This window comes from Rhipicephalus microplus, unplaced genomic scaffold, assembly GCF_043290135.1.
Source record: "Rhipicephalus microplus isolate Deutch F79 unplaced genomic scaffold, USDA_Rmic scaffold_15, whole genome shotgun sequence".
Lineage (NCBI taxonomy): Eukaryota > Metazoa > Arthropoda > Arachnida > Ixodida > Ixodidae > Rhipicephalus > Rhipicephalus microplus.
In genome coordinates this window covers 20,979,211-21,051,299 of record NW_027464588.1, presented here as the reverse complement: position 1 = coordinate 21,051,299, position 72,089 = coordinate 20,979,211, and the positions used below count along the sequence as shown (strand labels likewise).

At 45.6% G+C, this 72,089-nt stretch overlaps 2 protein-coding genes across 2 annotated transcripts in view; one reads left to right on the top strand and one right to left on the bottom strand.

The window, feature by feature from the left end:
- Positions 1–1,014, bottom strand: part of LOC142784702 (uncharacterized) — a 4,419-nt gene extending 3,405 nt beyond the window's left edge. Inside the window, exon 1 of the mRNA XM_075883197.1 lies at positions 441–1,014. Within this exon, the coding sequence (XP_075739312.1) occupies positions 441–980 (540 nt within the window). The 5' untranslated portion in view covers positions 981–1,014. The remainder of the gene's footprint in view (positions 1–440) is intronic.
- A 23,956-nt stretch (positions 1,015–24,970) lies between these two features.
- LOC142784614 (neprilysin-1-like) lies at positions 24,971–39,709 on the top strand. The gene is made up of 6 exons (XM_075883039.1): positions 24,971–24,991; positions 28,005–28,280; positions 30,225–30,486; positions 33,504–33,691; positions 36,385–37,295; positions 39,274–39,709. The coding sequence occupies exons 1-6, from the start codon at positions 24,971–24,973 to the stop codon at positions 39,707–39,709; spliced, it is 2,094 nt and encodes a 697-aa protein (XP_075739154.1).
- Positions 39,710–72,089: the final 32,380 nt, after the last annotated feature.

Here is a 72,089-nt window from a genome sequence, read left to right as displayed (position 1 = left end):
TGTAATCTTTCTACTGAGTGTACTTCTATTCCCAAAGTATCTTTAAAAAGCTCAGTAACGACCTTCTCGCTTAGGACAACGGTTGATTCATTCTCGCTTTCCGGAATACCAAATACCACAAGGTTGTTGCGTCTGCTTCGGTCTTCTAAATCCACAAGCCTTTTTTCAAGGCACTGCACAGTTTTTTCGATTTTGTCAACTTTTTGCAGCTTGGATTCAATGGCGTTTAGCCTTTCTTGTATAAGTTTCTGACCATCAAGTAATTGTTTGAGAAGTTCCGCGGTACTAGGTCCGGGATTGAGCTCTACGTCTCCGCACAACATTAGCAAAGACCGTACAAGATCCCATGTATTCACAAAAAAAACATGTAGACAGCTTGGGCACGTCAGCTGTATAAAACAACGATTGCTTGTTTTAACTGAGGAGTAATCGACACCAACCTGTACAAAGAACAGGAATGGGTTTGACATGACGCCGTTCCGATGCCAGCCGACGTGCCCACTGCGCGGGTGTTGCTGCAGCCGTCCTTTTATAGCCATAGTCGATGCAGTCGAGGCGCCATCATGCGGTGTAGAAAGATTCAGCACGTGCGGTTCTTGGTCATGGGTAAGCTGCTGATACGGGAGCGTGATGGCATTTATCTTCGTCTGCGTAGTCGATGCGCTGGCCGCCGTAGACACCACAGGCAGGAATACCTGTACAAAGAACAGGAATGGGTTTGACATGACGCCGTTCCGATGCCAGCCGACGTGCCCACTGCGCGGGTGTTGCTGCAGCCGTCCTTTTATAGCCATAGTCGATGCAGTCGAGGCGCCATCATGCGGTGTAGAAAGATTCAGCACGTGCGGTTCTTGGTCATGGGTAAGCTGCTGATACGGGAGCGTGATGGCATTTATCTTCGTCTGCGTAGTCGATGCGCTGGCCGCCGTAGACACCACAGGCAGGAATACCTGTACAAAGAACAGGAATGGGTTTGACATGACGCCGTTCCGATGCCAGCCGACGTGCCCACTTAGACCCGGAAGACACGATGAAGCGACCACGCCCAAGGCACAGAACTCAAACAAGCCAAGTCCCCACAGCAGATGAAGATGACGACGACTCACGATGATGATTATGTGTAAGGAGAGCAGATGTGCTTAATGAATGCCTACATTAACTCCCCCCCTTCCACGTGAAAGCAGTCATCCTGACTGCAGTTCTTGGCCGCAGTTTAAACCGAAGATGAACGCCGTATAAAAGGCTTCATGCGGGATACGTGGACTATTTCTGCTGCCCTGTACCGGTGGTCCGTCGGAAGAAGAACGGGTGCCACGCGATAATTAACAGGAGACGTTTGCTCCAAGACAGTGCAGGCGCCAATAAAACGTAATTAAAACTTCTCGCACAGTCCGGGAGTGCGAATGGGTGTAAGAAGGAGGACTTCGTCGCCAGGGATGAAAGACACGGCACGATGAGAGGCATCATATTCAAGCTAGCGATCCTGTTGCTTGGCTTCAGTGTTGACGCGAGCCAGCTGGTGGCAATGAAGTAGACGAGACACGTATTCTACACTTGAAGATGAACATGGTTTGACAGGCGCAGAGAAGAAAGAAACATCGAGGAACGAAGAAGGGAAGCGACCGTGGACGAGGTAGAACGGCGAGTAACCGGTTGTGCGCTGTACAGAGATAATATATGCAAAAGTGACAAATGGCAAAATGGTGTCCCAGTTTCTGTGGTCGGGTTCGATATACATCAATATCATATCTGACAGTGTACGATGAAAGCGCTCAGTCAGGCCGTTCGTCTGAGGATGGTAACTGGAGCTTGTTTTGTGTGTAGTGCCGGATGCCTTGAGCACTTCTTCAACGAGTTCTGAAAGAAATACTCTTCCACGGTCGCTCAGAATTACACGAGGAGCTCCGTGTCGAAAGATTATTGCTCGAAGAATGAAGTTGGCCACTTCCGAAGCTGATGCAGAAGGCACGGGAGCTGTTTCGGCGTAGCGGGTAAGGTGGTTGACAGCTGTAACTATCCATTGTTTGCCCGTGACAGTCATAGAAAGTGGACCATACAGGTCAATGCCAACTACCTCGAATGGTTGCAAAGGACACGGGAGCGGTTGTAATTGTCCATTTCGAGTCGATGTAGGTAGCTTGCGACGCTGACAAAGGGCGCAAGAGGCAACGTACTTCGCGACACAGGTGGACAAGCCCTGCCAGTAGTAGTGACATCTTATGCGGTCATACGTTTTCTGGAAGCCCATGTGTTCAGCAGACATGTCGTCGTGATATGTCTTGAGGACTTGAGCCCGAAGAGAGCGAGGTAGAACGGGCACCCAGCGTTGACCATCAGGGTGGTAGATATGACGGTACAGGACGTGGTTGTTGAGCTTGAATTGCGTCAGCTGTCGGCGAAGACGGGCGTTAGGGGGCCGGCAAGTCCCGTCAAGACGGTCCATGATGCGGCGACAGTAAGGGTCAGCACGTTGGAGAGATAAGAACAAACCGCTTGGTGAAGTTGGGTTCACAGTAGCTAATGACAAAACACGTAGGGAAGAGACGGCCGAAAGCTTCTCGAGTGCGGCAGTGGCGGGTTTGTTAAGTGGCTCCGAAGAGAGCGGGCAACGCGAAAGTGCGTCGGCGTCTTGATGCTTGTTTCCCGACTTGTATGTGATCGTGAAGTCGTATTCTTGTAAGCAAAGAATCCAGCGACCAAGGCGGCCGGACAAGTTCTTGATTGTCGAGAGCCAGCACAAGGCGCGATGGTCCGTAACCACAGTAAAGTGGCGGCCGTGGAGATAAGGTCGAAACTTTTGTATCGACCATACGACCGCGAGGCACTCCTGTTCGGTGATGGTATAATTCTTTTCGGCAGGGGTCAGTGCACGGCTCGCGTATGCGACGACTTTCTCACGTGACGATTTGTCTCGCTGTTGGAGAATTCCACCAATGCCTCGACCACTAGCGTCTGTATGCAGGAGCGTAGGCGTGGTTTTGTCGAAATGGCAGAGGACTGGTTCGGATGTGAGTGCACACTTCAGTTGAGCAAACGCCGCTTCACATTCCGGAGACCACAAAAAGGCGACGCCTGATCCGAGCAACTTGTGCAATGGTGAAGCTATTGAGGCGAAGTTTCGAATGAATCGGTGAAAATAAGAAGCGAGGCCGAGGAAACTGCGCAAGTCTTTGGCTTTTTCAGGACGCGGGAAGTGTTGGACAGCGAAAATCTTGTCAGGATCGGGACGAATACCGTCCTTGCTTACGATGTGGCCTAACACTTTAATCGTCTTGCGCGCAAAACGGCACTTCTTGGTGTTCAGCTGAAGGCCTGCGTTTGCAAGGCACATAAGAACTTCGTCCAGTCGTTGCAAGTGCTGAGGGAAGGTTGACGAGAAAATAACGATATCGTCGAAATAGCACAAGCAAGTCTTCCACTTCAAGCCTCATAAAACAGTGTCGATCATCCGCTCGAATGTTGCTGGAGCTTTACAAAGGCCGAATGGCATGACGTTGAATTCGTACAGCCCATCTGGTGTTGAAAACGCTGTCTTTTCTTTGTCATCCTCGTGCATGGGTATTTGCCAGTAACCTGAACGCAGGTCTAGGCTTGAGAAGTACTCAGCACCTTGCAGTGAATCCAAAGCATCGTCTATGCGTGGCATGGGGTAAACATCCTTGTGGGTAATCCTAAGTGCTCTGTAGTCCACGCAAAATCGCACAGAGCCATCTTTTTTCCTCACTAAAACAACAGGGGATGACCAAGGACTCGCGGAGAGACGTATAATGTTCCGTTGCAGCATATCGGCTACATTTTGTTCAATGATCTGACGCTCAGACGAAGAGACGCAATATGGTCGACGGCGTACGATGGAAGTGCCATCGGTCTGGATACGATGCCTAATAATGGACGTCCGTCCCAGAGGTGAGGAGTGGGCATCAAACAATCTCCTATGCTTTTGTAGCAAGGCAAGCAACTCATCTGTCTGTGAAGAGGTCAGTTCTGAACTAATAGTCGCAGCAAGAACAGAAACGCTTGATGAACGTCCTATAGAAGGAAGGTCAGAACACGCTGGCATAAAGGAGACAACAGAGACAGGTTGAGATTCAAAAACGCAAGCCATTGTGGTGCCTTTAGGAATGAGAATTTTCTCAGAAGTCTGGTTTGTAGCGTAGAGAAGTCCGGAGCCATTGTGGAACCGCGCTAGACCTGAAGCAAGGGCTATACCTCTTGTGAGACAGCGTGCAGATGGTTGGACAAACACGTCACCAGAGTCGATCACATTAGAAGTTCTGGCAACTATCCGCTGATGACCACGTGGTAGCTCGGTATCTTCAGCAGCGAGCAAGTGAACGGGCTTGCCATCCGCATACAGGGCATAGTCAGTTTCCATCATATGAACAACATTTTCTCGACAGCAGATGGAAGCGTTTGCCGTAGACAGAAAATCCCAGCCTAATATAAGCTGGTGGGCACACGAACTCAGCACAGCGAATTGCACAAAATAAAGAAGACCAGCTATGAAAAAACGAGCGGTGCACATGGCGGCAGGTCCAATGGCGTCTGCTCGAGCAGCGTGCAGTGTAGGTCCATCATAAGGGGTGGGGACTTTTCGCAGACGTGAGCACAAAGAACGATCAATCACAGATAAACAAGCACCAGTGTCTATTAAAGTGTCCACGTACACACCTTCTATTAAAACAAATATCGTAATATATGGAGGCACTGGAGGAATTTCTGTCTTTTCGTTCGATGCAGCTTTTCCTCCAAAAGCTGCAGAGGTTAGTTTTTCGGGCGCTGGTTGGTGAATTGCGAGACAGGTCGCAATATAGACGTGGAGCAGCGGAGGGGTGAGGGTGAGCGGCGTCTAGTAGAGCGGTAAGAACTGGTTGGCTCAGATGTCACAGTTGGAGACGTTGAGCGACGTATCGGTGGATCAAAAGGACGACGTTGGAAAGCGTACCAGCTTGTCCCATCATCCCGTCCGTAGGTGTCGAATCTACGACGTTCGTCCTGTTGACGCTTCCGACAGACGCGTGCAATGTGGCCCCGATAGCTGCAGTAATAACAGATTGGACGAGGCGGCCGTCAAGGTGGGTGAAAGGGTTGGCTAGGCGCACTCGGAGTCAACGAAGCCAGCGGGACAGGCGTCGAGTGTGCGGGCATCGGTTGTACGACGGGTGGGGATCCAGCGAGGACTTGTGCGTACGTCGGCTGGGGCCGAGGTACTGGAGCGTCTACATACGCTGTCCCAGTCATGGACGCCAACTCCTCTTTGATAACGTCGCGCAAAACAGTGTTGGAGTGGGGAGGTGGACTCGGTGTCATTGAGAGGCCGAACGATTGCAGCTCTTCCCGTATAATCGCCCGGATGATAGCACGCAATGAGGCATCAGTAGGGGTGGTGTTTTCAGCGCTGTCCGGCGGTAACGGTTGGAATTCAAGTTCCTCTAGGCGTCGGCACGTGGCAACAACGTCAGCGACTGTAGTCGGGTTTTGAATGACCAAGGCATTGAACGCGACCGTGCCGATCCCTTTCAAGAGATGACGAACTCTCTCTGATTCAGACATGGACGTGTTGAAACGGTGACAGAGAGCAAGCACATCTTCTATGTAGGATGTGTAAGACTCACCGCATTGTTGCTTGCGAGCATCCAGTGTCTTCTTCGCGAGAGCTGAACGAACCCCCGGGGTGCCGAAAATTTGGCGAAGCTCTTGCTTGAATCGTGTCCAGTCCGTAATGTCCATGTCATGATGAAAAACCATGTTTTCGCTACGCCTGTCAGATAGAAAGAAACACGGCGAAACTTGGTAGGATCATCCCAGTTGTTAGTGGAACTCGCTCGATTGAACTGGTCCAACCGATCCTCCACATCTTCACCTCGAAGTCCGGCGAACGTGGGTGGCTCACGCTGGTGCGCGGTGATAATCCACGATGGATAGGCGGTGGGAGCCGGGGCCGTGGAGGTAGACGCAGAAGTGCCGGTTGGCTCGTCCTGAGGCATGTTACCGGACACCTGGCAGAAACGACGACCTGAGCGGAGCTCCAGGAGGCAGATCTGGCTGGGAGAGGACGGATGATCGTAGAGCACACTCCACCACTTAAGATGTAACGGTGAAGGCAACCTTTATTAGACCCGGAAGACACGATGAAGACTCCCACGCCCAAGGCACAGAACTCAGACAAGCGAAGTCCCCACAGCAGATGAAGATGACGACCACTCACGATGATGATTATGTGTAAAGAGAGCAGATGTGCTTAATGAATGCCTACAATATATATATAATTAAGGGACCAAACAAAGTATCTAAATTGACTTCCCAAACGAACCTTGTACTAATGGATGGATGGATGGATGCTATGAGCGTCCCCTTTATAACGGGGTGGTGACAAGTATGCCACCAGGCTCGACAAAAAAAACCCTTTTTTCTTTTTTGATGTTGGCCTAATGCCTCTACTTCGATAAATTCTATCTTAATGGAAAAAAGGTAAATTTTCAGCTTAAGTTCTCTGCCATTTACGGCACACTGTCCATATTTTGTTTTTCCAATATTTATTTTTGTCCTTTCTCTCTAATTTTCTGCCACCAATACTCTAACCGTCTTTTACTTATTTCAATCGCGGGTGTGTTCAGCTTTCCATTGTTGTCCCTAAAACACAAGGCTTCCTGTAGGCTCGTGCCCAAACGTACACCTGGGTGGATATCTCCACATTCAATCAGAACATGCTCCGCCGTTTCCTTATCTTTCTCGCAGCATGTGCATTGTTCTTCTTCTTTACTGAATCTTGCTTTATAACTACGCGTTCTAAGGCAACCCGATCTCGCTTCAAACAGCAAAGCGCTTCCCCTTGAATTATCGTAAAATGCCTCCCTCCTTATTTCATTTTTGCCCTTTCGGTAGTTACTCAAAGCCGGTTTTTTCTCCATAGCTGCCATCCAGTAAATCCTCTCCACCTTCCTGACTTTTCCCTTAACGTTCTTTGTTGACATATGGCTTACAATACCAGCCGTATATTTACTAGTGAGTCTTCTAGTTCTTTTTCTCCACTGTGTGTCCACGCTCTTCCTATACAAATAACGGAACACCTTCTCTGCCCATCTACTCTCCTTCATATTTCTCAGCTTTTCTTCGAACCTTATTTTGCTCTGCGCTTCCCTCGCCTCAAAACCTGCCCACCCCATATCGCCCTTTACAGCCTCGTTTGTCGTCTTCCCGTGAGCACCCAACGCGAGGCGTCCCACAGTCCTTTGATTTACATCCATTCCCGATTGCACCTCTGCCCTCATGCACACCACTGAGTTCCCAAAAGTAAGCCCTGGAACCATTACACCCTTCCACAGACCTCGAAGCACCTCATACCTATTGAATCCCCACAACGCTCTGTGCTTCATTATTGCCGCATTCCTCTTTCCTTTTGCTGCCGAGGCTTTTTCCTGTACCTCCATGTATCTATCACTCTCATTTACCCATACTCCAAGGTACTTGTATTCACTTACCCTCGGTATTTCTTGGCCTTGTATGGACACCGTCTGATCACCGGGATCATTGAATACCATCAATCCACACTTCGTTACACTGAATCCTAGTCCAAGAGCTTCACCTTCCCTTCCGCATATATTCGCCAGCTGCTGTATATCATCTCGACTGTCCGCAAATAAGACGATATCGTCCGCATAAAATAAACCTGGAAGCTTCTGCTCAATCATCATGCCGCCCTGTTTGTGTGACAGATTAAAACCAATGTTGCTACCTTCTAGCGCTTTTTCCATACTGACCATGTACAGCATGAATAACAGCGGGGACAAAGGACATCCCTGTCTCAGACCCTTGCTAACCTCAACGTTCTCTTTGCTACGCATTCCTTCCCACTCTATGCAAACTGTATTTTCTCGGTATATCTCCCTCAAAAGCTGTATACAGTCGTCGCCCATGCCCATTCCTTTCAATATATCCCACAAAATTTCCTGATTAACGTTGTCGTATGCCCCAGTGATGTCTAGAAAAGCCACGTACAAGGGCCTATTCTCTATTTTAGATATTTCTATACACTGAGTGAGAACAAACAGGTTATCGTCTAACCGCCTGTCGGCTCGAAATCCGTTCTGAAGTTCTCCCAAAATATCGTTATGTTCGACCCATGTTTCTATTTTCATTTTTACTGCTTGCATCGCCAACCTGTATAGTACCGATGTAATGGTTAGTGGTCTATACGAGCGAATCTTGTCCTTTTCTCCCTTGCCTTTATAGATTAAGTTCATTCTACTTTGTCGCCAACTGTCCGGTATTTGTCCGTCCTTTAAGCTTTTTTCTACTGCTTTTAACAATGCTTCTTTAGTGTTATGTCCTAGTTCGTTAATGAGGCTAACGCGAATCCCATCTAAACCCGCGGCAGTGCGCTTTGGAATTTTTCCTTCGGCCTTTTTCCAGTTGAAATTATCAAGTACTAGCTCTTCCTCTGTTGCTTTCTCCGCCACACTTTTACTCACCGGGGAGATCCCCTGGACGCTCTTTTGAAACGAATCGGCTGTTACCTTTTGGATGTAACCTAGCGCTTCGTACCCTTCCAATTGATTTCCTCCTTTATCTAGAATATGTTGTTGCGTTGTGACAGACTTCCTACCTAGCGCCTTTATGTGGCTCCAAAAAATCCTAGGCGCGGCCTCCTTTTTTTCGTGTATCTCTGTCATCCAGCGTTCACTTTCACCTTTAATTTTTGCCTCTACCAATTTCTGTACAAGGGATTTTTTCTCTAAATATATTTCCCATATTTTTTTTACTTCGTCCTGCGGCCGCTTCTCCTTTTTTGCCTTTCTATGCTCCCGTGATGCTTCGCGTCGCTTCTCGATCGCCTCCCGGATTTCCTTGTTCCACCAACTTTTTGGCTTCCTTTTTCCTTTCCAGCAAACAGTTTTCTTCTCTTTCCCTATCTCCTTCGTCATTAGATGTAACAGCTCACTATACTCCCAGTCCTTGCCTGGTATTTCGCCTACTTCTTCCTCGACTCTTGCGGCTATATTTATTATTTGTTTGTCATTTAAATACGAGCTGCCAGACTTTGATTCCATGCTCATATTTTCAGTTTCGTATCTCATTTGTGATGTTATTCGTTTATGATCACTACCCAAGCTGTTAATGCCTTCCTCGTCTATCCTCATTTCTGTCAGTTTGTGGTAAATTCATTCAGTCATGAGACAATAATCAATACTTGATTGCTTGTTTCCGACTTCCCATGTGATCTGGCCGTCACATTTAGGCCCCGTGTTAACTATCTCCAGACTATGTTGCTCGCAAAGATCTAGTAATAACTTCCCATTGGTGTCTGAATATCCGTCAAGGTCATGTATGTGGGCATTCATGTCCCCTAGAAGGATGATTTCGGCCCCATTAACTAACTTACTCCTCATCAGCGCCACAACTCAACAACATACTTTCCCGCCATTTCAACATAATCAGGCAAAGGAAACGACTAACTTCTTTTTTCGCGAAGCCACCTCACGTGCTGTACCGCAGGGATAAAAATCTGAAGGACATTCTTGAGAGAGCAAAAACACCCCCAAAATTCAATCAGGGTGCCATCCCCGCGGAAAAGCTCGATGCAAGGTATGCCCACAGATGGTCACAACACGTGAATCCAAAGCGAACTTCTCGGATTTCAAATTCTGCATAACTGAAAGCCTTAATTGTGACTCCAGTAGCATAATATACATGCTGCGTTGCAACATCTGCGGGCAAGAATATATCGGCAAAACAGACACGCCATTTCGGCTGAGGTTCAATAATCACCGGTACCACGCCACTTCACTGCCGAAGCTACCTTTATCTAGACATCTGCGCCTGCCAAACCACAGTTTTGAAAATATCAGCGTAACTCTTTTGCAGTCCGGTTTCTCAAACAGGCGCGAGCGCAAACAGCGTGAGGCATATTTTATTTTCAAATTTCGAACATTAGTAGCCGGCATCAACGAGGACCGTGGAAGACTTTGCTGCCTCCGAGAAGTAAGCCAGGAAGAAATTGGTGACCAAGATTGATAGCTGGAGACCATGCTTGTTTTTTCTGACTGACTCGTACGTGTACACTGTCCTTTCTTGTTTTTTTTCTCTTTTTTTCCTTTTCTTTTTCACATGCACATACAAAGTGGTTCTGTTCGCCTACCACTTGATGACCATTGAGGGAAAATGAACGAAGATAAAAGAGAGCCGACTGAACCATTAAGGGGAAACCCTTTCCTTACGCACGCCGTCACGGACCACTCCCGCCACCACGGCGACAATCTTTGGTGGCCCGACACACGCCGAGAACTGACCGGCACGGGACTAGAACCGGATGTGGACGTGCATGGACATGTGGTTTTGTTCTCAGTGTTAACATTGGTTCTCCCTCTTTTTTACTTTCTTTTTTTTTCCTTTTTACTCTTTTCGTCTTTTTTCTCTTTTTTCTTTCTTTTTCTTTTCTTTCTTGTTTTAGTTCTCTCTCACTCTCGCAAACATCTTCCAAGGCGAGAGGGACGCGGCAGCAACGAAGTTTGGAAGTTCATGTTAGTATAACTCATCCCCTGATGAAGGGAGGACCCCTCCCGAAACTGTTGGGAAATAAATATAATTATCCTTGTTGACAACGCTCCCGTTGTGCCATATCCCATACCTTCAAAAAGACTAACTGGCCTATTGAAGTATTACTCCCACTATATATATATATATATATATATATTCTGACTGACGAGTGTGGTAGGCTTGCGCACCCCCCCTCCTTTCGTGAAACAGTTGTCACGCCACTGCGACACACTCATGACCACACGTGGTCGGCCGATGACTTCCACTTAAACTTTTTATTGCGATAGCAATTATATGGACACTCCAGGCTGGATTTTGCCGCCAGCGTCGACGTTGACGTCGATGTCATGCACCGTATATGTATACGTATCTGTATATAAGAAAACGAAATGTTGTTAAACACTTCGTGCCAGACAGGGGCACATACCCATGGGTGGGTTTGTGCCGCTGAAACGCGGGTATGTGCAACAGGTAATTGACACTTAGTATATAGCCAAGAATGACGAGAACACACATGGGCAATTTTAAGGCGCGATCATTAAAAATTCCCGACATCAGTAGAGTCAACGCGACGATTGCAAAGAACAAATGTCAGGGTCGCAGCTGGAGTTGAACCAAAGCATTCTGCATGACAATGAAGCATTTTACCACAGAGCTATGCCAGGTCTCGGAGCTACTTTTCGAACAGACAGTAATCTTCGTGAAGGGTCAATGGTGGTTGCAGTGCTGCCTACCCAGTTTTGTGCTAATATTGCATATTTGTTCTTTTGATACAGCCGTCACGTCGGGTTAACGTCACTTGTGGATAGTTGCCATGCGCTAAAGTTGATTCATACAGCAGTGTCGAGGGCCAGCATCGTCGCGAGCATCAGCGCTTCGTATCAGCTTCTGGTGTTGCTAATGCGCATGTTCCAGTTGGCATCGATTGTCAAGTGCAAAAAACTAGTTATATAAACATTTGCCACTTTCCAACTTATGTCTGTGCGTGCAACAGTTGTACATATATTTATCGTCATTTCATGCTGCGTTAATCAATAAAAAAGTACAACAGTCTCCTTTCCTCCGCATGCTTCGCACAAGGTCGATTCCCAGGTACGTGCGATCTGCTGTTTTTTTTAACACTGCACTCACACAATAAAACGCTAACGACGATTGAGAAAGGGAAGTATATTGTACATTTAACTTGTACGCACACAAACATCGAAAACTAGTGAAGACCATGTATAGATCTTACAAATGAGCCCCAGATATGATTGATCACTGCGTATCCAAATGTTACAAGTCGAAGGAAAATAAAATAAATGAAGTTAATCACATTTTACCGAGAACCACGTATGCTTGTGTACTAGAGAGGGAGCATAACTAGTTCGGAACTGAAAACTTCAGCTGTCACTTTCTTACTCATAAGAAACGTGTGCCATCGTCGAAGAAAAGCCTCTTCGCGGTGCGCTTTCAGCGGCTGGTCTAGGTAATTCCACACAATGAGCCTTATATTCTGGAGTGAGGGATAGGTGCCTCTATGAGGCTTGTGTCGTTCTCCCACTAAACAGCGTTGCCACCACAGTATGTGCAAGGTCCCTGAAAAGACCAGTCTTGCAAACTGCCTACGTTCTGTACCCATGCGCACTGTGCGAAAGCCAAATAGGCGTTGTACCATGTGCCAGACGCCTTTCGCCACCGAGCACTGAAACAGCGCATGTTGTGGTTAGGAAAAAGCGGGTAACAATTCAGAGTACTAGGTACTCTACTATGGGAGATCACAAAGCCGTCCCGTGGACCTCACACTTCTTGAGGCCATATCACCACGTGTGGGGTGTAAGAAAAAAGTGGATAATGACTTAGAGTACAAGGTACTCTACTATGGGAGAGCTTAAAACCGTCCCTAGTAAAGTCGAACAGTTGACCGATACAACTGCTTTGTCTGCGTGTTTAGGAAAATTGGTTAACGATTTAGAGTAAGTGGTACTCTACTATGGGAGAGCATAAAGCTGTCCCGTCCACGGTAACGATCCCCCTTAAGCTAAATCTGTGTTTAGAAAAAAAGTGTTAAGGACTTAGAGTACGAAGTACTGTACTATGGGAGAGCATAAAGCCATCCGTGGCGGCATAATATGTCTTAAGGAAGCATTGCTCGTCTTCTTAATCTGCCAAAGCAGCGTTATTCTCGCACACCCAACGAGTTCAACGTGGTATTTAGAGTCAGATTGTGCTCAAATTTCGTCCTTGCGTTACCAGTTTTCTTTAGTGAGCCTCAATTAAAGGCAAATTATATTGGAGATTAGGTCATCGATACTAGGCTCTGCGGATAATTTCTTCGAAAAGAACAACCTTTTAATTTATACCTAACATATCCTTGAGACTAACAAATCAAAGCCACTTGAAGTCTAAATGGGCGTAACTAGAAAACAGCTTGATTTTGAGATCTTTAGAGGGCAAAAGCAGGCTTCACTACTGCTGGAAAAGCATTGCTGGGGCTTCCACTCAAGCAATTTTTTTAAATGCGAAGCATTTCTTAGCAAACTTCGCTGACTTTGAGCGTATCTATCTATCTATCTATCTATCTATCTATCTATCTATCTATCTATCTATCTATCTATCTATCTATCTATCTATCTATCTATCTATCTATCTATCTATCTATCTATCTATCTATCTATCTATCTATCTATCTATCTATCTATCTATCTATCTATCTATCTATCTATCTATCTATCTATCTATCTATCTATCTATCTATCTATCTATCTATCTATCTATCTATCTATCTATCTATCTATCTATCTATCTAGCCACCTACGACTTTTAGCTCTCCTGGCCGTTCCGATAATGGTACCAATACCAAACTTGGTATGACATAAAATGACTGTAGTAAGAACATATTTGACTTATCATAACATCAAAATCCTGACATGTATGTCATGAATGTCATGATTTACATTTCATGGTCCTGCAGCTCTTGCGGTGGTTTCTTTCACATGGCATGTTGCAAAATTGGTATGGTTTGACATGATTACATGGCGAGCACAAGCGACAGACCCCAACAAGAAAATCATGACATGCGTGTCATGTAACAACATGATTAAATGCCACGCTCATGATGCGCTCGCGGCCGTTTCGCTAGTCACATATACCGAATTTGGTATTACGGTACGTGAATGAATGACAAGGTATGTTAATGGTCCAAATATGATAATCACAAGATGCCTGTCGTGGAAACATGACTACATGCTATGCTCATGATGCGCTGGCGGCAGTTTCGCTAGCTTCAGATGTACCAAACTCGGTATTACGTGACGCCGATGGATGACGAGGGTATGTGACTAGTTCAAAAATAATTATCATGAGATGCGCATCATGTGAGAACATGACTACATGCCACAGTCAAGGCACTGATACATTTCAACATAATGCGGTGCGCGTGCTCGCCGGCCTTCATTTCGACGCGTCACGCCGGCGTTGCCACGCCAGGTGCCGGTCCTGCCATATACTCGCAGGCACGCACTGCGCTGCGTTGCTGTGACGCATGCGCGTTTCAGCGCGTCCGGCGTACCTCTGTCATGAAAAGAGGGAGACGCAGTGTTGTCTGGTCAAGGAATTGGCATAGAGCAGTGGTAATCTATGGCTTGGCGCGAAATGCTGGATGTCGCATATCACGCCGTTTGACGTCGGGCCGCGCCGACGGACGCTGGTCGCACATGGCGTCAGAATAGAGTGCTCGTGTTTTGCTAACGTAGCGTCGCTGTGCCCAGCGTGCGCGTGCCTCAACGCTACATTGGAGTATATTGGGTCCTTCATAATGCGCTCGAGACCGTTTTGTTTGCTCCACATATACCAAATTTGGTGTCACGTTAAGTCAATTGATGACGAAATATATGACTTGTGCAAACACGATAATCCTGACACGCGTGTCATGTAAGAATATTAGAACACACCAAGCTCATAGTGTGCTCGCGGTCAGTTAGCTAGCTCCTCATATACTAAATATGGTATCACATGACGTGAATAGATGACGAAGGTAAACCACACATAAAAACATGGTAATCATTACACGGAAGTCGTGTACGGCATCATTTACCACCACCTTGTAACATTGTGCTGATTTAAAGTGACATATCAACCTTTCTCATTAATGCTTCGCATATCAGCGATGCCCACTGTTTGTGAGATCTGTCAATTTTTTAAACCTCCTTGATCGTTTCCCTATGTGATGATGGTGATGTCTGCACTATGGCTCTGCCCACTCAGGGCGATTGGCCAAGATTTGAAGATATGACTTTAAGGCCTTTCAAATGATACGTAATACTAGCAGAAGGAGGATAAAGCACACGTAAATACAGAAAAAGTGACTCTCAGCTGAAAATACAGAAAAGTGACTCTCAGTAGTTCGCAGTAACTTCATTATTTTTAGAAAGCACTGTTCCACAAAGGAGCTCTTTGATACGAAGACGCCCACTTCCACCGAAAGCTTTTCGATAGAAAACGCGAAAAAAAGTTTTTGGCACGGAACGTTTCGCACTTGATATTGCTCCCTAAATTCCAAACAGACTATATCCTTTGCACGCTGTACGTTGGTGTAGTTCGAATATTTATTTAGGATCAGTACATTCGACGAGCACGTGACTCTCATAAGCTCAGAAGAAGAAGAAGGAGAAGGTACAGCGATCAGTCGCAGCCATTGAGAACCATTGAGAACCATTGAGTTTGCAGAAAAAAAAATAGTGAGACAGCAATTTAGCAAGAGAATCGTTTAGTCGCAGTGATGTATTCTTGAACGGCGAATAAAACATCCCTGTGGCTGAAACCCAGTGTAGAGGCCCCAAATGAAAGAAGATCAGGTTGTGCAACTATCACAACCTGATCTTCTTTCATTTGGGGCCTCTACACTGGGTTTCAGCCACAGGGATGTTTTATTTGCCGTTCAAGAATACATCACTGCGACTAAACGATTCTCTTGCTAAATTGCTGTCTCAATATTTTTCTTCTTTTTTTCTGCAAACTTGATACCAGTATTTCTAATCAAAATTAATTTACAAAAAAAATTGTAGGAATGACGCAATGCTGAAAGTTTAGGGCAAATTCACCTTATAATCGGCCAATCCCCTTCTTTGGGTACGAGCCATTTGCACAAGGAAAACAACAACAACAACAACAACAACCATTGAGAACCAGTCGCAGCCATTGAGTCGCAGCCATTGAGTCGCAGCCATTGATTGTCGCAGCCATTGAGAACGCAAGTCGCGTCGCTCGCCATCGGAGATCGGCTCAACGTCGAGCGGCAGGATCCTTGTAGCTAAGATTTGGTTTGCTTTTCATTCCTAGTATTTCTTGTTAGTTTCTCTCAACTGAAACATTGTTGCAGCCCTTTGGAGGTCAGGCAAGTCAGAATATTCTGATGTCTTTATCATCACCCGGCCAAGGGCACTCCCCTTGGCTGGCCTCACTACCGGTCAAGGATTGGCCGCTCGATACCTTGCTACGCAGTGGAGATAGCCACGTCCCTGTGGCTCTGGTTCCTACAAATGGGGGTTTCATTCCAATGAAGAATCCGAAGGTGATACAACTGGAACTCCAGAAAGCCTCGTCGCTTTTCCAGAAGATTACGGAGGTCCGACAGTTCGGCCGAGGGGGTATCCTGTGCTGCTCTGCAGACCAGGATTGCGTCCGAGAGCTCCTGAATTGCTCTGAATTTGCTGCACAGCCGGTGAGCCCGTTTATTCCAGATCATCTTGCATGTACGAAGGGCATAGTCCGTGGGGTGGATACGAGTCTGACACCTCAAGAAATTCTTGACTTATTTGCTGTAGCTGGGGCAGTTTCAGTCTATCGATGCACCCGAACGACTGATAAAACAAAATCGCCTACTGAATCAGTTATAGTAACTTTTGCAGGAAGAGTTAGGCCAAGAGAAATTAAGGCATGGCCACTAATCTACAAAGTAGAACCACTTTCCCCGAAACCTTTGCAGTGCTCAAAATGTTGGCGATTCGGCCACAGCGTGAAAGCATGCAGATCACAGGCTAGATGTCGTCTGTGCGGAGAGAGCCATGACAGCTGCGATTGCAAATCCGATGAACAGAAGTGCTGCTTGTGTAATGGAGCGCACCCTGCAGACTCTGCTGAATGTGGTGCAAAAGTAAAAGAAATGGGTGTTCTAGAAATCATAGAACGCAGGCGTTGCTCTAGGAGGGAGGCGGTAGCAGAAATGCATGAAAGATCGAAAGGTTACGCAGGCATAACATCCCGTCACACAGCGGCGATGGATGCATCGCTTGCAAGGTCGATAACTGAGGCTATTGAAAAGTCCACTGAAAAGGCAATGCAGCGTCTGGCAGCTACTCTTTTTGAAGCCTTGGCTGATATGTTAACACAACAGCTGACACAAATCATTGGTACAGTTTCTGTGCAAAATTGGGATTCCCACGCTCTGTTGATTTCAAGAGGTACAGAGGAGGAAAATCAGACAGTCAATCATAGATCTATCTCTCCGAAAGCAGGACCTTCAAAAAATAGAGTTCAGGCTGAGTCAGAATCTGTGACAGATGATTCAGGAGACTTTACAGATATGGACACAGAATCTCTAAGAACTTTAAAACGTAACAGGTCTCCCCCTTCTAAAAAGTCTTCTCAGAACCCAAAATCCAAGAAATACTTGTCAAAGAAAGACTTTTTTGAGAGCCTTTCAAAAAATGATTTCTTGAAAAAAGATATTCTGGATCAGGCAGTTTCTTCTGCCAGTATAGCATCAAAATAGGTTCCCTAAAAATTCTGCAGTGGAACTGCCGGTCTATTTGGTCGGCAACTACAGATTTAAAATATATTTCTTCGCAAATTTCTCCCGACATAATTGCCATTCAGGAAACCTGGCTTGGTAACGGTGAAAAATTTTACATGAAAAATTATCGATTAATACGGCTGGATCGGTCGAGTAGAGGCGGCGGTCTGGCTTTCTTAATATCAACTAAATTTAGTCACAGAGCCAAGATATCGTATCAGTGTATGGATAAGAATTACGAAATTCTGGTGTTAGACATAACACTACCAGACTGCTCGCCTTTCTCTTTTGCAAACGTATACTTTCCTGCAGGAGTTCAAGACACGAGATGCCTGGATATTATGGTAGCTTCATGCAGAAAAGAAATAGTACTGTGTGGTGATTTCAATTCACACCATGTGTCTTGGGGATTCAAATCTGATGTATGCGGAAGACGTTTGTAGGAATGGACGCTTGATAACAACTTTTCCTGCTTGAGTTCACACGATGCTACATTTGTAAGAGGTAACTCTAAATCGACTATTGATTTAACATTTTCCAGCCCCACTTTAAGCATATCCTCGTGGAATATATTAGATTGTGCTACAAACAGCGACCAGCTTCCCATTACGTTTGAAATTAAGTTCTCGAGGTTTAGTTTGGCAGGGAAAGTTGGCTCATTCGTAAATTATGCTAAATTACAAAAAGACTTAAATTCTACGTTAACTTTTCGCGAGAAAATGCAGGAAGACCTTAGGGCTATGAGTCTATGTGCGGTGTTGAAACGATCACTAAAAAATTCAACGTTTACTGTAAACTCGAACACAGCGGGATCTTTTAGCCACTGGTTGAATCTAGAATGTGTCAGGGGGTATAGAAAGCGAAAAGCAGCTTGGAAAAAGCTGTTAAATAACCAATGCCCCAAAAATTGGAGTGATTATAAATTCATGGCCGCCGATTTTAAGCGTCTAGTGCGCAAAGCAAAAGAAGACTATGACATGAATAAATTTAATTATCTGTCTAAGTCTAAAAATAAGAAAATGCTTTTCAGGTTTTTACGTGGGAGAAAAATGATTACACAGACAGAAAGCAGTCAATCCACCATTATGTCTCCTCACGAACTCTCTGAATTCTTGGAAAACATTGCTAAAGGCTTGCAAACCAGGTTCACGACAATTATGCCAACGTTCATGGTAAAATTGAGGGTGGATTGTGATTTTCAGGAGGTATCTTTAGCTGAACTGGCGGATGTGATGAAGAGCTTACCGCCCGCTGCTCCCGGACCTGATGGGGTGACCTCTACAATGATTAAAGTGTTATACGAAATATCGCCCCATGAATTTCGTAATATAGTTAATTATTCACTGAAAAATTCTTGGATTCCGGCCGATTGGAAGCTTTCGAAAATAATTCCGATACTTAAGAAACAGGGAATGGAGTTTACTCTGGATAACGTAAGGCCTATTTCATTGACATCTAACCTGGTCAAACTTGTAGAGAGAGTCTTAAATGTCCGTATAATAAACTACATCAATGAACACACAATACTAAACCCCAGACAAATTGGCTTTAGATCGGGATACTCTATTTGGTGTGCACATATAGATTTGGAAAGTCGCATACAGCTGGCTCGGCATCGCCGCGAATACTGTGCACTAGTCACTCTAGACTTAGCTAAAGCTTACGACAAAGTGGAATATCCTATCCTAATCCAGCAGATGCAAGACCATCGCTTTCCAAAATATATAACAGCATGGATTACAGAGTTTGTGAAAGACAGAGAATTTTATTGCTTCTTGGATGGATGCTCTTCTAAAAAATATAAGCAGACACGAGGTGTACCTCAGGGCTCAGTATTATCCCCAATGTTATTCAACATATTACTAAGTTCCATTCCAACTCATCAGAATATCCAAATTTACGTATATGCAGATGATATTGCTTTCTTTGCAACAAACAGTGATCTGCACTCATTGTATCAGGCATTACAGAATTACATGAACATGCTAGAAGGATGGCTTGACAATATCCATATGTCATTGAACGTCAAAAAAAAAGCGCGCTTCTGCCATTCTCTTTTAAGGATCGTGTCAACATTTCCCTGATGTATCGTACCGAGCTCATTCCCCAGGTCGATTTCCTAATATACCTAGGCATCGTATATAATAGGACGCTAAATTGGAAAAGCCATATAGACGAGGTTGGCTGTAAAGCGTCACGTGCCTTGGGGTGGTTACGCAAATTGGGAAACAGAAAAATAGGATTGCGTAGGAGTTCATTGATAATGATTTACGAGATGTATGTACGGCCTATTATGGAATTCGGGTGTGTATTATTTTCAGGCAGCGCGGCTTACAAGATGAGACAATTAATATTATTAGAAAGAGAAGCTTTGCGCTTGTGTCTTGGGCTCCCAAAATTTGTGGCAAATAATGTTTTGTATGTGGAAGCGCGCCTTCCACCTTTGTTAACTCGGTTTAGAATTCTTACAGTCCAAACTTTCTTAAAAATATGCAATTCGCCTCTGCGACAAGCTTCATACGTTTTTATTCAAGAACCAACCGCATTCTTTGGAACACAATGGTCTAGACTACACTCCCCTCAGATTAGGTTCGTCCAAGCGTTGCTAGAGCCTCTCAATGTAAATATTTATCAGATTTGCATAACGAAGACACCTAATATAAAGCTTGAAATTAAATTTGATGATATTTTTTCCTCTAATACAAAACAACTGCCCCTTCAATATTTAAATATTCGGTTAAAAGATTACTTGACTCATCTGTCTATAAACAACATTATTGCGACGGATGCATCCGTATTGAACAAAAAGGCTGGAATAGGCATCTTCTGTACTTCTCTCGACTGGTCTTTCTCAATTCGATTACCAGATTACACGCCTATATTCATCGCTGAATTATTTGCTATAATTCTAGCGCTTCGTAAACTTCCTGCAAGCGAATGAGAAGCGGTCATACTTACCGATTCTCTCTCAGTATGCACTGCACTATCTACAGCAAAAAATTTGACATTAATGAGTATGATTAGCAGTTTATTACCAGAAAACCTGAAAAAAATTTCATTTGCTATGATACCCGGCCACTGCGGAATTTATCCAAATGAGATGGCAGACTCGTTAGCCAAAGCATCTTTAAGCGGACCAATCTTACCTATTTTACTTTATTTCGCCTACGTAACAGCACTAAGATATAGAAAGACTTGTTTGCACAAAGAAATAGAAAAATTATCATTGGATAAAGTCAGAGACTTCGTACATCTAAGATATTGCTGGAACAAACAGTGGTGTGTATCTCGGCAGTTAGAAACTACAATCACCAGGTTACGATGCAGAATTCCGCATCTGAATTACTACCTACATAAAGCTGGACTAACAGCATCTCCGTTGTGTCTCTTTTGCAAGGAATCGGAATCAATAGATCATTTCTTTTTATACTGTAAACGTTATGCTTATCAAAGAAAAAGATACCGGTCGAACCAATTGAGAAGCTAGGTTTCAAAATAAACGTGGAACTAATTTTATCCTTCGGAGGGATTACATTAGGTTATAGCCACAGGGAGGTTTTCTCTGCTGTGTGCGAGTACATAAGGGCAACAAAGAGTTTACCCTGTTAGCCTATTGTTATTACTTACAACTACGAGACTTCCTGAACGCCTGACTGAACACACTTGATGATCCAGCCGCCCGGTTCTTGGCCGATCCCCCTTTGTGGGCGAGTGCCAGCAAAGATGAAGGTATATCATCATCATCATCATCAGTCTGTCATCTCGGTTATCCATAAGCTAGAGTGGAACGACGCCCTTGTGCGAAGACTTTAAGCGGGAAGACTTCAGGATAGACTTATCGGTATGATATATTTAGATCAACTTTGATGCTGTGGACTTTGTATGTGCTGTGCTTTGCACTGTGCTTAAGTACTATGATATGTGCTGCACTCCTTAATGCTTCGCGTTAGTGACGGCTAAATTGGACAGGGATGTTTGCAGCACTTAGTATACCTCTGTGAAACTTCTGACACACAGTCTTCAGAAGTATGAAATACATTGGGCCAGGAAATTCTAAATGCAAGAGTGACTCAAAAGTAAGACCTAGGTACACTTAGGTCGAGCAGATGAAACTGCTAAACTGCGCAGAAGTTCTGTTGTATCCTACGCGCTGCTAGTGTGCGCCTCGCAACCACGCTTGCCATGCACCCATTGGCTAAAGTGGAAAGGTGTGTTTCGTGTGCGTTTGTGAGATGGTCTGCTGGGTTGTGTACATAGTGGTCGCTGCATTCTGAAGGGCGAACTAAGGAACAGGACATGGTTACAGGAAAGGAAAAAAAAATAAAATAAGACTTCTCTAAATATAAATATCAGAATGGTCAGGTTTAGATTCACGACAGAGTGACTTTCACAGCTTCTATGTCATACTTTTTTGAACATTTCGGTTATATGTACTACAGAGGGAATCGGTACAAAAATCGCCATACGCGTCATTGGCGTTCGTAGCTTTATTGACGTTCAACACCATTAACATTCATTCCCATCATTAACGTTCGTGACTGAGCTGAGGGGCTAGTTATCACTTCGTGGTTTCCACTAATTGACCGCAATAGATCTTTTCTCTGAAGATTCCCTATGGGCGCCACCATGAGCCCCTCTCGGCTGTTGTTAACATGTGTGACCCCCAAAAATGCAGGGTGGCCAAAGCTGTGACTTCAACTTTTGTACTTCCGTGCAGCAGTCCACGAAGGAGGGAATCCTCTGTGGTAAAAATGTCTATAAGTTGCTGTTCTCCTTAAAAAAAGTAATTCTACTTCTTTGAAGCATGCATTTTATTTTTAATACACTACTTCAAACAAAGGAAGAACGGGAAAACAAAAGATGCAGTATGACATTCACACCAGCAACATTGCAACCTACGGAGTGACAGACGATGCGTTAGCCCTCCATGTTACGTAACACAAACGGCAGGGATAACAGATTTCTGTCCCAAATCGTCTTGCATATAACCATTTCCAGTATCGGGCTTCTCCATGGTACATATATCACCACTATTTTTTTAAGAGGATGGTTGAAGACGATAGCCTTTTCGGGATTCTTCAACGCCCCGCCGCGGTGGTCTAGTGGCTAAGGTACTCGGCTGCTGACCCGCAGGGCGCGGGTTCGAATCCCGGCTGCGGCGGCTGCATTTTAGATGGAGGCGGAAATGTTGTAGGCCCGTGTGCTCAGATTTGGGTGCACGTTAAAGAACCCCAGGTGGTCTAAATTTCCGGAGCCCTCCACTACGGCGTCTCTCATAATCATATAGTGGTTTTGGGACGTTAAACCCCACATATCAATCAATCGGGATTCTTCAACGCATAGACTTTGGTCTGTGTGTTTAGAACGAGTTGTTAACGATTTAGAGTACGAGGTACTGTACTATGGGAGAGCATAAAGCCGTCCTGTAGGCCTCAAACCAGCCCGCACAAAGCTGGCTTAACTTCTTGACAAAACTTTGGTCTCTCTGTCTGTCTGCCTATTGGTGTCTGTGCAACAATTCAGGCATCTAGCAAAAACTTAAATTCCATGCTTAAAACCCACCCATCTGAATCTGGTCGCTGTGTTTACAATTGTGGACATGGTCAACAAAGAAGTGAATATTACGCCTACTTGAAGAAAAACATCAATACATCAATGTTAGGCAGTGAATATATTTATTTAGAAAACGCATAGGTAAGCAATTTTAAATGCCAAATTGTTTAGTAAGCTGGGCTGAAAATGCAATGCTATCAGCGGGTAGGCGAATTTCCTAGTGCTTCACTGAAAAAATTAAGGTCTTTAACTAAAGCTATAAAGTCACTGTATATGCTCCCTATGTGACCAAAGTAGTGAATAGGTTTGCCATATTGCCTTGTTAGCAGCTATAGTTACGCGGCGAAGCCACACTCTGTTTATGCAGGCGAAGCGTGTCACCGTTCACCAGGCGACGTGCCTGGCGTATCAACCACCGCTGAAGAAAGAAGAAACACGTGCTTTCGAGACATTGCTATGAGAGTTCAAAAGCGTTTTATGGGCGAAGCTCCTCAAAGCGGCACCCGTTCGTCCATCGTAGTACGTAACATGTCTTACGCTTTGACCTCCAAGGGGGTGCCGGTGAGATATTTCTCCTGTGTGTTGTTGAACAATAAAAAATCGCAGCGTTTGCGTAAACTAAAAGCCAAATTCTTCTGTCTCTCATTCCCCATTTGCAGCCATTGGCATGTACATTGAGCAGTATCTGACAAGAAAAGGTTGCTACGTTATACTTGCTGGACGTAACCTCCCTTGTTTCAGAAAGGTTTAGCGAGCGTTGGGCCGCAGTGCCATGAATACAGTGAACTAGTATATACCATGAACTCGAGGTGGTTAAAGGTGAGAAGTAGACACGAAGCGCCAGCCGTAAGAAAGTGTGCGTGTGCCACCTCTCGTTTAGTCCTTGGAATGTCTGCTGGATGGCGGTGCTTCTATATGCGGAATATATAATGGAAAGATGCGAGATTGTTGTACTTGGAGTGTTGACTAGATGGACGAATGGACACACAGACAGATGCATGGACGGACGCAGGAATGGCTGCACGAACGGATGGACGCATGGGCGGACGCAGGGTGGATGCATGGACGAGCGCATGGACGGACGCACGGACGGGCGGATGGACGCATGGGTGGACGCATGGATGTATGCACGGACGGACGGAAGCAAAAACGAATACACGGACGGATGCTTCGCCCCCCTCTTCATCATCCACTCCGTGGATATGCTGCCATTTCTTTATTTAGTCTGTACGGCAACGAAAAGCGCAAAGGTGTAGCGTAGCACCGAATAACACGCACTGGCGCTGTCACATTGTCAAATGGGGCCTGCTATGGAAGATAAGCAACAACTAACAAACACAAAGTATAGGTCCTCCGAAAGGCACTGTTTATTGCAGTATGTTTTTCGGAAAGTAGTGACGTATGCACGCAAGTACTTTGCTATGGAAGCTTCAGGAAATGCATCTAAAGCAAGTGAAAGCACCAGTTTAGCTAACGAGCTACAGAGTGCACGACGATCATTTGATAAATGGCGACCGCCTTGGGTGCTGCGGCCTGTGCACCATCTTCTCTGCAGTGCATGGTGGCTAGCGGCATGAGAAAACAAATGTCCTATTATGAAACCTAAAGGTAGCACAGGCAGTCACTCTTACCAGAAACGCCTTTGTGCTGCCACCTACCAGTGGCTCAGCGTTCTAAAAAAAAAAAAAAACTTTTGTCTTTTACCGTTACTACCAGATGGCACCATATCTCACACAGCACCCACAGACAGAAGACTACCGTCTTTTCACGTACTTTGCGGGAAAACACGAAGATACGCAGCAATCTTTTTCTTTTAATCTGGTGGGTCAGAAAAGTGACTTACGTGACCAAGTGAAAAAAAAAAACAGTTGTGGCTATGGTGAATTTCTAATATTATCTCACAATATGTACACCTCAAGAAATGAAACAACTCAAACTTCAAAGGAACTCTTTTTCAGTGGGACAGATGGAACCGGAGGACCAAGAGAATGTGAGACGGCGCAGTGGGGTTCACAATTTACAACACGTTCTGAAGAACAAAAGCCTGGTATCAAAGGTCAGTGCTTTGATAATCTGCCTGGTTAAAGATGGCTGATAGGGGTGATCACGATGGTTTCTATGACCACGACGGTACGTTGAAGAACTGGACGGGTCTGACTGTTTAGTTCCTGGCAAGCGTGCCAGTTTATTCACACACTGGTACTAAATTACGAAGGCCGCGGCAACCACTTAACTGACCACGCCGTATAATAACCAGGCTGAATCCACGCAGGTGTCACCTGCCAATGCACCGACACCCAATTCTCGATGTAATAATAAATCAGAGTTGGTGCCAAGCATGACATCTGTCCACTCCTCGTGATCTCCTTCTCGAGCACCAAGCTCGCCAGCCCTTCATTTCTTTCTTTTAAATATATCCCGTCTCACCAAAGGTCGACTTGTGGGATAAACCGCTTTTTGATGCTCCGCCAAGGTAGCAAACAACTTCTTTTTTCTCAGAGACGTGTCTTGCCTCTGCGTTCTCACACTTTGCTGCCCTCATCCCACAGCAAATCGACTACAGAAGCAAACATTCATTTATTCAAGGTACAGCCTAAATGTAGTGTCACGTACGGAATCATCAGGCCTCGCTAGACAGTCAATCAGCTGTTTCGAGTTAGTACACATAAGGTGTCGCTGCCTGTTCAGAATTACTGTGACAGCACACAGCCACATCATTAACCTGTTGGGATGGGTAATATGACGGGGACAACATTTTTCTCAGTGTGGCTCTCTGTGAGAACGCTTCCGTCACGTGGGCGATTCACCAGCGAAAGGAGCGATGAATAAGGGCCAAACCTTATAAGCGTGAAAATGCACGCGACAGCGACGAGCGATGCGACGTAGACCGTCTTCGCGCGATCAGTCGCCGGCACAGGCAAACCTCATTCACGCGACGGCTTCGGCGAGCGAACTCCACTGTTGCTGGCATGAGGCCGTCTACTGGCACCCCAAAAAACCTCGTAGTGAGCGGTATGCAATTTAAAAGTAAGATATATTGCTGTGTAACGGAACGAAAAGTGTTTATGAGTGCCTTGCAGCGCTTTTTTTTATATGCACATGCGTAAACATTGCGTTGTTTCTTGCTGCGCATACGTGACTCGGGCAGAGTCACATGCACCTATGTAGTCTTTGTATTTTCCGGTTTTTCGTTATTGGCTGCTTGAGCCCAGCACTTCCGGGTGATGAGCGACGGTTTCCAAATCTGGAGAACCGAGCGATCGCGCAAAAACGAGCACGCGACACGTCGCGCGAATGCCCTGTTTTGTCGCTCATAGCATCGCTCGTCGCTGTCACGTGCATTTTCGCGCTTATGAGGTTTGGTCTTTAAAAGCGCCCGGAGTTTGGCGACAAACGCAAATGCTAGGGATGACGGCATAATGACCCGTCCTGAGCAGCATGTCATAATCTTCACTTTTCGTCAGGTGCCTTCTACAAACCAGCCATCGATTGTTTGCCCTGAACATAACTTGCGCTGTCGTGAAACATTTCGACATTTAGCACAAATCTGAAGAAGTTGAGAAGGGTTGATATCTGGGCCAGTCGATTCACGATACTTGAATAAAGTGGTGTTGGCATTTGCCTCTTTCTGGTGTCCTGCAAAAGGCGAGACTTTCTCGTGCGTTCAAAAACGGGAGGTCACAACGAATGAATTAAAATAAATACAAATATCTTACTGGTGCGGGGTGCGTCCTGTTTCACATAACTGTACGTTGGAAATAACGTTGGAACTTCTATATTTCACGTTGGAAATACCAGCGCTATTGAACTACATTCAATGGGGACAGGACGCACGTGATTTGACTTCGTAGCCTTCGCTTCAATGCCAAGAGAACTTGATATGAGACCGCATTCACTTTCCCGCGCCCTCTTTCGTTTCTTTTTCTCCAGAATCTGGTCTTAGGGGATTTGAAACGCCATGGCCGCTCCGCTGGGTCTGCGCGCACTCCGCTCATTCTCCTCGCGGCAACGCTACCGCCACCGCCACGATGAAAAAAATTGGCAGCATATCCACGGAGTGAATGATGGAGAGTGGGGCGAAGCATTCGTCCGTCCATTCGTTCTTGCTTCCGTCCGTCTATGTGTCCGTCTGTGTGACGATCCATGCGTCCATCCGCCCGTCCGTGCGTGCGTGTGTTCGTGCGTCCGTTCCTGCGTTCGTCCATGCATCCGCCCCTGCGTCCGTTCATGCGCCCATCCATGCATCTGTCTGTGTTTCCGTTCGTCCATCTATTCAACACACCAAGTACCACAATCTCGCATCTTTTCATCATATACTCCCCATATAGAAGCACCGCCATCCAGCGCACATTCCAAGGACTAAACGAGAGGTGGCACACACACACCTTCTTGCGGCTTGCGCTTCGGGTCTACTTCCCACCTTTAACCATCTCGAGTTCATGGTATATACCTGTTCACTGTATTCATAGCACTGCGGCTCAACGCTCGCTAAACATTTTTAAAACCGAGGAGCTTATGCCCAGCGAGGATAACGTAGCAACCTTTTCCTGTCAGATAGTCCTCAAGGTACATGCCAATAGCTGCTAATGGGAAATGAGAGACAGGAGAATTCGGCTTTTACTTTCTTACGGCTTGCGCTTCGTGTCTACTTCCCACCTTTAACCACCTCGAGTTCATGGTATATACTAGTTCACTGTATTCATGGCACTGCGGTCCAACGCTCACTAAACCTTTCTAAAACCAAGGAGGTTATGCCCAGCGAGTATAACGTAGCAACCCTTTCTTGTCAGATAGTGCTCAATGTACATGCCAATGGCTGCTAATGGGGATTGCAGCGTGCGTGTTAACTAAAAGCCGAATGATCCTGTCGCTCATTCCCCCTTAGTAGCGATTGCCTTGTACATTTGAGCATTTTTTATTGTTCAACAACGCACAGAAGAAATCTCTCACCGGCACCACCTTGCAGGTCAAAATGTTATTTGTTACATACTACAACGGCTACGAGGGACGAACGGGTGCCGCTATAAGAAGCTTCGCCTCTAAAAAAACATTGTTGTCACTTACACATCTCGCTTCAGCGGGCGATCTGCCTAACTTTTCGAAGTTGTCTTGAGGAGGCTGTTTTCACCTGTTCCCTTTTCAGGTCATTCCCGTGCGGTGCCGTTCGTCTTCGCCATCGGTTCTCGAGCTAGGAAAAGAGGAGGCCTCGAGGGCGACGCTGTCTAGCGCTATCTTGCTCTGTATTCTCGTGGTGGTGGCCATGACTGTTTTCATCACTCGACAACTGGCGTCACGACACGGTAGCGAGGAATATGTCTGCACGACCGAAGACTGCATCCTGTTCGGGAGTTCCCTGCTCGCGAGACTCAACCTGTCGGCAGACCCGTGTTCCCGCTTCTACCAATACGTCTGTGGAAACGTAGGTGCACGAAACCTCGTGTCATTCTTGAAGCAATACATCATTTGCAAGCAAGACCGTGTTAACTACAGTTATTGCAAGGTGCGAATCGCCACGTAACATCTAAAATCAAAGTTCGGCGACAGCAGTCAGTCTCGGCTTTAGAGCCAAAGATGCCTGGATTTCTTCAGGTGCATGTTTACAAAACTGTTCGATGAATATATGCTAGAAGTATCCACCGCTAGAGGTACTACGCGTGCCGTAATAAATCTTCTCGCAGCTATCATGAAACTTTTCCGCTAATTACGAAGCATTAGCTACGTGTTTTCTACGCAAGTGCAGCTTTGGGTATGTATTGTTCGCAAAGTCCTATTGTTCATTATGGTTATGCGTTCTCTATTGTTAAGCATTCGTCCAGAAGTTACTGAACTGCTATCATAGTGGGAGCCAATATAACACCTAATCGTTAACAATTTGCTCGGATCACCTAGAAACAACCTTGAAATAGCCTAGTAGCAAGGTCAGAAGACTTCAGAATCATCCAGCTTTGCTGGTTTAGACTTTTCACGACTTAACGCCAGTTTCGCTATGCTTGTGTCAACACTTGTAATGTATTTTCAAAATACTTTAACTAGTTTAGGCGCTTTCTATTAACTCGAAGCACTTAGCTTTCACCATGTGTGGATTCACATGTGGAGAACGCGCTCTATGGCAACGAATTTTATGTAGCGATTTCGTTTGTTTGGTCTAACGCTATGTCAGCGGCCGTGGCAATGTGAAGGCCATGTCAAGTTAGGACTCCCGAAAAAAAAGTGCTAACACGGAAGCAAAGCACCCTTGCTTTGCTGTCAATCATTTTATGGTTCACATTAATCCATATATTATTACTATCTCCTATTGGTATATCGTATAAAGTAACCGCACAGCTTCGCTTGTAAACCATAGGCACAGCGTGGGTTGGAGCCCACTTCCATTCACAAGAAAAGCGGGAGGGGGGAGTCTGCAGGCTCGTACAACAGAGAATAGAGGAAAATGATACATTATAAAAAGATTAACGTTTTTTCATTGTTAGAGATTTTGCTATTTATTGAACGTTCCCTTACTCCACCCTCCACCGCAGCACACACACAGACAGATGCTTCATATCTGAGCTACTAAGCTTCTGTAATTCTGGCGAATGTCTCCTGAAGCACCAAAGTTAAAGTACTGACATTGTTATACTCATTACCCGCAATGGTACTACAGCGGCCAAGGTTATATGGCTACTAAGCTAAACAGCGCAGGTTCAATCGCCGGTCATGGTGGCCACGATTAGATGAGAGAACAATGCCAAAACATCTGTGCCCTTGGATATATGTGCACGTTAAAATGGTCTAACTCAGGGGTCAGTGACATGCGGCCCTCGTGCACTAATATTCTGACCATGGCACGGCGTCAAACCCTCTGCCGCTTTTCCTTGCCATGTCCTATCTGAAGGCTGACATGGCAGTTTTGACGTAAAATGGGATTCACAAAGTGGTTCTAAGAGAGAAAGGAAGAGAAAAGTGAGCCCCGTAACTGTCTGCTTCGGCGAGCGACACCTCAACAATAGCTCACTATAGGGATGGGGGTGAGGAGGGATTAAAAGAATAGGAATAAAGGTGCAGAGAGAGAGAAAGAGTCATGAGGTGGTAAGCCAGAGAGCGACGACATATCGAGGGATAGGAGTTCTAGTAACCTATATGCTTTACTATATCTTTGTGGCACGCGTCAAATTTTCACCCAAACTTTCATTTATGTTTAGTTACTGTTGCGACGTGGATATTAATAATGTTCACCATTTTGTGCCCTAAATATAATAAAAATCCAACTAAACGATGTAGTCGTTTTAACAATTCATAAAAAAACAGTTTACCGTGTTTTTGCTAGCATTTATGTGCTAAACATGGCACTCATTTTCTGTATTTCTGCACTAATCACACCAAGGCGGCTTTCGACACTGACGAAGAAAAGGTGCTAAGAATGTACAGTATAAAGGTGGAGCACTTCATGCACCAATTAGAAAAAGTTCCTCGGACGGACACAGGCATCTCGCACGATTACGAACTGAAGGCTTCGCGGGCGCTGTACATGTGCCTGGATAGACCACAGACTACGGATCCGGCACCATTCGTCCAGTTTACGCGTGAACATGGAATGATGTGGCCCATGGAACCGAAACTACCCAAACGTGCAAGCAAAGAGTCAGGTAAGGTGTCACCAAAAATTTACATTGCGTCATTCAGCAAGCGTATGGATGATGCATAAACTCTAATACGTTTAAAATGTTTTTCAAGAAGACATGAGGTGCTTAGACATATAGCACTGCTGATTCCCGTTAATCCGTTAACTTTGCTAGTTACTTTCTCTGCTGCTCAGTGATTGTGGCAATATTGATAAGGTGTTGGTAAAACTTCAGACGCACATAACTTATAATATATTGAACACTTGTATATTTATTATTAACAGTTATTTTTTGAAGCAAAATGCTGCGCCGAATTCCCAATAATGTTCGCGGGAATAAAAATAGACGCGCTCACACAACTATGTTTTCCTTTTTGTGCTTTAGTACATTACTTACAGGTGCCAAGTAGATTAAATAGATACCGCATATTTAAAAGTGAGTAATTGTTAGGGGTCCTAGCGAAAATTGTTGTAGTTATTCCGTATTTGAAAAGTCATTGAGCACTACTATTGTCATATGCTTGCAACGTCAAGTAATATTTGCATATTATGTAATTAAGCAATTTAGGAGTATACTCTAAGGAGCGAGCAGAAGCAATTCAATTTGCGGCATGCGGCTGAGAGCCTTGTGTTCTTTTGCTCCCGGTGTTTGCGCCCCGTGGCTTCCACAGATGTCCATTACCTCGTGGGTTCACAGAGCTACTAGAAGATGGGTTACAGTACTAGGTTGCCGGAAACCTATTCTTTAGGACATTTCATTCGCAAGAAAGGTCTTTTATATACAGTTTTCATATATGACACGAAAAATGTTACGCACAAGCTTTTATGGTGCCTGTTGTGGTGAAAGGAATAACGTAAACAGGATAAACATTTTTCGAACGCAACTTTTCTTCCTTTGAGCAGTGATGAGAGTTTGAAGAATGCAGCTGCAATGCTGTGCAATATTAATAGGTGTGCCACTAAAAAAGAAACATGCGTACACCGAGCTAACCTATGGCTATATTGAATACGCACGCAGACAAGCACATATGATATAAAAAATAGGAAAAAAACAAGGTAAGGTCAGTGTGAGCCATTTTCGCCATGGCATTTGCACTTGCTGGGCATATTTTTTTTGGTAGTATTTGAAAAGCCTCAAGGAAGGTATACTAATATTGACAATACTATTGAGAAAAAATTCATACTTTTCAAAGTGCAATTAACGCAAAAATGATGACGGGGGCTAAGCTATCTTGCATGGGTTTTACGAGTACGAGTTTTACGATTACAGCTTGTAGTAAAGGGTTAAAGACGAAAGGATCAGTATCAAGATCACACAGTGGGAAAAGTCCATTTTATCACTAGAAGTAATCTAGACCATGAAAGCGTACAAGTATTTATTTCTTAGTTCCCGGGTTACAAATGTTTACTAGTGTATTTTGCGGCGACGGGGGCATTTAACGGTATTATTATTTTGAATATTTGTCACGTTCTAAATTTTACGTGCATACGGCGGCTTTGGTGCAATAGAAGAAGGAGTTATGGGATAGCATAAACTATTCTGCTTCATCTGCTTTCCAAGATTGTATCGTTGATTGCTTGAAACACTGAAACTACGCTTCCCGTTAATTTTGAACATCTACGAAACTTCCCTCTTATGCAAAGCTACCTAGGAAGGAGGCCTTTTAGGTAATAAGCTGAACTGAAACAAACCTGTAATTTATACAGTAAATAATCACAAGTGGCCTAGTGTATCCACTTTTTGTTCATATATCTATGGTGAGCAGAGTCGGAAGGCAGTCGCAGGCCACATGGTGCTCCTCCGCATGTGGACCTGTGAAGACAATCAGCAGTATGCGTCACTGATTTCAACATTGTTGAACACTAGCCCTTAGCTAGAGCATGTCATACAGAGCACCCGCATTTGTGAGGAGGCAAGCATCCACTCTTTTTATTGATGTGCAATGCACCTCAAGTTACAGTGGCCTCCACTCGCTAAGTGTGGAAGCAAGCCGGACGGCTGACGCGAACTTAGAGTGACACGTGGTGTTTCGGAAGGCTCGTAGTAGAATCAGTGAAATGATTTTCAGTAACGTTGAGAGCTGGACTAGTTGGTGACTGATGAATATAACTTACAGTGCAGTAGCACACTTAAAGGGAACAATGAAGGCTAGGACAGGACACTTGCTACTCTTGAAACTGAATTTACGACTTTAGAATGGCTTGCGAAATTGGCTCATTAGAAGGTTAGGATGGGTTATAGACGGGCTTGGCACATATTATATACGCCAATAAAGCTCACGCCCATGATCACGCCTAGTCAGGCTAGCGCACGAGAACTAGATCGGGCTGGTGTCGTGAAGTTGCGAAAGCTTACGCACAGCGCAGTTGTAGACGAGGACGTGGATAGAAGTATTGAGTGCATGAAAAACTGACTTAAATCAGGTGCTTTGAAAGTGTAGAGGAACTACGTGTGAACGTTTTCAGAAAAAACACCTCAGTGAAAAAGTTAAGTATATGGGTGCAGACGAGTTAGCAATGGAGCTGCCCAGATATTCGTTGCGTGTACCTGTTATGACGAGCAAAGCGACAGGCCTCTGGAGGGTCCCCTAAGGTATCCATGCAGCGTGAGAGGTTGTTTGAGGTACTGGAAGAGTTAGGTTCATTGGATAGTGGGTGGTAAGCTGTAGGGATTAGAGGTGTCAATTGAGAGGTAGCCAAACCTTACAATGCACGCGGGAGCAAAGGCACCTGCCTCATTGGGTGCCATGATGTCACAGATGTATGAGTCGCTTCTGCTCAACGAACCTATACCGATATGACATGCAGCCACAGACCTCGAGATTTTCAAAGAATGTTTCAGTGGTATCGTATTGGAAGGGTAATTCACAGGCCAAAAACTTATCCAAGAGGCCGTGCTGGTGTCAACTTTGGGGTGTTGAAATGACAGACTCTGTCAAGAAATTTCACGTTCAGCTCAGAACAAACGAGGCTTCGTTATCAATGGTATTGATTTTGAGCATGGAATAAAAAGAATACACCTGTGCGCATTTGCATGTGCAGGTAACCCGGTGTTTCCCATACTGGTGGACTTGTCCCTGAACTGGCGAGTATCTCTCTGGTTCGACGTGAACGTCATAAACTTGGACCATGAAGAAAGCTTCATTTTCACCCTGGATGACCCAGGACCTGTACCTGTGTTCCGCATGGCGCAGCTTTCGTCCCTTGGAGATGACGCATACGACGGAGTTGTACAGCAGGTCGTGTTATAAAAACATGGTTCTTTTGCATATGAATACGCTGGATATGTAAATACATGTGCTCATAATGACATGAAACAGGAAGTTTTCAAGTGCAGTTGATCATGTGATTGTGTTAAAGTACCGCACCAGAGTTGAACGACGACAGTCGCATAGTTTTCTGGCATTGGTCAATGTTTCATCTGTCGAGTGCTTCTCATGGTATTATGAAATGTGCGCTGTCCTCCAGGTATCAGCTTTCCTATACGTTGATTGGAATAGCACGATTGTTGGCGCTTGGATGGTTTGCTAGGCTTAATCTTTGCGAGTGCTGCTTTTAATTTCATGCCTTTCTTCTTCGGACAACTTTGCTTTGTAATTTGTATGGAGAGAAGTAGTTCAACAAAAGAACAGTGCAGAAGTAATGAAACGGTATTTTTCGTGTCAGACGCTTCTCCATACGTTTAATTTCTGTGCACCTAATATTTCATAATATTTTTAAAATCAAGTTAATAGTAGAATAGCAACCACACCTTTGGTGATCCGAGACAACGCCTCCTCTATTTGATCAATGCCAGCGAGATGTGCCCAATCTAGCCGTTCACCGCCTTCTGCTCTACCCTCTTCCATGCTCTCACCCATCGCGTAGCCTTCGCGTGTGCTTTGCTGTCATGGAGGAAGGGGTCCCCTCATGCAATGCCTCACGACGAAAATCATACGAATTTTTCACTGAGTTGTGTAGAGATCTGTGGGGTGGCGTCTCGCGTTCTTCTTGCACACTATGTTGGTGGTCACGCTGGCTCTGTAAAAAAAATATGGCTTCGAGATAGCGTGTCGCCATTCGTGGCGCTAAGCGGGCAACATATGGCGAAGCGTAAGTGCAACGCTGCTACATGCGCTGCGCCGTGATGTGGTGGCGGCGTTGCTTCGAGCCACAATAAAGAAGCATGAAAGAACAAATGTGACAGACGTATAATATTGTGGTGAGAAACATGTATTTCGCATCTCCCGGGGAAAGCGTGCGGAATCACGTGTGACCCAAGCAGTGCGACTCAGGGAGCCTACAGAAAACAGGTGGTCATGTGGGCTCCCTAGCGCGACCTCTCATGCAGCTTCGCATCACGTACTATTCCCTGTACGAAGGCGGACTCACGGCGCCGTCGATGAACGCGCTTCCGCACTGGCACTGAAAGAAATAAAGGAGGCGTTGTCCGGGAGCAGGTAATCTACGTCATTCAGGTGATCAGTGATCATAAAAGTACCATAGATGAATTTTAAGTGCATGGGGCATCGTTTGTTAAGATTCTGATGCCGTATTGTTAATAAGGTTTGCGCACTTACAGATAATCAGCTAAGTTACGTTGCTCCTTGCGCGGTGAATAAAAAAGAAGGGGAACTAGGTAAGGCATTACTTAATCATGCTTGCAGGACGCGTTAGAGGGGCCCTGAAACACTTCTTCAAGTAACCATAGAATGAATTCACTAGAAGAGTTTATTGCCTCACGAATGAAGCGCCACAAAAAATTTTAAGAATCCATCCAGTGCGAGTGGAGTTACAAGGGTTTGTCGCACGCTGAAGATGGATTATCTCTTCTCTCGTCCCCACGAAATCACTAGAAGCTAAGCAGGGAGAGGTAGCAGGACAAAGAAACTACCGCGCCTCGTGACCTTGACCACTTTTTTTTCTTCGAACGCGAGGCTTTTTCAGTGTGATCGCTCGCGCATGCATGGACATGTAGCTTCCTCCCATGGCTATATCGGTAACTTGATTTTCCGGTCACAGACGCACAGACTATTTATCGCTCATAACCAACGGGCCCGACGCCACCGCCGGTTTTTTTTTTTGCGAGACGAGCTCTCTAACGCTAGCACGCTAAAAATTTGAGACAGGGGTGTGTCGCTGGAGCCAACGACTGGAGAAGTGGTCCCGCTCTCATAAGGGCATCAACTCATAAGGGACGTCATATAAGCAATGTGAGTTACCGAAATGCTGGCTCGAAAGAGACACCCCGTTTGAATGTTTTTCACCGGTTATCTTACTGCTGTGCAACGAAAAAGCTAGCAATAATGAAAGGATACTTCAAGCAGTTCTGTTGCTTAAAGTTTGCGGAAATGTCCAGAATTTGCGTTTACAAGTTTGGAAATACATTGCGCTGTTTACATGACGCGAAGCCAGTATATATTTGGCATAACACGATGCCATGTACAAGAGCTAGACGATGACTCATTGCTGCCATTAATTTGTTGGGTGGGATTCTGAGTCGCCTTTGTAGGTTTTAAGTGCCCGCTGGCGTTCACAGGACGTACAATTGACCCAAGATGCTGTAATAATGACAAACGTTTTTTTTTAATCTAAAGCATGCAAGAGTCCTGTACGTCGAATATATATGGCAATGAAACTGCTCTGCTTAACAATGTTTAGTAACTCCACACAGCCTGCTAAAAAGCGCTAACTTTTCTAAGAGCCAAATTCGAAGTAAAAAAAAGAAGCTCAATTTTGAGCCTCCTGCATTTGTTGTGCACTTACGTTTCTGCCCCTGCTATATAGGGTATGTTCAAATTATCGATTAGGTACATCTTTGAAGCCATGCTTTCGTAAACACTTTCAATGGAATACAACAGTCTCTTGAAACGTGTTATTTTGTAGCATCAATACACTTCTCACTCACCATTTAAGAAGAAATATTTTGTGCTTACGCAACCAGATGGCGTCTTTTCTCTCTGGAGGCACCGTGACGCTGAGCAAAAGAGAACTGACCGACCTGCGTCTTGATGAAGGAATTGTGCGGAACACTTTGTCCTTTCGACGAGATCCGGAGGGTGAAGAAGCAGATGAAGTAGACGTAATTCTGCCCATCGCAGAAGTTCATGTCCTGTCTCGGAGTGGGGGTTCTGACCAGTGGCTGGCCGCATTACGGAACTCACTTCAAGGCACTCTCGGCATGACCCTTTCAAATGAAACTAAAATACTCGCCTTTAACAAGGCGACAATCAACGACGCTTTCACCATGCTCGAAGATCTACCGTATGAAGTAGCTCTAAATGTGACCGGGTGGATGTTCGCTTACGTATACGGGTGGACGATGGGTGCCCGCTTCGACACGTTCTTTTCTGGGCATGAAAACCCTGAAACGTTGAGCTCCAGGACTCTGTGCTTCTTGGCTGTTCACGAAATGCACGGTCTCGCTATTGTCGCTGTTTACATGTCCAAACTGTTCAACGCATCGCAACGGGCCGACGTGAAAGCCATATTAGATTCTATTACTAACGCCCTGCGCGTTGTCATAACGAATACTAATAGTATCACTCCGTTGACAAGGCTTAGGGCGGAAGCCAAGATAGCCGACGAGCTAGGCATTTCTCTCTGGCCTCCCGAACCATTCTTCAGCAGACATACGCTCAACGAGATCACCACAGCGTTTCCCGCAGAAGGCCCGTCGCTGTTCTCTCTGTGGCTTCAAACGATGAAAGTGCTGCAGGAGTCGAGGAACAACCGCTATTACTCCAGCCTCTTCACGAGGCGCGTCCACTGGTTTACTCGTAGCGTCCGCTACCTGTACAGCCAAAATTACCTTGAAGTCGGTGTGTGGGCCCTCCTTGCACCTTCCTATAGAAGGTGAGTGGAATTAACAAGAGTACAATAGTTGGTTTTGAAAGATGTTAAAGAGACACTAAAGGCAAATAACAATTATGTAACAGTGAAAGCTCAATGTAAGACAACGTCTAAAACGGATATATTTTCAACAGCAGTGCCCTATTTACCGAGAAATTAAGCTAAACGTACCACACAAAATTCCCCATGAGTGCGATAGTTTGACAATGATCCCGAGGACGTCAGATCATCCAACTACTATTATTCACTAGTAGTCAAACTAGCTACAATAAAAAAGAAACTCCTGTGTATAAAAAAAGACAGTAAAATGCTGCTTGTCTGTTTCTGTTTGCTTTATCGAAAATAGAGCCGCCTGACGTTACTATGGGGAATTGCGCGAGCGGTTAAACTTTTGTTTTTGCCTGGTTATGCTAAATAGGCGGTGCCATCAGGCCGGGTTCAATTGAACGAATCAAAAGACGCTGTGTGCTGGCCATCGCAGAGGCTATGGTAGAAAATTGTTCAATTGCCGTTGTTGCTGCTGTAGCTCCCGCTACTCTTGCTCTAGTGTATGTTGCCATGCAGTAAAGGCGGGCCTAATTGGGCATGACATCAGTGACGTGAAACAGATAATTTCCGGTGGGACATGCGAAGTATGCTCACGTGATGCGGAGCTAAACCATGATTTTATTTCAAAAGAATCACTACCTTGACACAAAATTGGCACCGCGAAGTTTCTGGACCGCTATTTTAGCAATCAATACTGACTTATATTTTCCTTTAGTGTCTCTTTATGTTACGCTAAAGAAAGGGGAAGGCGATCTGCACTGAACGCCTCAACTATGCATGCCTTATGGCTGAACAGTGCAATGATCGAGGCACTTCTAAACAAATAAGCCATAGGAGAGAGTCTCGGCCAGCTCCTATCTCGAGGATAAGCTGAGACTGGTCGCGAAGGAGCAGAATGTGAGCCGAGCTCAACACAACCGGGAATATGGATGCCCCTGCTGTTCTCTACAATCTCTCTATCTCTTTCTCATGCTTCAAAGCCAAAGAATTACACAAGAGTGTGGCGGAGTGGTGCACTTTAAAAGCGACTCGTGCTTTCAGTTTGATGTATGCAGGAACGAAGACACTCTTAGAATAGGTGGTCCAAATTTCTGCGTGCAGGATCTTTGAACACTTGGAATGCGCCATACTCTAGTTGTATCTTCAACGAAAACCAGCAGACAATGAAGCCAACGAAGGCATGGGGAACGTTTACTGTACTGTTTCAAGTGTATCTTGAATATTCTGGATATAGCCGTGAAGTAAGTGAAGTGGGCGAAAAGACAACTTGCCATCTGTGACCTTCGGATCTGAAGGTCACACATAAGGAAAGAAAGTAGGCTAGAACTAGAGGGAAGTACACTAGATGATTACTGATGACATGAACTATATCTGCGGTGGCATAGCTTGGTCGCTCTGATGTCACGAAGCTAAGTACAAGAACTTGGGTTAGATATCTGGCTACCGCGACAACAGTCAGATGGAGACAAAATGCTCAAACACTTCAGTAATGGTATTCAAATTAACTGTGAATATTTACGGTGGAGAAAGCATACTGAGATCGCCCCATAACGCCTACTTATCTGTACATCAAAAGCGTACCATTATGACATATTTTTATCAAATTAGAGGTGGCAATGCACTTTGGTGTTGATGAAAGCCTGAAACGTTCACGTTGTAATAATAAATTTAAGGTCTTTACTAGACTGCCTATGGGAAGTTTTAACCTTTCAAGAAAACGTAGCAGACAGGGAGAGACACATATACAGCGTTGAGTATGACCTAAGAGCAGTAAATGCATTTCCCTGGATTGCCTGTTTTTGTGCGCTGTTAAATTCTTTCATAACTGTGGAACAACTTACTCAAACATTCGCTTTAACTTGACTACCACTCCCTTTCTGCCGCTGGCTGTACAGCATTGATGACGTGTTCACCTTGCGGGCTTTGAATGCAGGCATGGCTCTAGTCTCATGATGTTCAGTGGCCTGGGTTTCGAAATCGCCCGTAGCCTGGTTCGTGCACTCGACAGTCACGGAAGAATGCTCGACGGGAAGGGTCAGCCAGATTCTCGATGGGCTCAGAAGCTCAAGCGCTCGCTCTATGATGCGAAGATCAGACGCGAGAAGCGAGCACTCGCGGAGGTCTTCGCCCTGAACGTGACTCTACGGGCTTTCAAGGACAGCGATTCCGCTACGCAAAACTATTCCAAGCTCCGATTCCTGGAGTCAATGAGTGAAGACCAAACGTTCTTCGTGAGTTTGTGTAGCCATTTCTGCGGAGACAAAGAACGTGCAGAGCTCTGTGACCTGGTCACAAAGACGGCGCGTTTTCGCATGGCATTCCGCTGTGAAGACCGCACGGTGAGCGGGAGGCCGTGCGAGTTCCTCTGAGTTATTGCGAATATCTACGATCTACACATTGTGGTTTTTTCAAGTAGATCATATGAGCAGAGATAATTATAATAAAGCTTGTTTTATTGCGTAAGAAAGGCGGACTTTTGAAGGCTATTGCATTGAAAGGGTGATAAAGGCATAACGAACTCACGTGCGTGGTACAAGTACCAGTATGAAGCCGCTTGTCGTACGCCGAACGAGACGTCACCATGCAGCATCCTTAACGCCTTATATATCGAGAAATAATGTTTTTAAATATACTGATTTGTTTCTGTGCCACTACTTGCTGAAAACTCAGCCGTGGCTAATTATGCGCTATTGATGCAATAACTTCATGATTACGTCGTTGTTTTTGGTGCACCTTTTGGATAATATAATAAACTGGTCATCTTTTATTTGCACTTTTAATAGTGTCGTCTGTTCGCATTATTCTGTGTTATTTTAGGTTTCGGACTGTTCATGTGCGTACCATTTTTTTCATCTTGTTAACAAATTGTGTTCTTGCTCAAACATAACATGTTTATTTCTCTTTCCCCTCTTTTTACATAAGTTAATATTATATTCTTACTGGGTATGCAGTGAGTTGTTAATAAATAAAATTGCATCAACATGAACCTTAGGGTATCTTATGTTGGTTGCATGTTTTCTTGTTTGCCTTGACGTTACTTTGGCAAGCTGAAAAAGATCTCACTACAGCATTTTGTATTGCCCTCTGGTTTATCACAGGTAATATCTTGGATATGCATCACAGAATATTTAATGTACCGACGCCGTTATTGGCGACTTTTCGGGAACTCGTGCGCCGTCGAAGGCAGCATAGATGCTAGGATGTGTTAGTATTGTTCGACGATAACCTGCTAACACCGAATCATCATAGACTGAGCAAGGACAGCATTGTTTGTTCTTCGATGACTAGTAGTGTCGCGCCACTTATCACAACAAGGTATACCTGTAGTTCAATTTTTCTAGCTTTCTTTGAAGACTATTACGTCAAGGCGCCTACCGGAGAAATGGAGTGCTTGTGCAGCCAACCAGAAACTTTATTCTAACTCTGGAGTGACTCTGATGCTCTCTGACTAATGCTGCTTTGTCACCGTATTGCCTAAAACAAAAAAAGAACTGAGATGGAAGCACTCTGGCATGCGTGAGTGTGTGTAGTCAGGGGGAGGGATCAAGCCATTGAAATTCTTGGGAGAAGGGGACGCTTGCTTGATTGGTAATTACATGTCCTGTAAATTGCTAACACAGCCTGTCATTGACTTTCCTCATATGCACTTATTAAACAATGCATATTTAGGTTTACAGCACTCTAAGGACCATTTTGCCTTTTCACACATGTCACGGCGCGCGGAGCATGCTTATCATGCTATTCATGTTTCGGCGAATGGTAAATGCATGCTATACTGAAGTCACAACTCACAGCACATGTTAATTATGCACAAAAGGCGTACTTTTGGTATACTAGGGGATGATCAGACGGCCCCAACAACACTAGATCGTGTCATGTATGTCATGACAGGCATGACAATAGTTACGCGACACATGTAAAATATATTCCTCTTACTCTAACGTCGTGTGCCACGTTAGTTCAACTGTGCATTAAGTAAGTGCAGTGACCGCGAGAATACCGACATTTCGCATGGACGCGCAATTCATTGCTGTCAGTTTGGCAATATATATCAATGAGCGAAGTAGCCAACAGAAAACTAAGACCTCGTCCTGACGTGATTGATATGCGTTGCAAAATATGCCAGTGTCTGCGATTTACGTTGTACGCACATTGAAGTCATTCGATGCATTGTTTAGTAGATAATAATTAAATTATAGCTCATGACGGCGTCATGATTAGGGTATAGACCTCGCATACAAGAGGTACGTGGTTCGAATTCCCGCTCGACGCAATTTCCTAAAGGATTAAAAAACTTATCGGCATGTTAATGGAATTGCACAAAAGACGCCGGGGGTGTGGCCTCGATGGTGACCATTGCCGGTAACACATTCCCTCAACAGAGGAAAATTGGCTACCATGCGGCAGTATATGATCACTACATCGCACATGAATACGCCAAATAGTCCTCAGCCTTCAGTCCCCAGCAGCTTCGAAGCAGCTGACCACGGTGGTGGTCAGATCTGCAACGCAGCAGAGGGTGCTGAGAATTTCTGGGTCCGGAGAGGCCGCCATTGGAACCTGAACTTGGCGCACGTTTAACGCTAGAACTTTATCCAGTGAGGCAAGTTTAGTTGTCTTATTCAACAATCTAGATGTTGTAAAGTGGGATGTAATAGGGCTCAGTGAGGTTAGGAATACAGATGAGGCCTATGCAGTGCAACAGAATGGACACGTTCTTTGTTCTCGTAGATTAACTCACATAAAAAAGGGGGGGTCCTTATTCACAGAAATATAACCGGTAACATAAAGGAATACTAAACCATCATTGAAAGGGTGGCGGGGATAGAATATTAAGCCTTATAAGATATTGTTACCACATATATGCAATTTAGGTATGTGCATCTCTGTAATGGGAGCAGGCATGTGCCAGACGAAGAGGACGTTCGATTGGTGGCAAGAAGTCTCAGGGGCGCGTTCATTGTATACCCTCGAGTCGACCGTTACGTCGCCTCTAAATAAACGCCTCTCGTAGAAGTAACAGAGTGGTGGAGGTGCTGGGTAACAGCACGTCGACGAACCACGGAGCCGCACCTGTTTGAACTTCGCCGGAGTCGTCGTCTTACCGGTCTGCCACTGACAACAACCATCATGGACGAGAGCGAAGGTCACGGCTTTCCAACCACGCAAAGGTCAGTGCCAGCTGCACCTCGGTATCACTACATAGAACCCCGCCCGTTCGCGGGAAGAGCAGAAGAAGATGTGGATGTGTGGCTGACACATTAAGAAAGGGTGAGCAAGTACAACGGCTGGAATCCCACTGACCAACTGGGAAATGTCGCGCTGTTTCTCACGGAAACTGTTCTGATGTCGTACGAAAACCACGAAGATTCCTTAACAACGTGGGATTGTTTCCCTGAAGAACTCCAGAAATTCTTTAGCGACTCTGATTCGAAAAAGAAAAGCGCGGAACGCACGTTGGCTCAAAGAGCTCAGACTCGTGGAGAAACGTGTACCACCTACATAGAGGAGGTTATGGTGATCTGCAAGATCATATACCCGTATATGTCTGTAGAGGACATGATCGGACACCTTCTGAAGGGTATAGCAGAGAATGTCTACAAGTTATTTATAGGCAGGGAAGACCTCACTTCCGTCTTCGCCGTCCAACGTCACTGCCGTACTTTCAAGAAGCTCAATACCCGTCGTATTGCCCCGAAATTTGGTAGGCTGGCAAATTGTGACAACGGTTGTCAGCTTAGACGTGAGCCCACCCGCTGTCCTTTCCGCTACTATTCGGGCAATACTACGTGAAGAGCTGCAGCGACAAGGTGGTTGGGTTGACGAAACCATTCCTCATCCGCCCACCAGTCCACCCTAGTATACGGCGGCACCATTAGCTCCTTTACAAACATCGGTATGTGTGACAGACATCACCGAAACTAGAACTACGTGGTCACGTCGTGACTCATTCGCGGCCGACCAGCGATATGGCCAACGCCTTCGTCACGGCCCCGCCACACAGAGGTGGACAGCCTCCGCTCAGCAAGCTCGTCCCCGACCCCTCACAGCTGAGTGGTTTCAGTATTGGTTTGACGAGCGTCCTCTACCAGTCTGCTATACCTGTGGCTTCGAAGGACACATTACCAGGTATTGCAACTACCGGCAGCCACCAAGGTGCGACCGATTACCGAGATTTAACTGTTCTGGCGTTACCCGAGCACCGAAATTCCCGGGAAGCGCGTCTTACGAGATCCCAGGACCACTACGAAACGAATCTCCGGCCTCTGACCGCAGTGTGACACCACCACCTGCCCCTCGCACCAACCGATCACCGTCTCCTTGGCGTCGCCACTCCTCGCGTCCTACGGAAAACTATCCGGCGCGGCCATTGGAGGTGAGGTCGCCGGACAGTCTTCGATTTCAACAGATATACCTCCGTTAGCTTCCATGTTTAGAAATAAGGTTCGAGTGCTTATCGATGGTGTACTAACAATGGCGTTGGTGGACACAGGCGCAACCGTGTCAGTGATGAGTTTCGTTTTCACATGCCTCCTTGGACGAAAAGTTATGTTTCGTTGGGACCATCCTGATACGTTTCGTGGAGTGAACGGAGATGTGAAACCTGTGTGATGTGAAACCTGTTGTGGTGCAGACACCAACCTGTTGGTGTCTGCACTGCGACTGTTAGTTTTGCGTGCCAGAAATTTGTTGCAGACTTTGCTGTTCTCCCTCATACTACGCATGACGTCATTCTGGGACTCGATTCTTGAAGCTATGTGGTGCCACTGTCGATTGCCGCACAGGACAAATTACAGTAGATTTCAATATTCCTGTAGCGTTTATTGAAAACTCGCCCTGCCAGGACGAGTTTGTGTCTGTGGACGCAACTGTGCCGCCATTGTATGCAAAATGTATCCCTGTTGTCTGTTCACCTGCAAGCGAGAAAGTTTTTGACGCAAACGTGGACCCCCTGCATCTCACTTGCATAAAGAAGGCAGTTCTGGTACCCTACTGCGCGCTATCGGTTGCACAAGGGCATACTGGGTTTATGGGTGATTAACTGCTCTGATGAACCTACAGTGCTGCTGGAGGGTCTAAAACTTGCAGAGATTCTTGAGCAAGAAGTATTTTTACTTCCCATCTATGCAGAGAGCAGCGATTCCCCGAATAAGACCCGTTACGATAATCTGCACGCCAGGGACAGCACCATTACGGCTATGATTGAGAAGTCTTGTCGTGTCTTGTCGCCTAGGAGATCTTTGCTCAACCCACAAGGGCGATTGGCCACACTGTACCTTATAATTTCACTCAGCGCCAAACAAACGTCCTCTTCGTCTGGCAGCATCCTGCTCCCTGCTACACAGATGCACATACCTAAATTGCCTATGTGGTAACATTATAGAAGATGAGGATGGCACAGGGCTACGCGCTTAGATACATCCATCATGACGTTTTAAATGAAAGCTTCAATGAATATATGGAATCAGCAATGAGTAAAGTAAAAACACCGTTGTCACGGACGGCCATTAACGGGCGCCATACTTCCCCACTGACCGTGGGAATGGCGGGCGCATGAAAGGGAGCCGAGAAGTGCAGAATGGGGTGCTCTTCTTGGAACGTCGCCGTCGACGATTGATGTTTTTGTAACTGCGGCGGCGTCTGCAAGGTCGTGGAAGGCCGCGATGTACCCTGAACAAAGATTAGGCTACGGGACGCACCGGCTGAGAGCCAAACAGTCTGACCGTTTCCAACGGGGAAAAGCGTGGGAAACCCTCTGGTGGCCAAGCCGTATGACAACAACCCAACAGGTTGTCACTCTCGCTAGTTGAGGGCCCTCTCCCAATTAAAAAAAGGGGGGGGGGTCAAATATTTTTTGGGCGGAGTTTCCATCAATTAAACGCGTATGATTGGACCCATGTAGAGGTCTCTCGTCCCCAAGGAAGAGAGCGAGTAGACACGAGGGGTATTTAAGCGCAGGATTTCGCCCTGCTAGGCAGACTATTCGCTGACCAACATGGTGTAGAAACAGATCAACAAGTATCTCTTCTAGAAGTTTTTAGTGTGGCTCTGTATCGGCTGGCCACCTTAACTTAGCTGTTCATCTAGTTGTGACGCGATATTAACATTTGCAACGTAGACATCGGGACTTCGCCTCAAGTTAGCTCAACCTGCTCGAAGTCACCTGCAAGCACTAGCCTCCCGGAGCCACGAGCGTTGCAACACCGCCGACATCGCAGTCATGCCAGAACTCTCTTCGACTTCTCGCATCCGATCATCGGGGACGCAACACTGCCGGTCATCACACGTATGCCTTCACCTGTTTATATCTTCGAACTTTCTCCTCCGTAGTTCTATTGTTGTTAGTTTGTGTAGTTTGTAATAGCTCTCTCGCGTAAGCTGATTTATTGTTTTTCATAATGTTTTTAGTTGTATCAAGTGTTGATGTATTTTGGTAGTTGTATTGAAGTGTTGTACTAGATCCCGTGTGCTGCAATATCACTAAAGTTTGTTTTGTTTTCCCACGTCTCTGATCTCTTCACTGTCTCTGCTTGCGTACAGAACGAACCAACCTGCTTTCATTCCCGTCGCCGACTTCCCTCTGGCGACGCTAGAGTGGCAGCTTGTAACAAAACTGGCGTCCGCGAGACAGGACGTTCCGTACAAGAGTAAGATAGTGAGGGGTGATCGAGAACCTTGTGGACAGCGTGGTGATAGAGCCGCACTGTTGAAGCGATTGCATCCTGCATATGATTGCGCTGTTTTTATAGTGGCATTATATTGACAGTTTGCAGTATGGAGTGTATGAATATGGATAGGTGGATCGCGCACGGTAAACAGTTATGCCTCGAGGGCACCAAACTGAGACAATGGGTCAAGGAGCAGCAGGAGCAGGCGCAGGCGTTAGCCAGAGAAGAGCGGGCACTGGCCCGGGAGGAAAAGGAAAAAGAAAGGGAAGCGGCCAGGGAAGCCGGAGAATGGGAAGTGCCGTTACTGCAATCAAAGATTCGCCTCAGTGAGAGTAGCAGGGTGAGCCGATCCAGCAGTGAGCACGACAATGCCGGGGAGAAGCCGAGTTTGAGAATACACGCAGGTAGACTGCTCGTCACCTTTGACGAAGGAAGGGACGACTTAGATGCGTTTATACGCCGGTTTGAGAGCGTCGCCGGAGGGCAAAAGTGGCCTGAAAGCCAATGGGCGACGGCGCTTTCGACGTGTTTTACAGGAGAGGCGCTAAGTGTTTATGGCAGGCTACCACCTACAGATGCAGCGGACTACACCAAAGTTAAAACCGCCCTCCTGAAGCACTTTCGCTTCACGGCGGATGGGTTCCACGACAAGTTTAATAAGGAGAGGCCAGTAGGGGGTGAAATAGCAACGCAGTACGTGGCTCGCTCAAGACATTACTTCGATAGATGGGTTGAGCTATCCAAAACTGAGACAGAATTCAAGTCCCTCCGCGCATTGTTGATTAGAGAGAGGTTTTTTCATGGATGTGGTTCGTACCTGGCATTATATTTGAAAAAAAAGGAGGGCGGAATCCCTGCGAGACATGCTTGAGCTGGCAGACCAGTTTTTGGAAGCTCAGGGTGGAGCAAGCCTAGCGAAAACAAAGAAAGATGGTCCCATAACGGACGAGAAGGGGAAATACGAAAAAGGAGGCAACAGCCACGCACCACTACCACGGTGCTATATTTGCAATCGTTGGAATCACCCGCCGCACTTGTGTCGCAACAGACCTGCCGCTAATGTAGCCATCGTCTGCTTCAAGTGTGGGAAAAAAAATTGCCCGCAGCTTCCCTCGGGGGAACACTGAGGAGGATGCGGAGCATATAATTGGTTAACGGCGTGTTAAAGTGCGACTTACTTGGGTCGATGGCTAAATTGGTTAACGTGGTTGTGAAATGGGGTGTTAAATTGCGACTTACTTGGGTCGATGGCTAAATTGGTTAACGTGGTTGTAGGAGGGGGTGTTAAATGAGTGAACACGTACACACGTATGCGAAAGGACGGCGCTGGTCGAAGGGACGTCGATCATTGTGTTTGTGGATTCGTTGGAATTCATTTCACCGCGACCTTGGACGTCGACGCGCCGTACAAACCAACCGACGAGCGGCAACTGAGCGAGCGAGCGCCGACCTTGAGTATATATACAGCGCGACGGCGCATGCACTGTCAGCTGTTGAATGTTCTCGAAGGAGAAGCGCGCGCGCGGCACAGATGGCGACGGCGCATGCGCTGTCAGCTGTCGAATGTTCTTGAAGGAGAAGCGCGTGCGGCACAGATGGTGGGCGACGGCGCATGCGCGCGCGTCAGCTGTCGAATGTTCGAGAAGCGGTGCGGACGGCGCACTACAAAGCGCGAGTATAAGATGCTTCCGCATCTAAAAGGACATAGGGCAAACGACTGCCGGTCAGGAGCAAATAACTCACTCCAGGCGTCCTGCCTCTACGCACCAAGGGAAACGCGTGAGGATCCTATATGCGACGGGTATATTGAGCTTAGGAATGACGAAAAAGTCCCCGTTGTCAACGCCGTAATGGTGACACCACCGAAAAATCTGGCCGAGAACCTACCAGTGGCCACAGGGACCCTCCGAGGCACAGACATATCAGTGTTGCGGGATACGGGGTGCAACACAGTAATCGTGCGGAGGAAGTTGGTGAAGGAAGACGAGCTGACTGGTACAAGCAGGCATACTCGTCTACTTGGTGGATGGAACAGCGAGGATGCTGCCCGAAGCACGGATTGACGTTGACACCCTACTTTACTGGCAATCTGACAGCACTATGCCTGCAAGATCCACTGTATGACCTCATTCTGGGCAATATCGATGGCATAACACCTCCTAATGATCCCAGAAAGGAGACTGAAAAACCTGACTCGACAAAGGAGTTAAGGGAAGAGCCTGTAGCAGCAGCTATCATCCGTTCCCAAGCACATGCACAGCCGGAAAAATTTGCCAAGCTTCGTACGCCTGGGACCACGGCGGGATTGCCGGGAGACAACTATGGCTGCGAGCAGAGGGGAGATGCGACACTCAAACAGTGTTTTGAGAAGATCGGAAGGAAGCAAACATGCCGAAATGAAAAGGGAAGCGCCGAGTACAAACAAGAACAGGGTCTGCTGTACCGACAGTACACTGAGGCCAACGGACGGCTTGTACGCCAATTAGTCGTTCCGCACTGCCACCGAGAAGCTGTGCTTAAAACAGCACACAATGGTATTATGGCAGGACACTTGGGCACGCGAAAACCAAGGACCGGATCTCGGAGTTCTTTTGGTCAGGCATCACAGCTGACGTAAAAAGGTCCGTCGCCTCATGTGACATTTGTCAGCGCACCGTACCAAAGGGCCGTGTACCACATGTTCCACTGGGGAGGGCACCCATAATCGACACCCCGTTCAAGCGAGAGGCGATCGATATAGTGGGACCGATTCACCCGCCCTCAAAGCATGGGAACCGATACATTTTGACTCTGATGGATTATGTCTCCCGGTATCCAGACGCAGTGGCGCTCCCGAGTATCGAAACTGAGTGAGTGGCCGAAGCCCTGGTCGAGATGTTCGCCCAATTTGGCGTCCCGCGCGAGGTACTGAGCGACCATGGCACGAACTTTACATCGGACCTGATAAAGGAAGTAGCGCGGCTCCTTTTCGTGCGCCAGCTCCACACCACCCCATATCACCCCAAGGCGAATGGCTTGGTGGAAAAATTCAACGGCACCTCAAAATTAATGTTGAAGCGCATGTGCGCTGAAAACCCGAGAGATTGGGACCGCTACCTGGCACCTCTCCTCTTTACCTATAGGGAGGTTCCGCAGGCCAGTATGGGGTTTTCACCCTTCGAGCTTCTCTACGGCCGCTATGTGAGGGGACCCTTGGCGATACTGAAGGAGCTGTGGACGAACGCCGACTTGACTGAAGAAGCTGTGACGACGTACCAGCATGTCTTCGACATTCGCAACCGTTTGGAGGAAACGTGCCGCCTGGCGCACGAGGAGTTGGAAAAAGCCTGAGCACGGTACACGAAGCTGTGCAATCGAAAGGCGAAGGAGCGGAGTTTCAACCCCGGAGACAAGGTACTGATTTTACTTCCCACCGACACGAACAAGCTGCTGCTGCAGTGGAAGGGCCATTTTGAAGTTCGGGAAAAGAAAGCTGAAGCTGACTACGTCGTAGACACGGCTGGCGGCAGAAAAATCTTCCACGCCAACTTACTGAAAAGATACGAGGAGAGGGATAGCCCCTCCACCAAGGTGTGCAACGTGACATTTGGTGTTGTGGAATCGAGCGAGGACGAGAATATTCCAACCCCTGACTGGCTGAAAGTAGAAGGAGAAGAAGACGTGAAGCTCTCCGACAAACTGGACGCTCAGCAGACCGGACAGCTGCAAAGAATTGTCAGGGAACACGCTCGCATTTTCTCGGATATCTCGGGCAAAACTGACTGGGTCCACTGCAACCTCGAACTCACCACGAGTAACCCCATCCACGTGAAACAATACGCTCTTCCCTTTGCAACGTGGGAACGTGTAGAGAAAGAGGTGCCGGAGATGGAGAAGCTCGGCATCATTGAGAAATCAGAGTCACCTTATATTTCACCAGTCATTTTGGTAAAGAAACCCGACGGTACAAATCGACTGTGTATCGATTTTCGACGCCTGAACAACGTTCTGGTGGCCGACTCCGAACCTATAATAAGAACTGACGCGGTGTTTGCTACAGTGGGAAAGAAGAAGTATTTCTCGAAGCTCGACTTCGTGAAGGGCTATTGGCAGATCCCGTTGACCGAGGAGTCCAAAGCGAAGACGGCCTTCTCGACGACATCGGGACTATATCAGTTCCGCTTCATGCCATTCGGCATCTAGACAGTGCCTGCTGTACTTGCTAAGTTGATGCGGAAGGTTGCAGAAGGTATACCCGGTGTGGACCACTACTACGATGATGTACTGGTAGCCACCGAGACATGGGAAGAGCACCTGAGGTCTCTGGGACTGCTTTTTGAGCGCATACAGAGGGCCGGGCTTACTGTGCGCCCCAGTGAATGCGAATTCAGTGTGAAAGAAATCGACTTCTTGGGACACCGAGTTGGCAGGGGCAGATTACGACCACTGGGGAAAACACTCGACAAGATGGAAGCTGCACCACGTCCTTCAACCAAGCAACAAGTGCGCGCCTTCCTCGGTTTGACCGGGTACTATCAGGAATTTATCCAGAATTACGCAGAAGTAAGCGCTCCCCTTAAAGATTTAACCCGGAAGGGCGAAGCTAACTCGGTGAAATGGACAGCAGCCCACGAGGAGGCTTTTTGAAGTCTCAAACATATGTCTCTACGGAGCCGATACTACGGCTACCAAATTTGCACCAACCATTCGTACTTCGAACGGACGCATGGGACATAAGTCTCGGAGCCGTGCTCATGCAGGCCCACGGAGGCATGCTCAACCCCACAGCTTATGCCAGCGGAAAGCTGCTTCCACGTGAGGCTTCCTATATACCATCGAACACGAATGTCTCGCGTTGGTATGGAGAATTCAGAAATTCTCCATGTACCTATATGGAGTACATTTTTCTGTCCAGACAGACCACCAGTCTCTGAGTTATATCCAACAGGCAAAACAGCTGAACGCACGAGTACTTCGATGGAGTTTACTACTCCAAGAGTACCAGTTCACCATTACGCATATTAGGGGAGCGAAAACGTGGGAGCCGATTACTTGAGCCGGATATAGTTCTTGAGGTCTATGAGCATGTTATTTTTTTTTCTTTTCATCGTTTGTTTTCTGTTTGCATGTGCATATTTTATTGTATAAGAAGTTTATTTTGAGTTACTTTCTTTTTGCTTGGTGCATTGTTTTTTACACGTTGTAAGGCACATTGAAGGATTTCACTACAGTAGTAGTAGTAGTAGTAGTAGTTTTATTTACAGAAGCCAGATACAGAGCTCACTGCAGGGGCAAAGGGCTAAAGGCGAACAGCCTGACAAAGGCCCTTGTCCCTCCGCAGTCCGTGACAGTGCAAAGCTTAAACAATATATATATTCAATACATTGCTTTCAAGCAACCTGAAATTGTAAAACACAAAATTCAAACATAAATAGCATAAGTTTACATGACACATTTTAAGAATTAGAGGTCACTCTCATTATAATTCACAACTAAACAATATCAATGAAACAAATTAAAAACAGACATAAGATGCATGCGGATACAATGAATTCCGCGGTATACACTCGTATAATTGACATATAAGTTAATAAAGAATTTAAGCATTTGCAGAGGCATGAGACTCTATTACATAGTTTCGATAGTGTCGACCGGTGGTAATGAATAGGTTCTTTATTTGTTTTTTGAAAGTCGCACTACTAGCCCTAAAATTCAACTGATCTGCAAGGGTATTCAAAACCTGAGGTACCTGGTAAGCAATACTTTGTTTTCCATACTGGGTTCTTGTTCTGGGAGCTCGCTTCCTTTGTTCTCGCATACTGTAGTGTGGTCTTTCGGTGCAACTTTCTTCATATAGCTTAGTCTTTTGTATTAACTGAAGTAATTTAAAATGATATAATTGATCAATTCTGAGCATTGAATGTTTAAGGAATAGTGGAGCAGTGCGCAAGTCTTGTAGATTCCCCCTGTAATTTTCAAAGCAGCGCAATATTTTCTTTTGTATAGTTATTAACTTATGGTAATTCCCTTGTGATGTCGTTCCCCAGACTAACATCCCATAACTTACTTTAGAATGGAAAAGTGCATAGTACATACTTATTTTTAACCTCAATGGGATTAAGTGCATTGTTCTAAAAAAACAACCAACTATTCGCGCTAATGCGGTGATCAGATGATTTACATGTGTATTCCAGTTTAATTCCTCCTGAAACCATACACCAAGAAACTTTTGTTCCCTAACATGTGCGATGCAATTTCCTTCGAATTTTACAGCTATGTTATTAATAGGTTTGTTTATAGATCGGAATATCATGTAGGTTGTTTTTTTGCATTCAAGCGCAGTCCATTTTGCCTTAACCAATTTGAAAGATTGCTTAGATAATTATTTACACTGACCTCAAGTGATATTAGATTGTCTGATGTAAAGAAAACATTCGTATCGTCAGCGTACATTATAAGTTCAGGAGAATGAGGTATATCGACAATATCATTTATATAGACAAGGAACAATAATGGCCCCAGTATAGACCCTTGAGGGACTCCTTGGTTCAACTTTATCTTTGCAGAAATAGTGTTATTCAGTTTTACATATTGATAACGATCTTCTAGGTAACTTTTAAACAGTTGTAGTGCAACTCCACGCACCCCATAGCTTGATAATTTATGAATCAATGATTTGAATTGTATGGAGTCAAATGCCTTTTGAAGATCGAGGAAGAGCCCAAGAGTATATTTTTTGTTTTCCATATTTTCGATTATCTTATCTTTGATATACAGTAGAGCTTGTTCTGTTGATTTATTTTTTTGAAAACCATACTGACTTTTTGTTATTATTTGGTGCTTATCAAAAAAGGATGCAAGTCTATCATAAATAACCCCTTCAAATATTTTCGATATTGTTGGAAGCACGGATATAGGTCGATAGTTCGCTAAAGTATTGATATCACCACCTTTATGTACTGCAGTGACTTTTGCTACATTTAGCTGCTCTGGAAATACACCGTTAGTGAGGGTGATGTTGATAATATAGGCCAAGACATTAGATATCAATGGTGACACCATTTTTTTCTCAACAGAACCTATCTCATCAATCCCTGATGCAACATTGTTTTTAAGTTTTCTAATTAATCTTTCTACTTCAACCGGATCTGTGGGTGCGAGAAAAATAGAATACGGCAAAGGAGATTTATCAGGAGTTGGAGCATTATCTCGCTTTTCATCCGTTAAAATGAAGGAACCCGCATTTATGAAATGTTCATTCATGAGATTGGCCAACCTTTCACCACTGAAAATCCGACCATTAATTGTTAGGTCCTGTGTCCTATTACAACCCTTTTTTCTGTTCGTAAGCCCATTTATGACCTCCCATAGCTTCCTCTGGTCATTGTAAATGCTTTCAAATAATTTTTCATGGTAGTTCTGTTTAGCCTTCCGTATTTCTGAGTTTAAAACGTTTCTGTATTTCTTGTACTCAGCTAAGACGTCTGTGTTCCTCGAACGGATGAAATCATGATACAATTTATTTTTTATTTTTATGCGCCGGTAAAGATCACGATTTATCCAGGGCTTTCTGCATTTCTTATTTCTGCCACGTGAGCGCTCCTGAAGTGGAAATGCCGCATCATAGCTAGTACTCAACAACGTCATGAATGTGTTATAAGCATCATCAGGATTTTCTAGTTTATAAACAGTGGTCCAATGTATGTTCTGAACTAGCTTAAAAAAAATGTTCCCGAGTTTTGTTGTTTTTAATTCGGTGGAAAGATGTCTCTGTTTTCTGACGAATTTGAGAAGTAACTCGTGCAAGAAAGAAGATGGGCATATGATCACTTATGTCATACGCAAATACCCCGGATTTTATATTCTGTGAACTTAAATTTGAGACGCATATATCAAGGAGCGTAGCACTTGTTGATGTAATCCTAATAGGTGAACATATGAAATTTGTACTTCCATATGTAAGTAATAGCGTTTCAAAATCTTTGGCATAAGGATCATTGGAACAGAGGTCAATGTTTATGTCACCCATAACTATGCAAGGAGTATTCCCACGAACAGTGGATAACACAACATTAAGAAACTCAATAAATTTCTTTTTGTGGCCATATGGTGGCCTATATACACCAATTACTATGAATGGGCCAACACACATTGTAATGCATTCAACATCATCGTTCATAACAGTATACTTATCAAGCAGTTCACTCGAAAGTGTATCCTTAAAATAAATAGCAAGACCTCCACCTTTTTGCTGGTTACGACAGAGAAGTTCATGACTATAGCCTGGAAAGAACGGCGCATCTTCTTTATAAGTAATCCATGTTTCGGAGAAAACTAGCACATCAAATCCGATAGATATAGACCATATAAAATTAGCAATGTCGTCGACCTTTCTTTTTATGCTTCTACAATTTATATGCAATGTTTTAAACAAGCCTTTTCCAGATTGAAATGCCCTATTAAAGTCTTCAACACTGTAATATTTTTGGTTATTTAGAAGATCAGTCATAGTGGAATGTTTTCAATTTGTTATGACATTTGTCACATCTAATTTCTAATTTTAGCCAGGCTTGTCTCATCCGCAATGTGTATCGCTCGCGATCCTTCATCTTTGCGTGCAAGGATTTTGCCACCGGATGTCCAGACAATTTTTCATGCGGCGCACCTGTTCCGTTTTGTTCGTAGTATACATTCGCGCATTGTATTCTGTATTCATGGCTGCCGTACACGGCTATTTCTTTTTCTTGTTTGGATGGCGTATTGATATTGTTGCGTGTAACTGAAGCTGGTACTCTAACCATTGTTTTTTTCCTTTTGTTGTTTCTTTGATGCACTCTGCCTATTTATGTTGTGTATGAGAGGGACAGTCGTCATGTCTCCCTTGTTGGTGGTGTTTTGTTCCTTGTTGCCGAAAAATTCCCCTCCGTGTGAGCCAATGTTATGAATAACATTCTGAAAGTGGGGGCAATGTCACGGACGGCCATTTTTGGCAGCCCCGCGTCACGGCAATTAACGGGCGCCGTACTTCCCCACTGACCATGGGAAGGGCGAGCGCATGAAAAGGAGCCGAGAAGTGCAGAATGGGGTGCTCTTCTTGGAACGTCGCCGTCGACGATTGATTCTTTTGTAACTGCGGTGGCGTCTGCAAGGTCGTGGAAGGCCGCGATGTACCCCGAACAAGGATTAGGCTACGGGACGCACCGGCTGAGAGCCAAACAGTCTGACCGTTTCTCACGGGGAAAAGCGTGGCAAACCCTCTGGTGGCCAAGCCGTATGACAGCAACCCAACAGGTTGTCACTCTCGCTAGTTGAGGGCCTTCTCCCAATTAAAAAAAGGGGGGGGGGTCAAATATTTTTTGGGCGGAGTTTCCATCAATTAAACGCGCATTATTGGGCCCATGTAGAGGTCTCTTGTCTTCAAGGAAGAGAGTGAGGAGACACGAGGGGGATTTAAGCGCATGATTTTGCCCTGCTAGGCAGACTAGTCGCTGACCAACATGGTGTAGAAACAGATCAACAAGTATCTCTTCTAGAAGTTTTTAGTGTGGTTCTGTATCGGCTGGCCACCTAAACTTAGCCGTTCGTCTAGTTGTGACGCGATATTAACGTCTGCAACGTAGACATCGGGACTTCGCCTCGAGGTAACTCAACCTGCCCGAAGTCACCTGCAAGCACTAGCCTCCCGGAGCCACCAGCGTTGCAACACCGCCGACATCGCAGTCGTGCCAGAACTCTCTTCGACTTCTCGCATCCTATGGTCGGGGACGCAACGCTGCCGGTCATCACACGCATGCCTTCACCTGTTTATATCTTCGAACTTTCTCCTGTGTAGTTCTATTGTTGTTAGTTTGTGTAGTATGTAATACTCTCGCGTAAGCTGATTTATTGTTTTTAAATGATTTTTTGTTGTATCAAGTGTTGATGTATTTTGTTAGTTGTATTGAAGTGTTGTACTAGATCGCGTGTGCTGCAATATCACTAAAGTAAAGTTTGTTTTGTTTTCCCACGTCTCTGATCTCTTCACTGTCTCTGCTTGCGTACGGAACGAACCAACGTGCTGTCATTCCCGTCGCGGACTTCGCGCTGGCGACGCTAGAGTGGCAGCTTGTAACAACCGTTTACCATACTGATGGGCGAATTAAACGCCAAGGTAGGAAAAAACCAGGCTGTAGACCATGCAGCAGGGGATTATGGTAACGGTAATAAAAATTCCAGAGTAGAGTTATTGGCTGAATTCACAGAACGCATTATTTATGGATCTTGAACACCTTCTGCCGAAAACGAGTGAACCGTCAGTGAAAATGAAGGAGCCCCAATTCTGAAAGTAAGAATTAAATAGACTTCATACTGAGTACCAACCCAGGCAAAGTGCAGGAGGCGGAAGTCCTTGGGAACGTACGGCGTAGTGACCATAAAAGGGTAAGGTCTTGAATTCACCTAGACTTGAAAAAAGGAATGAGAGAAACTGATACGCAAGAAGCCAATAAGCGAGCTAGCACTGAGAGGAAAAGCATATGTATTCACAGTCTCGCTTCGGAACAGATTGATGCTCGGCTCTTATCGACTACACTAATCTTTCACGCAATCCTTCACCGCAAACTACAGATCGCTGTCGAATAATATACGTCAGAATTTTCATGCCGGTGTTTGAATCGTAGAGCATTTTATTCGAAACAGCTATCCGCAATCTTCAAGAATTGAACGTTACCATTATTTACAAAAGTCAAAAAACATAACGATTCCACAAGGTGAGGCAAGCTCACATATAGTGCCCTCCAGAGCCTTCGACATGTTTTGCAACTGTAGGCACAAACACAGCCTATACTAAAGCATTCATGGTGGTATTTAGCGCGCAGGCTGTGAATAAACGTAAGACATAAAAATTGCTCATCGGTGAAGTGAACACTCCAGATACACTATAGACACAATAAGGAATCAAATGGATAAACCGTTATACGCAACTTGAGCTTCAGCCCCAATATCAAGCAGTCTGCTTTAAATTTTGCATTTGAAGGAACAATTCACGCGAACTTGACTTCTTTGCCTTTAGCTGCTTAAGTAAGCGTGTGAAGTAATAACACTTCTGAAGCTGTATTCTGCCGTGTACCCACGATCATGTAATACAAAATAAATTTCAGAACGGGTCGTTGGATAACAGTCACATCAGAAGAAAAATGTTGCACCATTAAACTTCACATAGTAAAAACACATAAATAATTTACAGAAAAGACCACGCAAGTGCCCATATCAGTACAAATGCAAAAGAAAGGAAATTTAAACTTGATGTACCACCTACGTTATGTCGTGGTGTTTTGTCACGACTCACAAGTGACATCAACAGAAACAGCAATCTGCTCCACCGCGGTGGTCTAGTGGCTAAGGTACTCGGCTGCTGACCCGCAGGCCACGGGATCGAATTCCGGCTGCGGCGGCTGCATTTTCGATGGAGGCGAAAATGCTGTAAGCCTGTGTACTTAGATTTGGGTGCACGTAAAAAAACACCGGGTGGTCGAAATTTCCGAAGCCCTCCACTACGGCGTCTCTCATAATCATATGGTAGTTCTATAATAATACTAATAAGTTGTTTATTTCAAACATAGACTGAGTCTCGGATGGCAAGGCAAAAGGCAAAACATTGTCTACCGTACTAAGGCCTTGCCACCCGTACATTGCTCAAACAGGGCGGCAGCATGCGGTAGCATAGAACACAAAAAATATGCAAAGTTTGTGCGAGGAAGTAACAAACATAATTATGTCACATATAAATGACAGAAAAGAAACTGACACGTTTCAGAAACAAATTATTTGTATAGGCTAATACAAATTGTAATAACAAGAAAAAATGTATTCAAGTAGAAAGTGGCACTGACAACTTAGCAAATAAAAAGATAGTTAAGCATACAAAACTGACCCAAACCAATACGTCCGAAATAAGTGACCTAGCAATAAATTCAGTCACTAACAGAAAAGAAGTATCTCTTCATGGCATTTTAAAGTAACTTTTAGACACGCAGTTTTTCGCAATACTGATAGTACTGGGGTGTGCATTTACAAAGGATTATGATTAAGTATGTAAGCTGTTTAGTACCGTGTAATGTTCTACAAAAGGGAACTCTCTTCTTCGGAAGAGGTGGAGGGGGCAGCTGTTGCACTTGCCGCTATGATTGCTCATTCTTCTGTCATAGTGAACTCTAAACTGATCATGCCTAAAATTCTATTGAGTGTTAGTTGAAAGGTAGCTTTGAAAAAAAAAGTTGCATTTTTTCCGAGTTCACCTCGTATGTATATTGCGAGCCTAAGATAATATAGGTGAGTAATTTTGATTGATTGATATGTGGGGTTTAACGTCCCAAAACCACTATAAGATTATGAGAGACGCCGTAGTGGAGGGCTCCGGAAATTTAGACCACCTGGGGTTCTTTAACGTGCACCCAAATCTGAGCACACGGGCCTACAACATTTCCGCCTCCATCGGAAATGCAGCCGCCGCAGCCGGAATTCGAACCCGCGCCCTGCGGGTCAGCAGCCGAGTGCCTTAGCCATAGGTGAGTAGTTTTTAAAAAAGGCCATATTTTAAGAAGGTTTTCTACTGAGTGAGCTGCTCGCTTCTGAAGATTCATGAGCATATTCAGGTTTGACTGGCTTATGATTCCCCATATGAGGCAGTAACTATAGCTTAGATTGAATTACTGCGTGATACAAATGACGTATTACCCAAACGGGAACAAAGTGCCTGATCCTAAACAATCCACCAGTTGACTTCCAGATGCAGGAATGAACTTTCATGATATGTTGCGTGAAACTAAGATTTTCATCAACGATAACTCCGAGAAGTTTAAAAACTGAAATTAGTTCTCTTACAACATTATTGTACTTTTGTACAAATAGAACTGTCAGCTGCTTTATTTAGAGGCTTAAAACACCATATTTGGTTTTGCCGACATTCAGATGTAACTGGTTTGCAGAAAACAAAATATAAAATTGATTCAGCCAATTATTAGCTGCGGAATAGAGCTTACCTAGACTGTTACTGAAAAAAATTATAACTTTTGTTGTCCACGTACAAAACTGTAATTAGAGTAAGGGGTATAGTAACAAGGCCGTTTATATACATTATAAAAAAAGAGGACCTAATAATATTCCTTGTGGGACCCCAAGAGTTATTCCTTTCATCGGTGAACAGAACCTGTTATAACTTGTGTATTGTAATGTCGAGGTAACGTAATTTTGAAATATGCTGAAAGCAACCCCCGAATTCCATAGTACGTTCTTTATTTAATATTATTACATAATTAATTGAATTAAAAGCTTTTTTGAGATGTTAAACCGTAGATATCGATTATCAGAAACAGAAATCTCATGGTAATAAATTTAGAATATTGATGCTTTCACAACGGTGACACTGGCGCTCTAAACAAAAACGGCTTCATCGGGTGTTCTTTAGGATGTCAATAGTCTCGTAAAAGCTTGCACTGCATGCTTGTAAATGCAATGACGAAAGCGACAAAAAATGACGTCAGGAAGTGCGGGCATTTTGTTGCTTTCGCGGTTACCTGTCGGTGCTTATAATTGAAGAATATTCGGTGTTTTGAATATTAATTGGGCAATTCGAGTACCAGATGCGATGCGACGTTATTGAAATCATTGGCAAAATGTTCGAATATTCGCAAAACCACACTTCAGAGAAATCAGGGATATAATGATCCCAGGAAGAAAAAGCACTTTTTTTTGAGGAATCGCGCTGCATATATACGGGTACACTGTTTATAAAAGATAACGTAATTTACATTTGTGATACAAAAGTACAGTACTACAAACATTGCCTATAACCCGTCACCCTTCCTCCCTCCTGTTCATATGTCCATCTCTTTGTATGTCTGTCCGTTCGTCCATTGTTACATTTATTGGACACTCCGAGTACCACCATCTCGCATCTTCTCATTATATATTGATCATATAAAAGTGTCGCCAACCAGCGGACAATCCAAGGGCTAAACAAGAAGTGGCTACCTACTGCTACTACATACATCGAGGACGCACCAACCAAAGCTCAAGGTGCTTAACCCCTAAACAGTATTGTAATTACCCGACAATAATAAAGATCCTGCGCAATTTCTTGAGAGTACAGGCGCGCTATTTATTTTTATTGGTTTATTTACTATAGCCTCAAAGGTTCTGCGTAAGAATGTGGTAAGAGGGGAGAGAAAGAGATAGACTTTTTAGTTTCAGGCAGATTGCTGGGCCGGGTTCCCACCCAGGAGCTAACGAAGCGACTGTCTCCCGGCAGCTTCATTGGCCTGCTGGATTACCCAAAGTTGCTTGTCCAGGCACGAACTGAGCAGCGCAGTCCTCCAACACACCCGAAGGTCTTCATTGGAGGCCGCGACCTCAGAATTTCTGAATAATGCTGCACATTCCCATAGGATATAGTCAACAGTGGCTCTGGTGGTACAGTACTGGCATAGATTAGAACTATAGACGTTGGGACATATGTGGTGCATGATGACAGGGTTCGTGTATGTGCGTGTTTGTAGCTGCCGCCACTGAACGCACTGGGCCTGATTTAGCTTGGGGTGAAGCGGAGGGTACACCCGCGTTTGCAGTCAATAGTGGTGAATAATGTCGTTAAATTTAGTGAGCCGATTGTCCTATTCCTACACCGACACAGAAAAGTCCGTTTGGGTGGCCGCTTCGTCTGACGCAACTCGGAACGTAAGACCTCGATCCACGTTGTGCGCCGCTCCATTCGGACTGTTTTCTGGGTTACCTAGTGGTGGTGTGGTCAGGCAACCAAAGAATGTGCACGTATTTGTCCGCCTCGTGATTTAGCCTGTACTAAGAATCCGCAATGCCTCGGGGGAGATTCTGCTACTGGCGCAGTTTTGAACCGCTGTCTGCGAGTCGCTCATTACACATGAGGCGTCAGTGTGGGCTATGGCCATCGCGATAGCCGATTCATCTGCCGTTTCTGCATTCCGTGTGACGACTGACGCGTTGCTTTTGCGTTGTTGTGTGAGGTATACGACACCAGCGACGAAGCCGTGACGTTCCTGGTAGCGTGCTGCGTCGACAAATAGTAAGAAGGGACTATAAAATAGTTTTAGCAAGAGCACAAAACAACAATTTGCAAAAAAGTTATGTCCATGAATTTTTTATTGTCTTGGCCTACATGCGATAATAGGACAGCGCTTGATATCAATAAGAAACCTCACAATTGCTGTTGAAATTTGTGCACGTTGGTACATATTGATGAGGAGGAAAAATAGCGCTGAATGAACGGGAACATCAGAGCAGGACAAAAAATACAAGTGCTGACTTCCAACATAACCTTGATTACCACACTCTATTACTTGTATCGCCGAAGTAAAAGCAACATTTGTTGCACAAGCATATAATTTCATAGCACTTGATCGCTTATCCTAATGGAAAAAAAAACTGTAGTTTCAAAATCAGTGCATTTTGTCTAATTTTGTTGTAACCAAGTTCATTCAGCGTTACCTTTTTTTCGACATCTTGTCTGCAATAACTCGTGAGGGGTTCATTTCAGGCTTATTCTACAGAATGAGTTCACGGCACTTGTGATACTTGCAGCAGATAAGGTTTATCTGCATGCAGATATTCTTCTGCGATAACAGGTAAATCAGAGCACATGCGTCTTACTCATGACAGCGTACACAACTCACTGACTCAATGCTACACTGTTTTTTTAGTGTAACGTCAGGTGTGCGCAATAGCTCAAAACAACCACGTCATGTCGCGACAAGTCTGGTTTCCAACGATAATATTGGCTCTTATCTAGGCTTTCCAGTCGAAAGTACGCAGGTATGTCATAAACAAAAGACGCTGGAAACGAAAGAACAGTATACAGTACTTAGCTGATATTTGTGACGTTAAAATCCACGTTTGTGTGCACCACTGAATACCAGACATAAAGCATTGATTGATTATTGATGATATGTGAGGTTTAACGTCACAGCACCAACATATCATTATGAGAGGATTATCGATGATATGTGGGGTTTAACGTCACAGCACCAACATATCATTATGAGAGACCCCGTAGTGGAAGTCTCCGGAAATTTCGACCACCTGGGGTTCTCTAACGTGCACGCAAATCTAAGCACACAAGCATACAGCATTTTCGCCTCCATCGAAAATACAACCGCCACAGCCGGGATTCCATCCCCCGACCTGTGAGTCAGCAGCCTAGTATAACTTAGCCACTAGACCACCGCGGCGAGCCTGACATGAAAAATAGACAACAATGAATATAGTGTGCACATACCTGAGCTTTTAGAGAGTTAATTTGCATTTACACGAAAACAAATGACAAGATACCCACTAACTGTGAATGAAACAGAAATGTGTGCGGTTGCGCAACACAAATTCCTGGGTGTTATCCTTGACCGGACCCTATCGTGGTCAAAACACGTCACAGCCTTGAAGACATAGCTCAAGAGTTTTGTCCACGTTCTTCGGGTCATGACCGGAGCAAGATGGGGCCCTTCGGAGGGAGCTCTCCTGCAACTGTACCGATCTTTATTCGTAGGGTACTTAAGATACAGCATGCCCATGCTTTCAAGCATGAAGCCCAGTTGTGCGAGCAGGCTAGAAAGAATCCAAGCTCAAGGGTTGCGCACATGTTTCGGCTTACCTCAATGCACATCAACCAAGAGAACTCTCGCCGAAGCTTGGGCTTGTCCAATCAAAGTATATGTGCTCTGCGAGCCTCTTCGAGTCCACCTTAGCCTGTTGGCTCGACACAGGCAACATCCCCTATCAGCGCTCCCTGCCAGCCACCGAGACTGCAGTTATTCTAGAGCTATATCGCGGCTCGAGAACATCATACCGCCAAGATTTTCTCCCCCAAGTGTTCCTGAGACACTTCCGTAGCTACTGCCTAGACCACTTGTCATACTTCAGATTCTTGGGATTATGAAGAAGTCCCTTGTATCATCAATTGCCCTAAAGCAACTTACACTGATGCACATTTATACTATGTACGACGGTGTGGCGCACGTATATACTGATGGATCTACCACGTCACGTACCTCCGCCGCAGCCTTTGTTATTCCGCAGGTGAAGATAGCTCGACGTTTCAAAATAGATCACAAGACCACATCAACAGCCGCGGAACTTGTTGCTATTCGGGAGGTAATACGTTTCATGTCGACAGAACCCGCTCGTAAATGGACAATACTGCGCGATGCCAAAGCTGCTCTTCAAACCATCGATGGCTTCATGGGACAAGGTTCATATCATACTTTATCGATTGAAATTGCAGAGCTTCTTGGCATTGCTACAAAAAACGGACACCATGTAACATTTCAATGGATACCTGCTCATTGTGGCCTATTGGGCAATGAATAGGCGGACGCTAAAGCTAAGAGAGCTTTAAATAGTGCCTCGGAAGTGTACATCGCATTTTCTCGACAAAATACTGACATCCCACTTCGACGCGTAATGCGCAACTTCATCTTGGAGCACTGGCAAGACCAGAACACCAGCACAAGCAGCTGCACAAATTGGACCCGGAAATGAAGTTTCGTATGCCTCACAAGTTAAAGCGAAGCATCTCATGCATTATCCACCGCATTCGAAACGGTGTGGCTTACACGAGACGTTACACTCACTTGATTGGCTGTAATGACACAGGTCCCAATTGTGGCCACTGTCAGTTGCCAGAAACGCTCGAACATATAATTTGCGACTGTCCAGCATATGCAAGTGAACGTCAGCAACTGATCTCTTCGATTGGCCGATATATTAGTCGATCATTACCCGATGAGGTTGTGTTAGGTCCTTGGCCTGACGCCAGCAGCACACATGTGGTTATACGAGCCGCCATCGTTTTCTTAGAAGCCACTGGACTGGATGCACGTCTGTAGTGTCACCAAGCCTAATAAGAACATATTGTCGCGCGTGAACAAGAGGGACTTCAGGTAAAGAATACCGCGTAGTCACAGAGGCGCAGGTCAGGGACACCACAATCCAAAAAAAAACAACAGCCTCGGCGAGAGCGCGCTAGCCCAACAACTTCTTCCTCCTTTTTCTCCTCGATGCGGGCTCGTGCTCGCCGCAGTTCATGGCCAGGTGGCATTATTCCCCCACTGAAAAAAAACATCGCCCCGATGCTCGCGCGAATGGTAGTGGATAAGCAGAAGTAAAGCAGACATGCACACTGTGGGCACACTCAAGAAAAAAACAACAACAAAAGAACAAGGCTGAGGCACGGTCCCACTAACGTACGAAGTACGGTTTGAGCCGTACAACGTGAACAATCTCTGGGTAGTGCTTTCGACGCTGGGGTGACATGGTTCCATATGGAACCACCTCATAATTCACGTCACTGATGCGACGCACTACTTTGTAGGGTCCAAAGTAGCGACTCAGGAGCTTTTCGGACAACCCTTGGCGGCGAACCGGAGTCCATACCCAAACTAGATCTCCTGGGTGGTATTCGACCTGTCGATGGCGAAGATTGTAGCGGCGTGCATCTGCAGTTTGTTGTTGCGTGATATGCAGGCGTGCTAACTGTCGAGCTTCTTCGGCAAACTGAGCAAGCTGCTCAGCGTCAGGTGTGAGCGACCCGTCGTAATCGTGTGGCAACATAGCGTCCAACATGGTCTGGACCTCACGCCCATAGACGAGACGGAACGGTGTGAATCGTGTCGTTTCTTGGATGGCAGTGTTGTAGGCGAATGTTACGTATGGAAGGACCTGATCCCACGTCTTGTGTTGAACGTCTACATACATGGACAACATATCGGCGATGGTCTTGTTAAGTCGTTCCGTCAGGCCGTTAGTCTGCGGATGATACGCCGTCGTCTTGCGATGGCTCGTGAAGCTTAGCTTGAATACATCGTCAATGAGCTGAGCCGTGAAAGCTGTTCCGCGATCAGTGATGACGCAAGACGGGGCGCCATGGCGAAGAACGATCTGTTCGACGAAAAACTGGGCAACATCGGAAGCTGTAGCTCGTTGCAGGGCTCTTGTCTCGGCGTATCTCGTTAGATAATCTGTCGCTACAACTATCCATTTGTTACCGGCAGATGACAGAGGAAACGGCCCCAGTAAATCCATGCCTATTTGATCGAACGGCGACCTTGGTGGTGTGATTGGTTGCAGCAGGCCCGCAGGCTTCAGTGGCGGAGATTTGCGGCGTTGACATTCACGACAGCTTTTCACATATCTCTTGACGTACATAGCAAGTCTCGGCCAGTAGTACGCCTGTTGAACTCTGGCGAGAGTTCGTGAAGAACCTAGATGCCCGGATGTGGGTTCGTCGTGGCAGGCCAGAAGAATGTCGTCTCGCATGTCAGATGGGACCACTAGCAAGTAGGCTTTCCCATTGCCGTTCGAGTTTGATTTATACAAGACACCGTTCCGCAGGCAGAACGAAGAGAGATTGCGAGAGATGTGCCGAGGTACGGGTGTGTTGCGTCCTTCTAGTTGGTCAATGATTGCGCGAATCTCGACGTCATCGTGTTGTCGTGCGATCAAGTCTGTTGCAGTGAGGACTCCGAGGAAGCCGCAGTCATCGTCATTGTCGGGATCACAAACTCCAGTAGGTGCACGTGACAAGGAATCAGCATCTTCGTGCTTGCGGCCTGATTTATAGACAATGGTAAGGTCAAACTCTTGCAAACGAAGGCTCCATCGTGCCAGACGCCCAGACGGGTCTCGTAAATTGGCTAACCAGCACAATGAGTGATGATCAGTAACTACTTTAAAGTGACGACCGTAGAGGTAAGGCCTGAATTTCATAGTGGCCCACACTACTGCTAGGCACTCTTTCTCCGAGGTGGAATAGTTCATCTCGGCGCGAGACAGGGCACGGCTGGCGTAAGCTATCACGCGCTCGGTGCCTTCTTGATGTTGGACAAGCACGGCGCCGAGACCTACATTGCTCGCGTCGGTATGAACTTCCGTGGCAGCATCCTCGTCGAAGTGAGCAAGAACTGGTGGTGCCTGCATACGCTCACGTAGATCGATAAAAGCCGCGTTCTGTTCTTCATTCCAAACGAATGGTACGTCGTCACGTGTGAGACGAGTCAGAGGCTCGGCAATTCTAGAAAAATTGGCGATGAAGCGACGATAGTAGGCGCACAGACCGAGGAAGCGGCGTACTGCTTTCTTGTCACGGGGAACGGGAAAGGAGGCTACGGCGGTTGTCTTGTCGGGGTCAGGTCGAACACCGTCTGCGCTCACAACATGCCCCAGAAATTTAAGTTCTTTATAGCCAAAGTGGCATTTTTCTGGCTTCAGCGTGAGGTTCGCAGAGTGGAGTGCTTCCAGAACAGCCTGCAGACGTTTCAAGTGTTCCTCGAAAGTGACCGAAAATACGACGACATCATCGAGATAAACTAAGCAGGTGTTCCACTTCAGACCGGTAAGAACAGTGTCCATCATTCTTTGGAATGTCGCTGGTGCAGAACACAGGCCGAAGGGAAGCACCTTGAATTCATACAGGCCGTCCGGTGTAACAAAAGCAGTTTTTTCTCGGTCTCTTTCATCAACCTCAATCTGCCAGTATCCGCTTTTCAAGTCTATGGATGAAAAATACCTTGCTCGCCGTAGTCTGTCTAGTGAATCATCGATGCGTGGCAGAGGATACACGTCTTTTTTTGTCACGTCGTTCAGCTTTCTGTAGTCCACGCAGAAACGCAACGTTCCGTCCTTTTTCTTTACAAGAACGACTGGCGATGACCATGGACTATTGGACGGCTGTATAACATCATCCTGAAGCATCTCTTCGACTTGAGCATTGATCGCGTCACGTTCTTTGGCAGAAACTCGGTAGGGTTGTTGCTTTATGGGCGAGACATCGGTGTGTATAATAATCCGGTGTTTCATAAGGGGCGTTTGACGCACCTTTGAGGACGAAGCGAAACACTCTTGAAATTCAAGCAACAGCTCCTGCAGCGCTGCGCGTTCTTTCTGCGTGAGGCTCGAATTGATGTCCACCTTTTCAAGAGCCTTAGAAACGCCGGTCGATGTCGATTGTAGCCCACTATTTATTGATGCGGCAGAAAAACATTCAGCAACGTCTTCGATGGGGTAGGCGAAAGCGATAGCGGTGCGTCGAAACAGGTGCCGCTGCTCATTACTAAAATTTGTCACAAGCAGCGTGGCACGTCTGTCGTGAAGCGTAATGAGGCTGCGGGCTGCGCAGACACCTATGCTAAACAAAAGTGTCAAGTTGCCTTCGGCGACTGCCTCACCGTCACGTATCTCGTCACACACGACTTCAACCAGGATGCTTGAACGTGGAGGCAACGTGATTATGTCGGCCGAAACACGAAGCGAACTGAGATGGCTGTCATCAGGCTTTTCTGCTTTGTCTGTAGAGAACGTCACTGTGCGCTGTCGGAGGTCAATGATAGCACCGTATTCACGTAAAAAGTCGACGCCTAGGATGAGGTCTCGGGAGCATTCAGGAAGTATAAGGCAGCTGCAGAGAAATGTGCGTTTGCGAATGCCGACTCTAATCGTGCAGATACCGAGAGGGGTGACGACGTGCCCGCCGGCTGTACGGATTTGTGTCCCGTACCACGGCGTACCCACTTTCTTGAGATGCGTCGCCAGTTTTCTGCTCATGATGGAGTAGTCGGCCCCTGTGTCTAATAAAGCTGTAATATCGTGGCGGCCGTCGAGCACTACAGGTATATCTAGGGAAAGTCGGCTTTCTGATTCGGGAGCTGTCGTCGTTGAACCACTGCTGGTACGTACTCGCATGGATTGGGGCCCTTGTTCGTGTCGTTTATCAGCGGCCCCGCCCCCGAAGGTCGCTGTCGTTAGTTTTCCCGCCTAGGGCTGAGCGGCCGTGCTGGCGCCGCCCCTGGGTAGTTCGGGACACTTGACGAAGATCTTCTTGGAGATGGTGATCGTGACTGGCGCCGCGGGAGCAGTGGCATGCGCTGCTCGGACAGGTACTCCTCAATCGCTCTGGGTCTTTCGCCAAATCTTGGCCTGGGTGAGTCGACGGCGAAACCCTGAAGTCCGAGGCGACGGTACTGGCATTCGCGGTACACGTGTCCGGCTTCGCCACAGTGGTAGCACAGCGGCCGCCTGTCCGGTGTGCGCCATACGTCCGATTTCCGCGGGAGGAGCTGCCGATTCTCGAAATGCTGGACTGGTTGAACTGCTGGGAGTGGATCGCGATGTGCAGGGTGTACGAAACGGCGTGGAGGAGCGTAACGACTCGCAGCTTCGGCGTACGATGCAGGAGCGACGTAACAGCTCACAGCCTCGGCATAAGATGCACGGTGAGGCTCGATCGGTACAGGCGGGGAAGCATCGTTGGACAGCGGGACTTGCAAAGCCTGCTGTACTTCACTCCTGATGAGGCTGGAGATGGATCCCGCAGCAGGTGGAGGCGGCCCGTGAATCTTCTGCAGCTCGTCGCGTACCACCGATCTGATGAGGTCGCAGAGAGCTTCGAGATTGACGTTACTCCCCGCAACTCCAATCTGGTCCACCGGCGAGGCAACATTCACGTGGCGGTCGTACACAGCTGATCGCTGCTGCAGCATGTTTTCCATTGTCGTTGCTTCAGTTAAAAACTCTGCCACAGTATTCGGGGGACTTCGCACGAGACCAGCGAAGAGTTGCTCCTTAACTCCTCGCATTAGGTGGCGCAACTTCTTGTCTTCTCCCATACCTGGGTCAGCGCGACGGAAAAGGCTCGTCATGTCCTCCACGTACGCCATCACGCTCTCGTTCGGCATTTGGATGCGTGATTGGATGGCCCGTTCCGCTCGTTCACGGCGATGGGGGTCAGCGTAACTTGCTAGCAGCTGACGGCAAAACATCGTCCACGACGAGAAGGGTTCGCGGTTCTCGTACCAAGTACGAGCTCCGTCCTCAAGGCTGAAATATACATTCCGCAGCTTGTTGGCGTCGGTCCACTCGTTGAAAGCCGCAACGCGTTCAAAGTGAGCCAACCAGTCCACAACATCCTCCAACATGGAGCCGCGGAACACCTTCGGCACTCGTGGCTTCTGCAGCGTGTAATTAGCCATCGGAATATTTTCCGTACCGCTCTGGGGTGGTGCAGTTGATGCCATCTCCGGTAGAGGTTCACGCTCGGGGGACAATCCTCGGATTCTCCGGCTGGCCCGGTGGACAGGTGTTGCGACTGCGGGTATAGGGCTCCCAGGAGGCGTTTGGATCATTGACTGGGAATACCCAGCGACTCCACCAGTTGTCGCGCGTGAACAAGAGGGACTTCAGGTAAAGAATACCGCGTAGTCACAGAGGCGCAGGTCAGGGACACCACAATCCAAAAAAAACAACAGCCTCGGCGAGAGCGCGCTAGCCCAACAACTTCTTCCTCCTTTTTCTCCTCGATGCGGGCTCGTGCTCGCCGCAGTTCATGGCCAGGTGGCAATATCATCTCTCTACCTTACCACCGTCATTCATCATTCTTTCACTTCCCAGCCACCCTTCCCCAGTGTAGAGTAGCAGGTCAAATCTAACTATAACTTAGGCCGACCTCTCTACCTTTCTGTAAATAAATTCTCTCTCTCTCTAATTTAGATATGCATTACGAAGCTTGCATGCAAAAACCGGCGCCAATCTGGCTTTATTGACAGTATTAGTCTAGAGATTGGTAACTATTGAGACACATACATAACTAATATACAGAGGGCCATAAGTACTGACGCTGAAAAGTTGATGACGTGGCTTATCTGGAAATATTCGTGTGACGAAACGACAAACTATAGCAGCCGATGGGGTTACAAACTTAGTTTTCTGTAGGAATGAGAACTCAATTCAATGTATATTTGAAGTTAGCACAAGGACAAGTTTCTCATTGCTCGCACAGAATCGTTTTTAATTATCTTATAGCATCTGTGTTTTTTTCCGGTATTTTGCCTCTCCGCCGCTTTGGAGAGGTGGCTAAGGTGCTCGGCTGCTAACCGAAGGCCACTGCTTTGATCCCGCTCGCGACGGTCGCATTTTGATCGAAGCAAAATGGTATAGGACCGTATTACGGGCGATGTCAGTGCGCGTTAGAGAACTCTAGAGAGTCGAAACTTCCGGAGCCTCCCAGTACGACGTGTCTCATATTGATATCTTAATCTTGGGACGTATAACCTTCGATACTATTATTTCCTGTATTATGCTGTTCATTATTACTGTCCTTGTGGTACTTATGATGTTTTGTACAAGGTTACAAATTTGACTTCCATCACAGCAATGATACTATTCAACCAAGCTGCTTAAGTGTTTTGTAGTAATTCACAGCAAAGCAATCAAGAAGGTGACGCATTCAGGCCATAAAACTTATCAATTGTGACCCCAAGCCCAGGAGAAACTCTGCCGTAGTTGAAAAGATGTTCATTCCAGAATTGCTTATAGATAACAATGTCAAATGCTGAAGAATCGCGTCAGTTATTTTATTATGTTATGTCTTCGTATTGAGGTAGCACTGGCAGATCATATAGAAAAACTGATCATTTAGCTTTACACACACACACACACACACACACACACACACACACACACACACACACACACACACACACACACACACACACACACACACACACACACACACACACATATATATATATATATATATATATATATATATATATACGTATGTATGTATGTATGTATGTATGTATGTATATATATATGAAATCAAACAGACAATAATGCCAAGGAATGTATAGGCAAAAATAATTGAACTTTCCCCATAATTCTTTGGTATTATTGTCTGTTAGATCTCAATATTATTGTGTCAAACCATGAAAAAACGAGCCCTTAGGTATAGAGTTCTTCCCCATATATATATATATATATATATATATATATATATATATATATATATATATATATATATATATATATATATATATATATATAATAGAGATGTACGTCGAGAAAGGTTCAGATGCCGCTTGGGAAAATGTGCTTTATCAGGCAGGTCTGTCTAAAGGCGAGTGGCGTGCGCGAGCTACTACTGCAGCCACCGATCATCATCGTCTTCTTCATTACCAGCAGAGCCTCCGTTATTCAGGTTCATTACAATTACTCCCCGCGAAATAGGGAGCCATCCTGGCGAACTATGGACAAGTAAAGACGGGAGGGTCGTAGCAGGGCTTAAGTCTCGAGACGTGGACAATTTCCTGGCCACGACGTTGGTCAGAAGATGGTTCCAGTGGCTCAATGAGGTAATTCACTGGTGACGTTTTTTGTAGCACACGATATTGGCCGTGATACTCGGGGACCAACTTGGTAGAAAGACCAGGTGTAGCAGAAGGGACATGCAGCCAGACGAGTGAACCTGGATCGAAGGAAGTAGTGTTATTTGATGCGTCATGGTGGTGCTTTGGCGTCCTTGGTCTTGGGCTGTGAATGATTATGCCAGTATATATATATATATATATATATATATATATATATATATATATATATATATATATATATATATATATATATATATATATATATATATATATATATATATATATAGGCAGGCATGGTGGTTGAGTGACCGTAGCGTTGCATATAGTCCAGTAGATCCTCCGTGAGCGGTCACAACGTGGTTTATTTCGACGTTTCGGCCTAGAGTCTGGCCTTCATCAGGATGAAGGCCAGACTCTAGGCCGAAACGTCGAAATAAACCACGTTGTGACCGCTCATGGAGGATCTACTGAACTATATATATATATATATATATATATATATATATATATATATATATATATATATATATATATATATATATAGTCTGATGAAGGCCAGATGAAGGCCAGACTCTAGGCCGAAACGTCGAAATAAACCACGTTGTGACCGCTCACGGAGGATCTACTAGACTATATGCAACGCTACGGCCACTCCACCACCATGCCTATATATATATATATATATATATATATATATATATATATATATATATATATATATATATATATATATATATATATATATATATTTTGGACACATTTTGTCACAGGAACAGTGACAAGACTTGACTAACAGGGTAGACACAAACACTATTTTATTGTAAGTGAATAATAAAGTTCTTTCTAGAGTCTATAAAAATTTTAACGGCGACAGCACACACGAGGCCGGATGCATTTTCAAG

Bases quoted from the DNA above. Each gene is read 5' to 3' on its own strand.
- LOC142784614 (XM_075883039.1), top strand. From the start codon at position 24,971: ATGGTTTCTATGACCACGACG. The intron at 28,281-30,224 runs GTAGGTGCACGA...AATCACACCAAG, and splicing joins ACCAATACGTCTGTGGAAAC to GCGGCTTTCGACACTGACGA. The intron at 33,692-36,384 runs GTACAGCAGGTC...TTACGCAACCAG, and splicing joins ATGACGCATACGACGGAGTT to ATGGCGTCTTTTCTCTCTGG.